The sequence below is a fragment of the Manacus candei genome, unplaced genomic scaffold (genome assembly GCF_025592945.1).
Source record: "Manacus candei isolate 608988 ecotype Guabito, Panama unplaced genomic scaffold, ASM2559294v1 h1tg000017l, whole genome shotgun sequence".
Classification (NCBI taxonomy): domain Eukaryota; kingdom Metazoa; phylum Chordata; class Aves; order Passeriformes; family Pipridae; genus Manacus; species Manacus candei.
The window spans coordinates 27,962,347-28,034,435 of record NW_026138065.1 but is presented as its reverse complement, the minus strand read 5'-3'; the positions used below and the strand labels follow the sequence as shown (position 1 = coordinate 28,034,435).

General features: G+C 40.5%; 2 protein-coding genes across 13 annotated transcripts in view; both read right to left on the bottom strand.

The window, feature by feature from the left end:
• The window catches only part of STON1 (stonin 1), a 27,263-nt gene extending 907 nt beyond the window's left edge, over positions 1-26,356 (bottom strand). The window contains exons 1-4 of one of the 8 annotated variants that reach the window (XM_051783689.1): positions 20,271-21,046; positions 12,681-14,659; positions 3,663-3,865; positions 1-3,287 (exon numbers count right to left, since the gene is read on the bottom strand). The exon at positions 1-3,287 is cut by the window's left edge and continues 907 nt beyond it. In XM_051783689.1, coding sequence (XP_051639649.1) covers positions 3,213-3,287; positions 3,663-3,865; positions 12,681-14,659; positions 20,271-20,563 — 2,550 coding nt within the window. In that variant the 5' untranslated portion in view covers positions 20,564-21,046 and the 3' untranslated portion in view covers positions 1-3,212. Of the gene's footprint in view, positions 3,288-3,662; positions 3,866-6,607; positions 8,545-12,680; positions 14,660-20,270; positions 21,064-25,140; positions 25,535-26,103 lie in introns of those variants that run through there. The other 7 variants (XM_051783693.1, XM_051783695.1, XM_051783696.1 and 4 more) reach the window with 7 other exon arrangements.
• A 6,548-nt stretch (positions 26,357-32,904) lies between these two features.
• PPP1R21 (protein phosphatase 1 regulatory subunit 21) lies at positions 32,905-68,958 on the bottom strand. Of its 5 annotated transcripts, none has more exons than XM_051783697.1 (22): positions 68,658-68,958; positions 65,916-65,984; positions 65,388-65,534; positions 63,381-63,482; positions 62,526-62,690; positions 62,367-62,425; positions 59,896-59,990; positions 57,632-57,684; positions 52,135-52,284; positions 48,964-49,065; positions 48,800-48,888; positions 47,813-47,949; positions 46,711-46,803; positions 44,734-44,861; positions 44,204-44,356; positions 43,336-43,428; positions 41,865-42,092; positions 40,448-40,483; positions 39,161-39,277; positions 38,132-38,230; positions 35,959-36,087; positions 32,905-34,143 (listed from the first exon to the last, which is right to left on the bottom strand). In XM_051783697.1, the coding sequence occupies exons 1-22, from the start codon at positions 68,718-68,720 to the stop codon at positions 34,114-34,116; spliced, it is 2,337 nt and encodes a 778-aa protein (XP_051639657.1). In that variant the 5' UTR covers positions 68,721-68,958; the 3' UTR covers positions 32,905-34,113. The 5 variants fall into 5 exon arrangements, with proteins under 5 accessions (XP_051639657.1, XP_051639662.1, XP_051639660.1 ...); XM_051783702.1 differs by lacking the exon at positions 68,658-68,958 and adding an exon at positions 67,085-68,506 and having other exon boundaries at positions 65,865-65,984; XM_051783700.1 differs by lacking the exon at positions 68,658-68,958 and adding an exon at positions 67,085-68,505.
• Between the last annotated feature and the right edge of the window lie 3,131 nt (positions 68,959-72,089).

Below are 72,089 nucleotides of genomic sequence, written 5' to 3'. Positions count from 1 at the left end.
CGCAGATAGTATCTAAACACTGCCTTGTAGTAAACGTTAGCAAAGTGTCAGCATCTTAAGTGACCCAAACAGTTGGAAGCACTGCAGTGACTGCAGGCACTCGCTGCGGGAAGCAGAGATCAGATACGTGTGAAACCTGGTTCCTCACATGATGCCAGTGTACCTCATGGGTTATTTAAAGATCCAATCCTTCTGCTAGCTGGACACTGAGCATCACAACAGCTTATTGCAACTGTTCTTCCTCTCCATTCCCCCTCCCCCCCCAAAAAAAAAAAAAAATTACAATTAGACTACTTACAGCCCAGATTTTTAAAGAATCAAAGCTGATATGTTTACTCACTATCGGCTGCTGTCGTGTTCATGGAAAATGTTAGCAAATGAGTCGTAAACATTGAGAATATTTGCTCAGTAGGTTATACTCAAGGTTACCAGACAGTGCAGAAAAAAGGGGAAACCAGGGTGTTTCTGCTTAGGCATGTTGTAATAGAATAGGAAGTTAGAATTTGAGGGGGGAAAAAAAAGTCAGACAACCCAAACTTTCCTTCGTTAAACTGCAGCCTATTTTTAAATATTCTGACACCAAGGCATATAAACATCAGTTTGAGACTGAACAGGGCAATTATTCAACCTTAGGCTGCACTAATTGTCAGGTTTAAACAGAAAGCCATGTATTAGAGTAACTTTCTTTCAGTGTGGCAATATTTCTATGGAATTAATTCCCCATGATCCTGATCCAATTCCTATTAAAGTTAATAGCAAGACTTGCAAACCTCAGATGGAAATCCAAGAGTTTGCAAAGCTGCAACTTGACCTTTTTATGTTAATGAGTTCAGTAAGCCTGAATGACCATTTGCACCATACCAGATACAATACAGATTCACTAGGAGGAATGATGACTTGTAAGGTGGTTGTTCATCACTTAGGCCACTCACTCAAAACAATAGCTCATATCTTGAAGGGCCAACACTAGACAACCTTCTTAAACACATCCTGAAACAAAGCAGACACCTGAGAGAAGAAAAGCAGCCACTGCTTCTGTAACACCACCAGGTACTAAATGCCCAGGAGATGAGCGCTGTGAATGGAAGCACTAAGGTGAAAGAGTTCCTCCTTCTTAAGAAACAGAAAAACAGGGGCCAGGTGTGCAAGACAGGCTTTGGAGAGTAACCACTGTTAATAGGTTTACTAAATTAGATGTATTAATGCAAGTCAAAACAAATCAGCCTCAGACAAGGGTTTGTGCAGGTATTTGCAACACGTATTTTGCTTCCTCTACCTGATGGAGCAAAGAGGTTAATAGATATTGTAGCTCCAGTATAACCATGGACTTCAGCAAACTGCAGAACTTGTCATGGTGCCAAGTACAAACACTTTGCCCCTTAGTTCAGCCAAGCAGTATATAAACCAAAATTAAATATTAATAAAACACAACAAACATGATTTGAAGGTGCTAATGGTTTCTCAATTCAAAACACGGACGGAGGATGGAAGAGCTGAGACACATTTGGATCACTACTATACTCCAATGCTTGCTTAGATTTATAACAATATAATCTGCTAATAAAAAGGGATATATAGAGAAGCCCAAATACCATAATAGTCTATTTGGAGCTTTGGCAATGCAATACCCATAAAAAACCTGCCCTCAGGACTTACTGTAGAATCTATTACCCATTTCATTCTCAGCTTCCAAATGGGGGGAAAAGTTTATTGTGATGAACTAGGTTCATATTATGGCCTTCTGTTTCCTCAGACTGGTAATTTTCTCAGTGCATATCCCACATATTTCTACTTTTGGGGAATAACATTTATCTGTATTTTTACACAGTGTTCATATAAACAGTTACAAGCTGTACAAAATATAAAGTGAGGCAGTGCATTACTATATTTTTGTTCTCCACTAATTTCAGTTTGAAGTAAGGACAGTTTTAGGAAAACTGCAGCCAAAAAAAAAGTATCAGGAGCATTTTTTCAATTTATAAGATTTTTTTCAGACCTGGAATTACAGCCTGCAGAAAATGATCAAGGGGATAATGGCTGAGGGGAAGTATTAGAGCCTTTCCCTAAAAGACAATTGTTTATTGAAAACATATTTAACACACTGACATGATTAGTAGCTCAGGCTGCCTGATGAAGCATCACAGCTTCATGTCTCTTGGGACAGTCCATTTCTGCACTATTTCCCCATGGAAAATGCCTTTAAAGCCAGTAGCATGAAAACATCTCCATTCCCATGTATGAAAAGACTGTCTTAAAAGTTACTCAAAGCCACAACTTCTGCAATTTCCAAACCAACATCTGGAATTTGCATCCTAAAGGAGACCCAGAGCAAACAGCAGCCATCAGCCTTTTCCTCAGCTTGTGGGGGAAAATCTCCTCTGGTGTATATTCTCAAAGCCTCATCAAATGAAATGGGCCTGGACTGACTTATACTTGCTGAGGATCCACCCCTTACCTCACTTGCTACAGTAGTGAAAAAGAATTGTCTAATGCTGGCACAGAAATTACAATCACATGTGCCATATGTTTTTTTTCCCCTCGAGATTACTTTGAGAGAACCTATAAAGTGCTGGGGAGGAGACAGTCACAGCCACAGAAAAATGAAGAGTATTATTGCAGAGGAACTTTTCCCCTTTTTACCAATGAAATCACCCAGTTTCCAAGTCATTAATTAAGGCTCTTGTCAAGAATAGTGTTTTGACTTCTTCTGTTCACATACATCAAGGGGAGCAGAAACATGAGGGACTTGAGTTTTCAAACAGCACTAAGAAATATAATTGGTCCTGTTGGACCTTACACAGATGCTGGTCTGCATATAAGCAGTCTGGAAGCTTTTATTACCAAATATTACATGTCCAAGTGACATGAATTCTTTAAGTAGTGCCATTAGGTTTCAACATGGAGTATGAGATCATTCCCAAGTCATAGATACACAACAGGAAAAGAATATATTACAATCAGTCAATTAAGTGCTCACATCTTGCAGCTCTTTATAAGGAGAGCTTACTCATACCGGTATTCCCATGACAGGAAGCTTACTTGAATGCAGGCCAGTCAAATGAGTACTGATTTGCAGAATCAAACCCATAAGCATTAAAAAAAAATTCAATGACCATGTTTATCCTAAACTAGGTCACTGCGCTTCTTCTAACAATAGAATTTCCTATGTAAATTGATTCCTACTAATATCCTATGATGATGCCTCTTCTCTTTCACTGCATTAGGCAGTTGCCAGCCTTATCTGGGTCTTCTCCATCAAGCCTAATCCACTTCTTTTCAATTTCAACCTGTAGTTAGAAAACAAAAAGAACCAGGTAGAATTAGTAAATAATTGGACACCGAAAATGTGAACTACAGCAATGACATGAAAAAAAGCTTTGACAAGAACCAAAACATTTCCAGACCCAACAGATTTCAAAACCATTACTCCCAAAAATAGCTCAGCTGAGGAAAAACAAGGCTGCATTCACGGTTCTGTTTTTCAGCACCATCTTTGATCAGACAAGGAATTATTATTTAATTACTCTTTTGCTCAAAATCATTATCAAAAGTACATGCAAGATATGTTTAGAATACAGAGTACATTTGCTTTTCAAACACTGTATGGAGGAGTAGGGAAGAAGAAGAGGAGGAAAATACAGAAAGCATAGCCCTGAAAGTACCTGGCAATTGTAAAAAGCTTTCTGAACCACGTGTTTCTGGGGCTGCAGATCACTCTCTATGCCCAAGGACTTGACTTCTGTTCCTGAGGCACAGGTATCATGAACAACAAACTGGACAGTAGCAAATGGATACCAGTCAGATGGTATTTCCTGGTCTGATCCAAGTTCCAACTTATAAGACAGGCTGTGTGGATGATCTGAATCTTGAAAACAAAAAGAAAACCACCACATCATCAGTGAATTATCTTTTCTTTGTTTACAATATAAGGTTCATCTCCTAGCAAGAGAGCACAGCTCTATTTTTTATAAATACAGAGCAGTTGTTATGATACAAGATTATTCTATCTATAACATTTTGCTACTTGGACATAAGGTGCCCCTTTACTCATTTTTTTTCTGCTTCAACACACTTTTCACAATCATTGCAGTTTTACAAATTAATTTACACAAGATTTATCAAATCCTTCCAGCTTCTAATTGAGAGAAGAATGTTACAAACTTAGGGCTTCATTGCTATATTCATACTGTTTGGAAGAATCTAAGTTTTCTCTTAAAAATGCACTTCTTATGCTCATAGAAAAATAAAAACTGAAAGGAACCAGCGTAGCTAAGGCAGAGATGCTGCCCTGTGTGCAACAAGCCCCCTCTCCAGAGATCTCTGCTGTAGGAATTTTACTGGAGTGTTTATTTCAAGTACTACAGCTATCTTGTGTAACATCATTTATTACAGTATGTCTACAGCAGAAAGATAAAGGCACAGCTCAGAGTGCTGCTCAAACAAGATATATCCCAGCTGCCAGGCTAAGGGCTACCTGGACTCCCTTTCTAGCTTGGTTTGTTACAGGAAAAGAACATAACCCCATGTCTTCAGGAAAAAAAAGTATTGCTAAAATAACTGCCATGTTATAAAGCAGAGTCATGAAGGCCATGTGCAGGATATTCTGGAGCAGTGTAATCCAAGCTTAGATCCTAGGGATCAGTTGCTTTAGCATTTCTTACATGTGGCAGTGATATGGGAAAGCACTTTTGGCACAGAGGAACACCAAGGTGAAAGCCTGCTTTCCAAAGCAACTGAAGTCAGTAGGCTCACTGTGTGCATGAAAGCAGTACAATATAACATAACAAAAAGAATCCTCTCCAAATTCTTTAGGGCAAAATGTCGTAATTCTGTGTTTCTCCTTCTCTCCAGGATTTTAATCATCAGCACAGACTGGCTGCAGGCAGAAAAAAAAAAGCAGAGAAAGGATTGGCTGTATTTCGTCAAAGGCAAGCCTGGCAGTGCATATTTGGTTTTCATCCATTACAATGAATGGCATCTCAAAGTTCAGGCAAAAATGTTCCATTCTTTATGTACTGGCTTCCTCTGGTGACAGGAATCAATTTCATATCAGAATGAAGGAAATACTGAAGATGGAGTTAACACACGCTGAGCTTTATCCATCCCATGGGAAAAGTCATGGTAATATTCCACATCCACAGGCTCACAGGCATTTTGTAAGGCGAAAATAAATAAAAAAAAGCTACATCTCCATTGCTCCTAGGAGTCTTGGATCATCCTCTGCTCTGTGCTGCAGGTTTTCCTGGAATCTGCCTCACAGCCTGCCCAAGAGTTTAGGAAATAATTTACATTTGAGCAGTTTGATGGGCAGAGTTCTGTCACACATATCTCTGACTGCACTGGAGCAAAGTCTAATTCAATAAACCATCCTCCACATTTCATTTCAAGTCTGGCATAAATCAAAAGACCCCCAAAAATCAAGGCTTGAAGAGCATGAAATTCATGCTCTTTATTCTTAATCATACTAAAACAATTCATATTTTTTTACTAATTACATAATTAGCATAATTAATAATTCCCCTCCCTCTTCTTTGCTGTTTTGCACAATTAAAACTCAACTGCCTGGAATAAAAGGTGAGGGAAAGGGAGGAAGGAATAGGCAGTGTCCTTTGTATTATCAGCCCCTAAATTTCAGAGGGGGAGGCCTCCGACTCTTTACTCTTTTTCTCCACCTTTCTTTTTAACACGTTTAATAACAGTAAAAATAAACAGTAGCTTACAAAGCTGTTTGCTGACTGCAAGTGTTCGATGCCCCAAAGACACACACACACAGGAACACAGCAGCATTTACAGCCACCACTTCAGAGAAGAGACTTGTCACTGGACAAGGGCAGTCCTTCACCAGCTGGACTCCATATGTGGCTGATTTACAAGCATCCCCTGCAGACTTGCTCCCAGGAGCACATCGCATTCCATCCTTATCCTAAATGCTGATTCTTTACATGGATTTCAGAAAATAGTGCTATATGCACACCAGCTAGGATCCTGCACCATGGAAGAGTATCAAACTCTGGCCATGAAGTCTCCCAGGCGCCTCTGAAGAAACATGTATCACAATGGAGAGCCAGCAACCACTCCCCATGTGGGAGCAGATGCTTCTTTCTATCAAAGCACAGATCTATTACATGCTCATAAGGAAATGGTGACAGAAATCGAGGGAAGATGTCATGCAACTCACACATAAATGCAAAGGCAGATCCATAAAAGGGACTAGTAGGGATCACTGCAACAAAAAATGTGTAGGTCCCAAGTTTTGGGAACAAAGCTCCCCTAAATATGTCCAATATAATAGCACCTTTAAGGTGAGCGAGTAGGCACCCAGCAATGGCCAATGCCAGCACAGAGGGAGGGAAACCAAAGCAAACAGGACAGGCTGGAGAGATCAGATGGAAGAACTTCATCCCTCCTTGCAGACCTTGCAACCCACCCACCTCATCAGTCAAGGCACAATGCTTTACAACCCACCTGCACTTAAAAAATGACAACCATCACCCAAACCATGGCCCATGACCAAAAGGAGCAGCACTATCACTTCCCTTTCATACAAGAGCCTGCTGTTTAGTGCACTTGTGCATGAACTGGGCTCTGTCACACACAACTAGACAGCAAGGCTGGTGTGGGGGTGGAGTAAGAGGGACTGACTGCAATTTGAGCTAAATTAGGGCTCTCAGCATGTGTGAGACATTGCTCACACCTCTGAGCACACCACAGGACAGGGTCCTTCAGGGCACTAAAGCAAAGAGTGCCATGCCAGGGGCATGCAGCATGTGGCTGAAGTCTCAGGACAATAACACAAAACACAGAGACCAGTAAAACTGTAACATTAGGGATTTTATTTCAGAAATAGAGGAGGGAACAAAGTCAGAAACAAGGGTTAGAGACACCCGCCAACCCCTTCAGAATGAAGCTGCAGCACTGAACAAGTGTGAGGAGGTGGCGTTTCATCACTCATGTACCCAGGGATGGGCAGATCTCTGTATCTGGGATGTGAGCCTTGTCCGTGATCTGCTGCTGCTCATCTCTTGCTGTGTCCAAGCCCATTTCTCCTGCACTAACACTCTCTTGGTCCACAGTCCCTCTTCCAGACATCCTGGACGTGGTGGAATCAGCCCCTGTCGAGGTGTGCCTCTCCATCCTTGAATCCTCCATCATCCCAGCAACAGCTGTGGTGACAGCAGCATCAGCAGTGAAGGAGGCCATAAGGAGCACCCCAGTTTCAGAGCCAAACCACGAGATGTCATCCCACGTGTGCTGTCACAGCACCACAACCCACCTGAGCTGTACTCCTTTTGGCTCCCTGGGCCTGGTCCATTCTCCTGTGGTGGTGCCAGGATGCAGCTTGGCAACACACTTTGCTGTCCTGCTCTTTGTGCTGTTTGCTGCACAGACTGCACGTCAGACACAACTGAAGCATCCTGAGGAAGATAACAGGGGTTGCAGCACCAAAATGGCATGTCATGTCTTGGCTAGGGAAGCAGCACTCTCTGCCTCTGGGTCTATGGTTAATCAAGGATCTGTTGTTTGGAGTCCATTTGTGGTAGAAGGAAACCAGCACAGATCTAAGGGCTTTTGGAGATCAAATTCCAGCTGGAGGGGGGGAAGGTCTTTGAAGAAACAAATAGCAATGGGAGTTGTCTGGATAAGTATTTTGTCTTCCCAGAAATGGAATCCAGAAATAATCACTGCTTGGAATTTCCCTAGGCAGAGCTGATGGCAAATGTTGGATGATAGGTGTCCACTTGAGTCCAGGCATAAATGGTCCACAGTCCACAGCCTAGACCATTCCTCTTGGTCTGCTGATGTTTGTTGTGATTCAGTACCATACAGCCCTTAAAGAAATCTCTGGGTTTATGTTCCAGCTGACCCACACCCATGAGGTGGTCTTGATGTTGGGATGTAGTGAGTTCTGGGATGCTTCCTTTTCCTTAGGTGGTAACCTGCAAAGGTAGAGACAATAGTTTTGGGATCTCGGTAAGGCTACTGCCTCGGGTCCTCTGGAGCAGCCTCCATTGGACATTTTTGCATGCTCCTAAAATACAGGGCTCCTCCCAGCCCATCTATCCCTTGTACCAATGTCAGTGTCAGAAGGAGGTACTCACCACTTCACTTGTGGAGAAGTCCTGAACTCCTAGCAATGCTGAACTGTGCTAGGAGCGTAGAGCAACTTCTTCCCATAAGCTGTCAGACGACAAAGTGACCAACATTGGTTGACCAAACATTGCCTTAGTTTCCACCTAAAATTGGCCAGTCCTTATCATTTCTCCTCCATGAAACCACTGCTTCCCAGGCCTTGCATTACACTGGAGTTAGAATAACAAAGAGAGGCTGCATGTACAGGATCCTTTTGCAAAACAAACTGCAATGCTCTAATGGCCAGAAGGAGAGAGAAGGTAGTTCTGTGGAAAGACAAGTGGGTTGGAGTAGGCACAGTGTAATCTGCATACCATGAGACAACATATCCAGATGCAAGCCCAGTTATCCAAAATGTGGCCCAACAGGCATCCTGGAGAAATGAGCACCTGGCACAATGAAACTGAATCACTCCTGAAAGGCAACCAGATAATTTGGGGAGATAATTGAGCTTTTACTAGCTGATTTAGGAGACAGAAATCCTACAGTTTAAGTGCCTGTGCAACTTGTTAAGACTTCTGTGAATTGAGAGACTTTAGTCTGTCTTGATTCTTCAAGTCTGGTTCTTGTATCCTAAAAAAAACATTCCAAATTCTTGCTCTTTCTCTGAAGAATACCAACAAGAAAGCCAAAACAAACAAACAAAAGATCAGTAAAACTATGAAACTAGATTCAAAATATCATTTAACACTCATATGGCATTTCAAAAGCAATTAATAATCTAACTTTGCATCTATTCACAGTGTTTAGACCTTATTCATCTCTGTAAGTAACATTCAAGCAACCCTGATCTGAGAAAGGTTCCTGAAGCCAGGCAATTTAAGCCAAAAAAATGTACTGGTTATTTCAGTTAAGTGGTAATTCTATTTTTGCCAAAATTGGTCCAATTATAAAAGTCTTATTTTGAACACGAAAACACCAACAATTACTAAGACACAGATTTATAGTAGGATTGTTAGAAGTTAATAACTCCTGCAGCTATGTCTAAATGGCTGCATTTACCCAACCTGCTGGGAGAAATCCACAGGAAGTAGGGGAGTGGGAATGGTACCATCACCAAGGAGCAGCTTGCAATGGTGCCAGTGCCAGAAGGAGGTGGCTGGGCAGGGATGGAGCCCACCTGACAAAGTCATGGCTTGGAGTTTCCACCTAGGCAATTTAGAAAATAAGGAAAGCAGCAGCAGTTGCCAGGAACCGCATCACCTCCCACACTCCAGAGTCCATGCTCAGATGCTAAAGGCAGTAAAGGGCTGCCAGCAGCCACAAGCTCCCCTGGCTCCAATTTGCTGTGTTGTTTAATCACTGCTTCCCCAGCGTGGCTCCAGGATGCAGAATAAAAGAAGAAATAATCAGCTGAAGAGCTGTTGCTTTACACAACGGCCCAAGGAAGGAGGTGTCCTAGCAGGAAACACCACGGGACTCAAATTTACACAGCAAGCAATTAAAACAGAGCATTTCAAAGTCTCTCCCCAGTCCCTGGGCGAGACAGGTGCACACAATTTCTCCACTGCAAAGACTGGCCCCAGCACTGTGCTAAAATCGTAATATGTTTTGCATTTCCTTACAAGTGCCCTGACCTCAGAAATATAGAATCAATTTGCAGAAATTTCATTGGATCAGCCCTTCAAAGTCTGTGGCTTTTTTACTTTCTTTTTTACTTTTTTTTTTTTAAATAATGCTAACATTCTGACTCCAAGCTCTACAAACTCTACCTATGTATATCTGAATAAGCATAGGCAGCTTTTAAAAATCTAGAGTTTCTCACAGCTCATATCAACTTCACTTGACCACTTTTCCAAGGAAGTCCTTTAGTAGAATCCAGTGGATAATAACATATTTCAATGTCTATTATCGAAGCCACAATATAACTACAGGCAACCTTCTCTTTTCTTCTTTTTTTTTTTTTTTAAGAAGCCTTGGGCAAAGGTTTTTTGACAGCAAAAGCCTCGGCATATTTTTCCCACTGCGATAAACATATTATGAAAGTTTACATATTTCTATTAGTCTGACTGTTTCCAGATTTTTGGCACGCCCTGGGACAACTCTATTTTTAAACTCTTAACTGTGTACGGAGCACTTGATAAAGAGGTTTAAAATTTGACCAGGCAGCATTACTACTAAAATGTTTTTTCAAACACATGAGCATTTCAAGGATACAAATGATTCTGCAGGTCTCAGCCAGAGGAATTATTCAAATGTCAAAAGTTTAAGCTACTGGTAGAAAATAATGTAAAGCTGTAGAATGCCACAAAAAACCCCAGTTTTTACTTTCAAATAACATAAATTTAAAGTTAATTGTGCACACCAAATCTTAAGGTGAAAGAACTGTAGGGAATTAAAAACTTTGGAAGACTTAAAATCTTTAAAATTTCCTAAATTGATGACTTGGTTTTGCAGAACCAAACCTACATTAAACAGCAAAGAATACTAAAAGCTTCCCAAACAGTTAGTCCAGTAAGCCTTGAAAAAATACATGGCTCATAGCAGCATTTCAAGGTGCAAACCCTTGAAACCTGGAGCACAGGATACCCACATCTACAGATCTGGAAGACCTGAAGAATCTTTTTCTGCCTACTAATTCTCCAACACCTCTTCATCAAATCCTCTGCCCTCCCTGTCCATTTTCTACTCTCCCCAACCCCTCCTTTACTGCCTCCCCTTATCTTCCCTTCTCTCTGTCATTTCTCTCCCCCCACCATTAGTTCTGGCTTGGCTCCCTGCCTTGTGTTGGCACATCTGCTGATGCTGCATCCCCTCCTCTCTCCCACTGCCTTGGCAGCCACCAGCATCCTCTCTGAGCAGAGCAGCAGAAACCCAGCATGTAAAAGGGAGGGCTCAGCCAGTTCAGGGGGAACTATATATGGCATTAGCCACAGGTCCAAGCCAACCACAGCTTCCTCCAAAGCAAAAGAAAGGGAAAAACAGAGGTGGCATTAACACAACATAATTTCTGATTGTGACCGCAGCGGGGTTTGTGCTGTTCCTCCCACCGAGTGTATCATGGGGAAGTGAAAGGCACAATCACTCAAGCCTTGAGAGACCTCAGCACCTGAGCAAGTCCCAGTAGACACGCAAAGGGGACAAGCATTTCCATGCAGCATTGTTAGTAAACATACCACCTCTCATCTCTTGATGCAGGATGATTACAAATGCTGTTCTAATCCACAGGCAATTTAGTTCACACGTAGGTTCAGGATAATATTCTCTTTTCATTTGCTCCTGCCTCAGTCAATCTGTTACTTTTGTCACTGAAATATCAATCTTAACTCAAATATCCAATTGTAAAATAACAAAACAAAGTCATAAGTACCTAAACAACAGGTCAGATTAACTATAACTTAAAATTAGTTAAAAATGAGGGGGAAAAAAAATCCTTGGGAATTTTTTTTTAATACTTTTGAATGTTAACTCTCACCTGCACATGCATTTAGCTGTCAGAACCTGGGAGCTTATTACTAACATATCTGAAAGCAGGACTTAAGAAGATGAAATCTTTTCTGGACATTTTAAAGAGGCAGTTAGGATAATACAAGACTAGGACAATCCATTTGTTAGTAACACACACTTACCCCCTTTTTAAAAGTACAGATTATACAGATATTTTAGGCAAAATGCTTTAACAGGTGCCCTTGTCTTACACAAATTCCCAAAGCCCAAAGTACGTATAATGCATATTCAAGCAAAGGATCAAATGCCTTCACTCTACAGAACTTAAAGCAGGATATTGTATTCCTCAAGAATTTTTATGCCTTTAGAAAAGTATTATGCCTTTAAAAAAGTACTGGTAACATGATTGAAAATTGGAATTTTAAAACCAAATATTTATATTTTTCTTCTCCGAAAAGTCATATTTTTTCTGGTAAATTAACTACTTCCATGTATGCAACTATAAACACAGCTGGTTTTATTGCTGCAAGTTTTCAGTGAGGTACCACTACCAGAAAGGAATGGGAATAAAGTGGGAGGCATTTTTCATCAGTGCAGCTATTGCCAAGAATGTACAGTCTCAATGCACAAACTAATGAAAGAGGTACCTGATATCAACCTTTGCAAAAGCACAGTCACCTTCCTATGGGAAATTTGACCACAGAATTTTCTAATTATGTATCATAGTTACCATTTCTTAAACAATGCTGGAAAGCCACACCCAACAGTGACAATACCACCTTTCCTATTAACTTTGTGATATCAGGTGGGCGAATCATTTTACCAAAAGACTTTTTCTTCCCATCCCACCCAGAAAGAACAAACCCTTTCCTCTGTCTTACTGAAGACTTGATGTTTACTCAGAATGATGAGATCCACTTCCATGATGCTGCTCACTTAAAATGATTGACAATAATACATCTGTCTCCATCAAATAAATTAGGAAAATATCCTTTAAAAAAAAAATAAGGCTATATTCTCTTTTTCCTAAAAGATTACTCCAGCTTCTACCAATAGCAGCACACAGATAAAAACCCAAAACAGGCAGATAATGGAGGTACACAAGCACAAAACCACTGAAGACACACACCCAATCCCATAACTTTATAGTGCAAATTATTTACTTGAATTTTTATCTGGAAGCCTGTCAATCTTCCACACCACAGCCCTGTAGGCACTCTCGTATTTTGCTGTTCCAACTGAGACTTGTATTACAGGATCGGATTCAACCTCGTGCAAAGCGCCAAGGCATGCTCTCCTATTCATTTTTGCTTTTAGGGACTTCTGCCTTTGGAGGTTCATGGTCCAAAGTGCTTTGATCCACTGTGTGGGAACAGGAAAGCGTATCATAACATTTTCACAGTATTTCACAGAGGGTAAACACGTTGGGATGGGAGCAGTTGAAGACATATTTATAAAAGCCTGAAGTTCAATGTACGCCCCCTGAACCACTACCGCAGCCTTCACGGAAAAGGGAAGGTCTTGCCCATTATACCGTGTCCTGAAACGCATCAGTTCCAGCCTACAGGCATCCGGAGGTGTAAACTTAATAATCCGTGACTGCTCGAATTCCTGCGCTTTGACACAGTTATGGAAATGGCAATCGAGAATATCGATCCACTTCTTCTCCTCCTCCTTGTCGAAGTAACGCTCGTCCCTCTTCTGGAGCTCCAGGTCATTCAGGGTTAGGAAACAGTCGGCACCTCCATTCACAAAACAGAGGCAGTAAATGTGCGTGATGACGGCACTTTCTACGAGTTTTCCTTCTGCCTTAGTGACTTTCCCCCAGAAGTTATCCACTATTTCCAGAGTCATTTCTTGCTCTTCATAATTCCTCTTTTGTCTAGAAAGAGTAGGAAGTTTCATAAGCTCTTCCTCAACCGTTACGAGGAAATCAGTGAAGTCATTATAATCTGTGGTGCCCAGTTTTAACATCTGCTCAGCCTCTGGCTCATGGATCACTTCTACTTTAGGATGATACCTCCTTTTCTCTGTGTATGACACACACTCGATCTTCACGGTATGGATTTTTCCCGAGACATTGTAGCTCTCTAATTTGGGTTCGGACAGCTTACATTGTGGCTGCAGCTGGAATTCCTTGAAAGGTTTCTCCAGGCCCTTTTCATAATACATCTGCAACACACCTCCGGGTAGGACGCTCAGGTAAATAGGGCCCCATTGCCGAGATGACATCATGTTCTTCTTTTCAGGAATCCTCAGCATGAATGGCCACCCATCTGCTTTCCGGCTCCTGAAGAGGCTGTGTGGGATAGTGGGGGAGAGCTTGTGCCAGGCGTGAGCGCTCGAGACGGGTGGGTTTTCCACGGTGTCACAGCTATCAACCTGCAGGTGTTCAAGCCTCTCACAGATGTAACTGAAGGAGCCCTGGTTAAGGCTTTTCTGATCGTGACAAGTTTCTTTGTCTTTAGTATGATAGATGCTCCTGTCGAGTACTCTGTCCTTCTTGTGCATGCTAACATTAGCTGGTGACATGCTGAGCGAGCACCCTTCCTTCCAGAAAGGACTGGAAAAAGCACAGTCGCTCTGGATGTATGGGAAGCGCCCTGGAGCTAACTCCTCACAGCTTCCTGGTGAGTTAGGGCTTCCTTTGTCTGCTGATTTGGAGACTGAAGTCTTAACTGGATGGTCATTAGGTGAGGTGTTCAAAGGAAGGCTACTCGGTTTCTGTGAGGCTAGGGATGAGCAAATCCCGGGTGATGGAAGAAGGTTAATGTTTGAAGGCCATTCAGGGATGGGATAAAGCATGTGAATCCCAGACTTTGGGATACACGGGTTTCCTGGGTACTCTCTGGTAGGTGTAGTAAGTGGAGAGTTGCTGGGAGGTCCAGGACTTAGGTAGAAATCAACTACAGGAGATGAGAGTGGAGTGCTGCCTGTCGAAGATGACCTACTTGAAGACTCATGCAGACTAGACAGATTGAGTTTAAGGCCATTTGCTTTACAGCTACTCTGAGTATCAACTGATTTCTGAGGTGACTGGAAGAGCGGCTCATCATCAAAGGTGACCCAATTTGCTGGATTTGTGGAACACATCTTGCAGGAGAAGCTTGAGGCACTTGCACACACATCACCCGCACACCATCTATGAAGAAACAACAAACACGAGCAGAAATAAATTCTCTTGAAAGACAAAACAAACCTAGCCCTTATAAGATTCAAATCACACAAAGCTCAAATTTGCAAGCAGTTCACAAATCCAGTGTACTTTGTGTTTTACATGTATAATCTGGCATAGCTGTGTCGAAACAGATAAGCTGCCCAGGAATCCTCACTGCTCTCTCATGTTGGGAGTTCTAAGCTCTGTGAGCTGCTCAGAGCATCTGATGAACGCAGCCTCTCAGTCAGAGAGCAGAAAGCCCCAGAGTGGTGTAGGACTGCTTGCATAATACTTTCAGCTTAATACTATACAGCATAATACTATACAGCTTACGTGTATTTTGCAGTATGGACAGAGATTTTCCATACTAGGGATCTGCTCCAGGTGAGGCTTCCCCTCCTTCCCCTCATGAAACAAAACAGCACTTTACTAGGAATGGTGCAACTGTTTCCAAAAAGAAAATCAGGAAGGTGAGAGGGGATTATTTTTTTCATGAAAAGCTGTAGCAACTAGGTGCTGATGGCAAAGGTACACATACTACTGCTATCAAGGGCAACCAGCCCACCAAGATAACACACACACTGAGCAATCAAGGCAGGCGTTCTCCTTCTGCGATGGACATGAGCAAACAGAGCAGTTCCGTGAGCATCCACGGGTGAGAGGCAGCAGGAGCATGTTGTGGCCACCAGAACAGACCTGGGACTCATCACCCACTCCATGCTGACATCTGAGGTGCCTCCTGTCAGGAACAGCATGGGTAGACTGGCCCCAGATGCCTTCCGGACCTGGACAGGAATCTCTTTACATCAGTTCCTTCAACCCAGACTTATTCTCTCAAGGACTGGACATGTTAGAAAGAAGGGTGGAAAGGCATAAACTTATAAACAAGAAATTAGCCCTAAGAATAAGTGATACGTTCCCATTAAAGGGTAGACTATGAGCATCCACTGCAGATAAAACACTGGTGAAACAGAAGTCAAGGCCAAGTAACAACATAACTGCTAAGCACTGAATTGGCTGGTGGCCTGGAAAAAGGACAGGTCTTTAAACCAATTAATAAACTACACTCCATCAAACAAAGTGTCTTTGGTAAAGGGCTCAGCTGGATGTCCTCAGAGCAGGACTGTAACCAGTAAATAATTAATCTTGCCTTCGTGGTTTTAAATCATGCACTGAACTTTAAATGTGTTCACTGCATCCTTATGCAGAGTATGCTGTCCCCAAAGTTTTTCCTCCCCACTGCTCCTGACTGATGAGGGAGTGAGCAGTAAATTGCTAATGCCTGAGGAGGAATCGAGTACAATGAAGCACCATGGGGCACATATGAACATCGCTCATTTGATAAAAAGTTATTCTTGTTGTGTCAGAACACATTCACATTTGCCTGAAAGCACAAAGAAGGCAAAGTTCATATAGACAAAAACCACCTGCACATACATTACTCCGTTAATTAAGGTCAGCTAACGATGACTTAAAGCTATTCCCCTTCATGCACAGACAGCCACAGTTAGGCCATTTATTAATTGCACAGTGCTACAGCACACAATCACGTAACCATAAAAGCCATTCTTTATCTGTAACATTTAGAGAACAGTTAATTTCTAGACATGCCACAGTTCAGCCAAGTGAAATCTTACGCTACGAGTCATTATTTTACCATTTCTCCATTATTTCTTGGCCAGTTTATGGCCGTTAAGAAAGTACCATAAACCATGGCACAGCCCACTCTCTCTGCAGCTGAGCAACTGAGGGCTTGCAGTGGAGGAGGACTCTGGTCCTTCATTAGTTTTTGAGCTCTCGACCTTTTTGTTCAGAAAAATATTTGCACTATGCTAGTTATTTTATAAGCACTCTCCTCTCCACTTACAGAAGGAGAGAGAGAAAAGGAACAAACAAGTTACAAATTACTACCATAGCTCAGACACACACAAGTACCAGTGTATCATTCACCCACACAATCACATCATCAAAATAAAGTGCAACAATGGAAAGAAAAATCACAGCTATTTGTTCTTGGACTTGGTCATCATTTTTGTCTCCCATTCCACACCCTTCTCCTCCTCTCCCTCTGGTTGCCACCATGCCTCCTTCAGCAGTATATATTGATTGTCTCTAGATCGGGAAATTTCAAAGTTTTCAGCCCTTGTTTCATCTTTAACAAGTGTCATTTGTTAACAGCAGCTTACGTGATGCTGTCTCGGGCAGTGGATTTTTTTGTAACAGCCAGGACCGTGGGGCAGTCTGGTAGACAAAGAGCATAAGGAAACAGCCTCAAAGGCTGCCACTAAAAACTCCTCTGGAATTTACAAGAGATAAGCATCTGCCAGTGAGAGAAAAAAACCACTCTGTGGATGGGAGAGGGAGCCTTTCTCTCTGGAGGGGCTCCAGGGATGATCTTGGAGTACTGGGTAAAGCTCAGTGGAACTGACGGTGAGCTCGGCAGCCTGACAAGGCACAGACCTTTGGTGTGACCACAGCCACACTCAGGGGTCAAATCACCCAACGCTGAGATGCACCAGTAAAAGAGAAATCATAAAATGGGAATGTAAGTACATAGAAATGTGGCTTACAATAAAGAACAAATTTTGCAGCCTGTTTCCCTTTCTTGTTAGAAATGAAGCTTTTCATTGTCTTTTATTATTTCGAGATGTTTGGGGGTTTTTTTTCACAATGTTACTATTCACTTTTTAAAATGTGATGCTACAGATTATTTGGCAGATTTTTTTCCTGTTACAAAACAGAAAGATGTTTGAAATCCACCTGCCAAATATTTAATTTCAGTCAATAAGTGTCAATGAAGAAAACCACTTTCCCAGATGGAGCTCTCCTCTGCAGTCACAATACCCTCAATTGTACCTGTCTGAAGCTGAAGCTTTGACCTTTTGTTACTGTTCCAGATACATGTGAGGTTTTTTTAAAGGAAAAAGGTACTGATGATAGCAAAAACACACAGGCAAGAAGTAAGTGTTGCAATTGACAGCAGTTCCCCTATTGTTGCTCTACTGATCCCCAAAACTGACTACTAGGAATGGAGGAAAAAAGTCCAAATGGATTTCTACAAGCTGTTTGTATAGTGTCATGGTAATAAAAGGAAATAAACCCTTAATCTAGTATTTAAAAAAATATAAAATAAGTCTTATGCTACATCACTTGTTCTCTGATGCTTTTACATCTGCACAACACAATAAAGGAATGCTTTCAAGTTCTATTTTGTCCTAAACGGTTCTCCAGATTCCTCCTTATGAATTGGGATGTTCTTCCTTGAAATTGCAGTAAATCTGGGCTTCAGGATGGATGTGTTTTGCCTCCAAATAGCAAAGGGCCCCCATGGGATCCCCATAAATGTAACCCAAATGCTTTGGCTAAGAGGAAAATGATACAAGATGCCATTGATCTCCATTACCATATAAGTTATGTGGCCCATAACATTTAAATTACAAGCACGTGTGGTATCTCCTTCAGATATGTGACAGGAAATACCATTGTTATAATATTGAAACTGCCAATAAAAAAAAGCTGGCTGAAATAAAGAGTTGCTCCTAAATGCATTAATGCCAGTGAACCCAAAAGTTATGACTCATCTCAGTTCATCCTCTTCTGCTGAAAATGGTCTTCCCATTTATTAGATTAACACAGTCCCTCAGCATTTAATGAACAGTAGTTGCAGCTTAATTTCTTCATTTTAATACCTCAAGGAAGGAAGGAAAAGAAATTCTACCCTATTATTGAAAGATTTCATAGGCTGTAGCTATTACTGGGTCCTTTGTTGCTTCAGAAATCCCAGATCAAATCTACAGCAAAAATACTCAACTTTTGTGCCTTGCTGGGGAATACTGTAAACTCTTCCTACACTGAACACTAATAATAACTTCCTACTCACTCCACAGTGCAATTCAAGGTATTGACTTTGCTACTTTTAATCCTTTTAACACCTCAGTCCTCAGCAAGCTGAGGATGCTCAGTTGTCATCAGCAATATTCCCACCACCCTGATAGTGCAGCCTTGCACCACCTCCTTCATAACAGGGAAGGAGCAGAATCTGAACCAGCATAGTGTATGATTGAACCCTCTGTGCATCTCACTCCCAGGGTCTTCCCTAAAATTTGGCACCAGTTAAAATGCTCAAGCATGTCCCTTCTGACTTAAAAACAAAGGTCCTCTTTGAAAATATTGGAGGAGCATGGGGTCAACGAATGGGGAATGAGGGGGAAACACTTCCCTTCTGCAAAGCATAAAGCAAGTAAACACAAAGTTTAATAGACAGTACTCACATTCCCAAACACAGAGGAAAGCATAATTTTATGAATACATTTCTTCTTGCCTCTCTAGTTCCAGAGGCCATCGCGGTTTCAAAACTGTTAAGCCATACATCCTCTAAACAAATTGTCTTTTTAACACCTGAGCACATATCTTATGAGAGCCACTTGCACAGTGGACTTTTATTGGGCAAATATCAGCCTAACTAATTGTTTCAAGCTCAAAAAAACCCCCCAGATTTATATACACTCAGTGTGACAAAACAGTTAAATAAATCCTTCAAAACAAGCTGAGCTCTTCTCATGAGCTACTCTGTGGACAATGCCTGGACATTTTATTTCCACTCTTCCAGAAAAACTATGGACTCCATACACTACTACGTGCCAATTATATTTCCAGGAACAAGGTCATCTGTTGCATACAGGCTATATAGAAACTTAATGCAAAACTCTGCATACTGTGCAGGCTATGGTGAAGCTGTCCCATAATGATACCATACGAGTTGTTACTGCTTCTTGAACACATATGTAGACAATTCTTCATGCATTTTGCCATAAAGTGTAGTAGTCTTGCAGGGAAGTACAAATTCTCTGCGGATTAAGCAATAAAGAACATATGGTGTATAAAATACCCTAAACGTTTCTAAGCCCTTGTGATATCCAAGTATAATATGGCAGATTTATCTCTGTATTGTACAGCCATATTCTTTGTATCACTGTTTCAGTTATTACTTAACTCCGGAAAAAAACTTGAAGCACACCTTCTACATAAAATACTGCTTGATTTATGACAATTTGCCTCAAATTTTATTTTGATACTACATATGGCTGCACTTTTATTTAACTCTGCTCTGCCTCTCCTAGACACACCCAAAAAAACTTCTCCAACATATAACTCCGAAATAAACATAAGCAAAAGGCACAACTGACGGGAAACAGGAATTTCTTGGCTCTCACTGGTATTTGGGATATATACATGGATTAAGCCTCCCACTGCATTACTCATTTTAGAAAAAGGAATTGGTGTAATAGTCAAAAATATACAACTTCAAAGTGCAGTGTGACCTTATATTTACATTGCCTGCTCTCTGGGGCATAGACACAGCTGGGAGAATTTTGGAGCTCACAGCTAATCTGTTTAATTTGGAATTCCTTACTCTTGGCCCTGAGAGCTGGAGGAATTAAAGCTTTCAGCTTTTGACAGTGAGCACGTCCCCAGAGCAAAGGCAGGCGCAGCTCTTGCAAACACCTCTTGCCATTACTTGTTTCTGCCCCGAGTCAAAGGGGAGGTTACAAACAAGGTGGTTGGTAGACGCACACGCAGGCTTGAGAAAGCTGACATTTTTAAGGGCATCAACACAAACACCACAGTATGTTCACGAGTGGAGACAACTTCCCTTGATAGGAAAAGGGTATGGCAGAGACTGAAACAGTCCCTGGTGAGGATGATGTCACAGTTTGGGATGTGGGGGACGCCCCACCACGAGGACAAGTACTGACAGCTACAGCACTGCCAGTCTCTGCACGCCGGGAAAGCATCCAGCATCCAGCTCGGGAGGGATGCTACACACAGGAACTGGACAAGGGAGGCCTGAAGAATTGCCCACTCCTCTGCCTCAGAGTCACGTCTCATGCTTTAAAGGCTGTAAGCAGGTATGAGATTCACACGGGAGGGAAAACCTATGGGAAGCTCTCAAATGAAAAATGAAAAAAAAAGCAGCAGATTCACATCCCTGCTAACTATCCAAGCCTGCTCAGCTGGGGCTGATTTGGGTCTTCCCCAGAGAAGTAGCTCTTCTTGCTCCCAGCAGGAGGAGGTTAGATGGTGAGGACCTTCCAGTTTATATGAAAATTTAGCATAGCTATTCAGAACAGTTCTCATCTTTGCCATGAATAATCACCCAAACCTCAGCTGCTATGCAGTGTAAGTAAACTCCTTTTCATGTCCAGATCCATTCTAGGAGACCTTCCCTAACACTCAGATGTGAAGTCGTTCCAAAGCTGCCTCAAAAAGACAACAAAACATCATGCATGACTGGTCTTGTGTGTAACACCATCGGCTTCAACCAATCTTCCCATTCAGAGTAAGCTCCAATTCCCACACCCTCCCTCACCCCACTCAGCAGCCACACCACCACGGGTGAGTCAGATCAACTTTGTCCTTCAGTGTTTTCTTAGTGAGGAATAACAATCAAGGCAGCAAAGCATAGAGACAACATTTTACTGAAAGTTTTCATATGATTTTATGGAGACAAGCCAAAGGTATTTTCTATAGGAGCTGAGAAATTTTTAAAAATCATGGCAGCACAGTCACCTGGGATCTGCACTGCCATTCCTCTCAAGAGTTTTGCAGAGCTTGCTATCAGGAACATAACTTTCAGAATGGAGTAAGGTAAACTAAATAGAATAAACTAAAAATAAATTTAAAATACCATAAATGAAATAAACTAAAATAGAAGTCTAATTTATTTGTCATTGGGAAAGATCCCGGAATGGAGACCTGAAGCCACTCTTGGAAGTCACTCAAGAACTTCTCCATCAGCACACACAGCCAAGCATTGAGCTGCAAAAAACAATAGCAGTCCTCTTACCCTTCAGGCCACCTCTCTCTCCTGAGGGGAACTATAAGGTTATTTGCAGAAGTTCCTACACTACTTGCTGTGACTTAGCCCATATGCAAACACATTAAAAACATGAGTCAGTGAATGTGACAGCACGGAGAAGTCAATTAAAAGCCAGTCTCCAGCTACAAAACATTCAAAGATCCCAGGCTCGCAACAAGCACTTTCTAACATGAAAGAAAAAAAGTTTTCCCGATCCACAGCTGCATGTAACTATTTTGTTTCAGGAAGATGCAACCACATCTTACATCACAGCACCAACTCTAGATAATTCTGGCACATAAGAAAGAGCCGGACACAGGTACACTTATAACCTGTTTCGTGGTTTTTTCCATGCAATCGAAGTGACAAACCCCACACATCTCTGGCATATCATTATGTCTTACTGCAAAAATAGCAAACACCATTACTCGACACAAGTCTAAGCATCTCTGTTGGGTACCTCAGTTCTAATTTCTCAGTCATTTCTTCCAGATGACACCCAAGAGTTCTATCTCGGATGTCCCGCATTTTCCTGTTTACAGGGAGGATTTCCTATCTCAGAAGGTGACAGACTGTTCCAGTTCCAAGTAACACATGTCTAGTAGCACGTGGTTCTGTGCATCTTTGGACTCCAGGCCGGTAACGGAGAAGGCAAGACAGGGTGTACCCATGTTTGTGCCCCATTTGCTGGCAAACAGGATGGTCACAAGAGGACACAGTCTGCTATCACAGACAGTGGGAACGTTTTTACTAGCTTGAATGAGAACATGACTAAATCCTAAAAACCAAAAATGAGTTCTCTATGTTTTACTGAACACCTTTAACAGAGGAAAACTCACTTTTCCTAGAAGAAATAACAAAAAGGCTAATCAAATCAATATTGACTACTCAGTGTTGTTAATCTCTTCCTATCTGGATATCTAAGACACATTATTTGTGTGAAGACGCAATTGCAAGTTGTTACACAAGATGCAATTGCATCTCCTGAAAACAAAATAGTTACATGCAACTGTGTATTGGTAAAACTTTCTTCTTTTTTTTTTTTTTTGTGTTATAAAGTGCCGTTGCAAGACTGCGATCCTTAAATGGTTTTTAGCTGGAAACCGGCTTTTGACTGACTACTCCGTGCTGCTGCACTTAATTTCTTCCTATCATCAAGTTAGACAAGATATTTAAAAAATTCTCTTCACTGCGTGTATGTGTTTCTCTCGTTTATACAACACAATCCCTCCATGGGGCCTTTCTTCTTTCTGGAAGTAAAACCCCCTGTTAGAAGAGGGATGGGGAGAAGGCAGAGGTTGCTGGTCAAGCTGTGGGGAGCAGTGTGGGCTCACTCCTGAAAGGTGCTTCTGTTCCCACTCCCATTCAGTTTCCTGGCCCAGTCCTGCTTTATCCTCTCTGAATCACACTCCTCTTCAGCATCACCATAGTGACTGCATAACTTACACTCTGTAGGCAGATTTCAGAGAGCCAGGGGACAATTGCAGTAGAGTCTCATGTAAACTGTTTATTGACATTAGCTGACATTTTACTGTAGGGAAGGTTTGTTGGGTTACTGTAATTAAAAAAAAAAAAAAGCCAACCAACCTTCAACACAGTGCTCTGGCCTGGAAGAGACAGGAAAATAAGACTATTTTTATTTACAGCACTTCTGCGGGTCACTAAGTTAATGGATTGTTACTGCATCTACTGAAGCAATTTTTAGCTGTGTTTAGGAAACATGTTATTATTAGGGACGCACGCACATCCCACAAAAGAGCTCTGGTCACGGCAGCTCTGCAGAGTGCTCTGGCAAGTAGTTTAACATCCCAAACCTCCCCCTCTCCTTTCCCCCCACGAGCAGAATCAGAGATTTATAATAGGCTACCAAACATCAGAAATGCGGTTATGGGTGGCTGTCCCACTTCTGTAATATAAAAAGCCTTTTTTTTTTTTTTTTTTAGGATTAAGCAGCCCTCTGGATTAAAAAAAAAAATCTGGAGTGCTTTGGCACACAGATCACACATCAAAATACTAAGCTGTCTGTAGTTAGAAACAAATTTAAACCTGGTCCTCTACTAGTGTTTGCAGTGTCCATGGAAAGGGATGGATGAAATGCCACAAAGAATACATGACATAGAAGCACACTTCAAAACCTTTGCCACTAATCTCAGAGTGAATATTAAAAGGTAAGGAAGCTAACAGAAATACTACATTCAGCATATTCACTGAACAATATAATATTCTCCTTTTTTAAAAATTTATTTTTGATTCAGAGTCAGTTTTTATATCTGCATTTAAAATTACCTCATGCTTTAGTGCCCAACACACAAGTATTAATACTTTCCTGGAGATGACCTAAGCTTTGCAGAAGTCTCTAAACATGAAAAGTACTGCCAGACAGCTATTAGTAACATTTTCTCACAAATCAATTCTCACCTTCATTGCAGGATACTCCCCTTCTTCCTGCCTTAGAAATACTAACACTAACAAGAAGGAGTGTCCCAGCTGAATCCTTGTTTATTTGGATAGAGGTATTTTTTAATAGCAACTGATGACAGTCATGTCAGAAAGTATAATTCACAATGCAGACACCAAAAAAAGCCTCTTTTGGGTTCCTCTCCAAAAGCCTTTTAAGACAGACATGTGGGTAGCCTGGTTTCCTGAAGCAAAAGACATCAACTTATATTTATAATGATCAAAAACATAAAAAAAGGAGTGGTGGACTAGAGGGACCTTGTTTACCAAAACACAAAGTAAAACACTGTCCATAAGAGTGCATCTCTATTTGTGTAGTTGTGTGGATTCCATGTTGAAGTTAATATTCACACACAGACTAATTTAAAAGCTTACATCAATTTGCTATTCAGAGATCGACAAGCTGGGCCATTAAGCTCATAAATCCCCATAATTTTTAAAGTGATAGAAAATAACATTTATTATATACTCATTAGGAAGAAGGAAAACAATCACACTGAGCATGAAGCAAGCACCTCGTACCTGCCTTCGGGCATGTTTTCCCACAGGTGTGATTTACAACTCCAACATCAGTTAAGTACAATCTCCAGCCACACCTCCTGTTGTACGAACTACTTCTATGCTTGACCACAACTAGTTACAGAGTGCAGTGCTAAGTTCTCCTCGACTCAAACATGTAGTCAAGAAAGCAGTTAATCTTTCCTCACAGCATTTTCTCCCTGCAGATGCTTCCAGTGCATGAAACCAGACAACAAGTGTTGCCTTCAGCTACTGCTTTTTCTTCTTTTACAGATAGAGAAGAATCTCAGTCCCCAGACAGGCAAAAGTGAGTTAACAGCAAAATAAACAGTTCATATTTAAGAGCCTCAGGCTCCAAAACTTCTGTCCCCTCCTCCCCAGACCGTCATTACCACTCTCCCAAAAAAAACTAAGTCCTGTTTGCAGAGAAATCTGTCGGGGTTTCTATTCCACTCCACCTCACAGAAAAAAACACTGGGGAAGCACAGAACTGTGCAATTTAACTTTCGCTTGGCTCCCTAAAATACCTTAGTCAGCAGTTTTCTCAGCACACTTATTTACAACAAATGTCAGGACATCTACATCTTTTAAAAAAACCTCACTGCACAGTCTCCCTTCAGTGAGTACTTACCTAAAGCCAGAAAACGAACACTTTCTGTATTTTTTCCCATCTACGGTACGTTTGAAACACCATCTCTGGGATTTGCACTAGGGGTATATATGGTAAGTGCAGTCTAATCATTTCAACCCCATGTAGCACACCATTCTGCATCCGCTCCGGTTGTTTTCCCAAAGCCCCGGCTGGATTTACGGGAGAGATTTCTGCAGCAATGATTTCAAACACCATGAGCCTACGTGCATAGTTTAACATCATCAGCTGAACCACTAGGAAATATGAGAAAGGCTCCAGGAATTCACTTAACTTCGAGTATTAAATAAAAAACACTCCTCAGCTGCCTCAGACTCCTCCCTAACAAGGCAAAAGTCATGGGAATGTGATCCAGCAGGATGCCCGGCACCCAAACGCTACCGATTTCCGCTGCAATTCAAAGCTCCGGGCAAAGCCATCCCCCTTTCACCACTTCTACTTTAAAAAGAAAAGGAAAAGGGGAGGAGGGGAAAAGGAAAGGGGAAAAGGGAGAGAGAAAACGAGAAAGGAGAAAGGAAAAAAAGGGAGAAAGAAAAGGGGGGAAAGGAGAAGGAAAAGGGGGAAAGGAGGGGGAAAAGAGAACGGGAAAGAAAAGAAAAGAAAAGAAAAGAAAAGAAAAGAAAAGAAAAGAAAAGAAAAGAAAAGAAAAGAAAAGAAAAGAAAAGAAAAGAAAAGAAAAGAAAAGAAAAGAAAAAAAAAAAAAAGAAAAAGGAACCAAATATTTTTGTTATATGTATCATGTTCTTTAACTAAAACAAAGCAGCTCCATCCACCGGCCCGTTTCAAGCCAGAAGAACTTCGGGGCTGCGCCGCAACTACCGGGAAAATTCCAGCTCGGACGGAGCCCCCACGGGCCCCGCTCCCCCGGCCCGGCCCCAGGAGCGGCTGTCCCCGAGGCAGAGCCGCCCCGGCCCGTTCTGTACCCGCTCCTTACCAGCTCCTTACCCGCTCCTTACTCTCTCCCTTCCCGTCCCGATCTCGGTCCCGGTCCCGGCACGACCCGCCCGCCGCCGGCAGAGGCAGCAGCGGCACCGGGTGGGGGGAGGTGGCAGGACAAGCCCCGCCCGGCCACATCCCGGGGGAGCATCCCCCAGAAAGGGGCAGCAGCTGCTGAAAGACGGGAGACTCCGAGGCGGACCAGCACCGTCAAAGTTCCCCTGGGAACAGGAGTTCCTCCAGAGGCATACAAGGCTTGGAAAATGTCTTTATAACCAAGAGGATAATATAGTTGTATTATCTTGAGTAACAGAAAGTCCTTTTTATACGGTGCCCTGTGCATCTCTAGAGTGCACCTCCCAGAGGCGACAAGGTACCATGCAGAGAGAGTTCTTTCCTAAAAGGAAAGAACACACAGATAGAATAGAACGGGTAGGATGAAGAGGGGGGAAAACACCTATAAAACCCTCTAGAGCGTTCCCAGGGACATGGAGCAGAGTTGCCAGGGACGGCAGACACCCAAATTGCCCATATGAAAAGCTATCAATAGCAGTGATAGCTCACTTACAGAAGTGAGCTCATTTCTTGTGTAATTCATCCAAAATTGTTTGTAAAGCATCATCCATCCATTTTAGCTCCACTGCTTTTCAGTGTTGTTGAAATTTCCCTTGTGTTTTAATACAGAGGGATGTCCTTCTGTAAATCGTTTTCTTTTGTCCTATATCTTCTCTGAAAAGTTTTCTTATGTCTTCTCTGAAAATTAAGCAATACTACTGCTTTCCTCTATGCATGGGTAATACTATTCAGGCTCTGTCCATCTCCATTTGCAATAGAAGTGTTCAGTATGGTTTTCCTCACAAATAAATTTTTCTGCAAGCTTAATGCCATTATAAAAATTGCACTAGGATAAACATTGGCCATCCATGGTTTAAAAAAATCTGGGTTTATTGTCTTAATTTAAAAAAATCTAGTGCCAAATATAGTTAGACAGTTCATGAGTATTTATAATGTCAAACCAAGTAAGATACTGGTTGTTAAAATTATGCTTCAAATTAATTTTACTTTGGTAATACAGAATTTCACCTGGGGGCTTTTTGCCTACCTGTTTGTGGCAGAATCATGCTGTTGTTCATATTTCCATCTCAATATCAAGAAAGGGAAAGGGTTTAAGGATTTTCTACACAGACAGACAGTGGTCTTTTCTTAGAATCCTGGTTTGGGTTGGAAGTGACCTTAAAGATCATCCAGTTTCAACCCTGGGCAGGGACACCTTCCACTTGACCAGGTTGCTCAAAGCCCCGACCCCGATAGCCTGAAATTTTTTGACCATAATGTAACCTGTAACTTGCAAGCCAGTGAACTGTAACCTTTACATTTTTCTCTCCTTAAAGGTTTTTCTTGAGTATTGCCAGCCTGAGGCCTCCAGGCTCAGACTGCAGTACTGCAGCTCTGGCTACCATGGGGTTAGGCAGCTCCACCTGCCATCCTCAGCCCAGTATACAGCCCTGGAAGTGTCAGAACCTGATCCCAACCTCTTTCCTCTGGAATTCCATCCCACTAAAGTCTTCTGCCTTGGAAATTCAGGCCTGATGTCAAAATTGTATTTATAGTCTCCCATAAAAAACACAGTCTTTTGCCTCCTCCCAGGACACACCCAACTTCTTAGCAGAGGGGACCAGAGGATCAAAACCTCTTGTTTTGCCAAAAAATGCCAGGAAATTATAAATACTTTCTAATTTCTATATTTTCTACATACTCCCAAATGAGTCCTTCAGACTCTCACATACTCCTGCACAACAGTCAATAAAACCTTTTCCCTGTTTAGCTTCCACATTAGCCCTTTCTAATGGGTTTCGAGTGGGAAGGGTATTTATTTCTCATATCTCCTTATCAAAGTCAGCATGTCCAAAAAGAGATCAGATTTTTCCTTTGTTGAGACAAGTGTATACATTTTCAAGACAAGACTGTTCTTCTCCAGAAAATTCTGCTATCGCTTTCTCTTCCTCCAAAATAATTCCGTGCAATAGAACTCAAGCATTAGTGAAAGAAACCCTGAAACTGAGATTTAAAAGTCCTTAATAAAATTTGACTTTAATGAATAGCATATACAGAATGGATTAGAACTATTAAAATTATTTGTACTGTAAATACAATTTGAAGAGCACATACAGTATTATATATTGCTACACACAGTTATTAAACTCATTCAACCTTTTACAATGCTAACAATCTCAGTTTACGTTGCTGACTATATTTAAGTTGATCTTAACATGATTTGCAGTATATTATCCTTTTTATAAAATGTTTACTGTATGTGACTATTTTGTCAAAAGTGAAACCTGTCAGTTCATATCTGGCTAAAACCAAATATAACTGGAGACAGAAGAATACTTGTTTCTAGACTTATATTAACTCTTTGCTCTACTAGTTCACCTTTTATTTTAGCAAGAAATTTCTGCAGAAGTTCATCTTAACTGAGAATTACTTTTGTGTTTTGGTTTGAAAAAGCAAATTCTTCTCCTCCTCCTATTTAATAAATTCATCTTTCACTTAGCACAACTGCTATTTAAAATTTACAAGCCTTGTATATTCTCTATTTAAGTAATATATATTTACTACACATAAACTGGTTATAGAAATCTAGCATACTAATGTCCTTTTTGTGAGAAATTGAATGCTTGTTGGATTCAGGTGCTCTTGACCTCCTGGGCTAGATCGATAATCCAGGAGAAACTTTTCTTGTCTACTTCTTTGGACTAAAAATAAACCAGATTTTCCAGACTTCAAAAGAAACCTTTGGTAGAGTTGATTCGCCCCTCCCAAGGTTTATATTTTCTGTCCAGCCCTGCTTATGCTATATACAATTTGAAAGTCACTAAATAGAAGTATATTACAGGTGTTCCTTATGACAAAGGCTGCAGTTAATGAAACTGCACTGAAGTTCTCAGTTCAGACTTCTTCAATCTCCTAACTTCATTAAAATAATCTTTCTTGGATAAAATGTTCTGCATTTACAATTTCAGCACAAACTGAAGCCTTTTAAGTTCGAGAGAAAAGAAATTTGAAGTTTCAGTGGGAGGGCAGACAAGGATGAAGACTCTCTTTGTAGTAGAAAGGGAAGTGTGTGGAGATTTAAGGTGTTCTCATATTCATTTAAGAAGCAAAGAACTTTATACAGAGAAAGTCTGCAAGAAGCTACATGCCACCACAGACTGGCTTCCAAGTCAATTCATGAAAGAATCCACAATGCTTAAAATAACTGGAAATTACCTAGACTCTTAAATTTTGTGGGTTTAACTCTTCTCAGGACCAAGCTGTGTTGTTTATGGGAGACCACCAAGACAATTTTGACACCAGGCCTGGATTTCAAAGGCTTCTTCATTAGTTAAGACCTCATCAGCTTATAAAGCTTCAAACTCTCAGGGTGAATTAGATTTAAACCCAGTACAGGTAAATCATGATCTCTCCTGCACCTCTGCTATTTCACATATAAGAAGTTTTTAACTAGAAGTCTTTTAGGGCTCTCAGCATAGTAGCTTGTCATGCAAATTAGGCCCCACGAGAATCACATTTCTCTGTGGCAGCTCAGCTGCAAAACCCCAGCATTGCAGCAATGCAAGTGTTTGCCTCTGCAAGAAGCTGAGTGATTCTGAATTAGCATTGACATGTCTAAAGCTGCCTACACACAGAGCAGAGGCAGATAATGAAAACTGCCCCGGGCAAGTTTCCGTGTGGTTTAGTTCACAGTCCCAGTCAACCAGTAAACCTGGTTTACAAAGGTCCCCAAAAGCTCTTCTCTGTCCCCCTCTGTAACCAAGCCAGCAGTTCTGCACACTCAATTACAGTTAAAGCAAGTCTCTGACTCTCTGATTAAAAGAAATATTCAGGAATTCAGGCAAACGTGGCCTTAAAACATGGTTTTAATTCATAGCTGAGCAATTCTGCAAGTAATAACAGAGGCAGAAAATGCAGAATAAGACAGAACAAGCATTCTTAATCGAGCAGCATCCAGCCTTTGTGGGAGGAACTAATCAGACCTCTGGCAACAATTACCATTTTTTACTGCACTAAGCTTTATTTTTATTATGACCCTGCTGTTGCTAAGATAGTGCTCTCAAATTACCTTACATACAGAGTGTATTAAATAACAGGTTTGCCCAGGTTACAGGGCCAGATGGTTCTCCAAAGTTTAATATATCAGTGGATTTATATTATTACAAAATCCCACAGCTTTCACATTGCTCACCCAATCCAGTAAATAACTTCTCCTGTCTAGGCAATATGAGGATACAAAATTTATTTCCTTTCCTGTTTGCAACTGATGCTTTATATGTCCAAACAAATCTGTTCTTTGGAGTCCTAGTGAACACTGTTAAACAGTATGATCACTGTGTCCAAAGTCAGCATCCAGAAAACATGCTGGGCCAAAGACCTTCACACCAAAACTTCAACTCATCTGTCAGTGAGGGAAGGCAGAGTACGTGGAGCAGCAGCATCACAAGTACAAGAAATGGAGCTGGCTTGGGAAAAAGAGAAAATAATCCACAAAAACAGCCAAAGTATTTCAACAAAGATGGGAAAACCAAGCGCTTCAATCTCAATACTGATGCTGCTTGGAGTGCTGCTAGATCACATCCATCGTGAAGATCCAGCCTCCACTATCACTGAAATGTTGAGCTGGTTCAGAATTAATCTGAAGGAACTAACAAAAGACATGACAAACACCACCATTTTTAAACCAACATTTCAGATGATCGTTGTTCAAATCACAGAGGAATAATTATGTAACAAAATAAGCACATGATTGTTTAAACAGCAGTGAGATGAGACCCTTGCACAGCTTACAACATCAGCCTAAGATTCCTGTTTTAGAATTTAATCTCTCAGGCAGGGAAACCTCTGACCTGTAAGAGCTTAAGGTCTTTTAAAATAGCCAATGTATTTGGTGCTTCTTGGGTATTTTCATGACTCATGAAGCAGTAGCTCTTAAAAGGGCAGTTCTGAAGCTGAACTCATTCGTGATTACAGCAAATATTTATTTTGAGCACACAGAATAGTTACTGAGGATGTGTTTTCAGAAATCTAGGATAGCTGAACATTTTAAAATCCTTAAATATGTTAGTATAGCTTCAAAAACAAAGTTCAGAGAGAACTTCTGAAAATCCAGTTATTAAAATCATTAAAATAGTGATGTTTCCTGAGTTATTCACTTATGCATGAGTGTGAGAGACTACTCATGAGGTGCCCAACATTATGGAGACATGAATTAAACACTCTAAAAATGCTTTAAGAACTTGTGTATTACAGTGAACTGTCCATTCAAAAAGTTAATTGTCATTAGGGTTTTTCTTTAAACTTGGTTTTACACACTAATGTCCTAAATTTTTTTCCAGTCTGCAACATTTTGTCATTAGTTTCCCCAATTAATCAACTAGTAAGACAAGCATTTACACTGTACTTTTGAGGATTAATTTCAGTATTAGTAACATCTCTTTGCCCAAATTTTGTACACTCCATGATAATCTGCACATACTATTTCATATACACAAAGTAGTTCAAATTGCTATTTCTGGACAACTTTGCCTCAAAGATGAATTCTTCACTGCCATGTTGAAGTCAGCCTTCAGTTGCATAGCCTTATGTAGTAGCAATGTAAACATTTAACAGCATTTGAGATATTCAGAAACAGATTCAGAATCACCTGGTTAGCAGATAATAAGCACAAGCTAGTTGGGCATTTCTACTTGATCCAGCTTCTAATGCCACTAAGTTAAATGTAATGTACTATGCCCCTTTACAACATTACTACAGCAGTATCCAAAATACCGTTTTAAATTTTTTTTCCAGATTCTATTTTCGAGTATTGGTAGTTTACAGTTTTCTAAAGCTTAATTCAAAACATTTTCCTGAAAAACTGAAGGGAGCTTGAGTGATCAAAATTGTCTCTCCCTAAGCATGTTTACTGCTGATTGGTGAGAGGGACACACAAACACACTCCCAAATAATACTGCAAAGAAAAAAATGCTGATAAACTAATGTACATTGGAATTGTACCTAAATGCCTGTACATTCTGTATGAATTCCAGTTTGGATGTTGAGATATATTCTGTTGCAAAACCAGTTTGAGATAACATTTTATGCAAGCTCTAAACACACTCTCTTCAAAGCATATGTTTTAATTAGACATGTCAAAAATGCCTAAGCAAAACCTTTTTCTGAATGCAGCTACCTATGAAAAGTAGCATCAGTAACATGTCTAGTAATTTGATTCAGAGAATTAAAATAACTGAATTAGCACCTTCACTGCAAGATAAAAGTCTTCAGAGAAGGCAGCTTCAAAAGAATTGGAAGAAAGCACCTTCCCACGCTAACTGAAACAGGTGAAGCTGTATCTGCTTCCATAAAATGGTTTGAAAGAAAGCAAACACTTCCCAACCCGGATTAGCACCAGCACCCAGTTTTAAATTCAACACCACCGTGCTCATAAGAAACCCTGCAGGCTCTCCCCATCTCCTCTCCCTTTTCTAACCACATCTATTTTGCATTTCTAAAAGGAAAAAACAACAGAACAGTTCCACAGTGGTGATCAAGCAGACCAGGTGAGAAATGCTAATGAGGGCTCCATGTACTTTGCACAGAGCAGCATTAGGTACAGAAATGCAGCCTGGCTCAAAGAGAAGCACCATTAAGAGTAACTAGACTGATGTAATTACCTCAGCTCACCTCACCAACAACAGCTGTTAACACCCCACCACAATATCACACCATGCAACCTGGGCACAGCCAGAATTAAGGAAAAAGTCAGGCTGGTTTCATGTAGTTGATTTTATTATTACATATTGATAATACATATCAACACTTTCGATATCGGAGTAAACCCCTAAGGGACAAGTAAGTGCCATAATGCAAATTATGGAACAGAAGATCAGTGTAAAGTGTGGAGCAGCACAGCACCTGATTTTAAAAAAACAAAAAAACCCCAACCAACAAACAAACCAATGCTGTGAAAACTCGTGGTATTAAACTTCGCTTAAAAAAGAAAAGTCTTAGGAGAGGCCTAAAGTTCACAAACTTCTGAAAACACAGGAAAAGCCATGTGCATCCCCTCAGTGAATCCATCAGGACTTAATTCCATGAACACCTTTTGCAAATTCAGTGTTTAAATCTTTCACATATTTTGTGTTCTTCTTTACTGTAAGAGAGCACAGTAAGGTGATCTATTCTACACATATTGTTTCACTCTTTTGGGGTAAATGACAATCACAGTGTCCTCTAGCTTTAAACAGCTGTTTCAACCAATATATATATACATATATGTGTAAACAAAATGTTATTGTAAGGGCTTAAAGCAGTTTCATAGAAGTATCCCAATTCAGCTGTTTGTGCTCTTTACTTCAATATCCAAAGTATCAATAGCCAAATGCAAGCAGAAAAAGTTTCCACTGTTGCAGTCTAAAATAATGATCCCATTTACTTGTGTGAATTCGTAAAAATCCTTTCAAGCCACAACTCCAATTAATTCAAAAGGGCTGAGAATAGGAATAATACACTTACAGTAACTGCACAGCTTGCATGGCCAAAAAAAGTCTCAAAACTCATTTTTAAACTGTTATTAACAAGTAATGGAATGTACACATATTGACAATGAAATGTATAACTCAAAAATAGACAACTACTGCACGGATCCAAATTTGTTAATACATACATATATTTGAAAATATACAAAATCTGAAGTTATTACATGAAATCAAAACCTGGTTTTAAAAAGTGCACAGTAAAAACTGAAGGTAATTACTATATAAATTATCCACAGAGTGTGTATTTCCTAGTTTAGAGCCAGCATTAAGTTCTGTTTTATCTGTTACGAGTTCTAAATATTTTAAAGCCATTTACAGCACCAATTCAGTTTTTACTAGACCCAATACCAGCCTCTGCTTCCTGGAACAAACAGGTACTGGATAACAAATGGTCACTATCTGCATCCTGTGCAGCAGCAGCTTCCAAAGACTCAGCCGTAAACTATCGACTTTTGTTCTTTTTAGAATTTCCCTGCAACAAGAAACAAGTGAACAGAACATGTAACTCAGATAAGAAAATTTAGACAGGTAACACACAAAACCTGATGCCTGATAATTTGTGCCTACAGCAAAGAAAGTACAGTCAAACTGAAAACAGACTACGGACTTTTAATAATGGCAGCTTGTAGCTGCTTGCTCTGAAAATCCCACTATTTCTATAAGTATAACAGAGACAAATGCCAGATATTTCAAATGAAGTAAGGTACTTCAACTGAAACCTGTGAAAGAGACATTTGAAGTATGTCCCAAGACACTCAACTGTATCAACACCAATATTGTAAGGGCAGTGAAGGCAAGTCAAATCACAATTCACCTTTAAGTGTTATTTCAAATATATCCTATAAGAATAATTGCCTCAAATAGAAAAATCAATCCCCCATCCTACAGCTTTTCTCCAAAACGTATTTTAATTTGGTCTGTGCAGATTATTCGTGGTTTAAAAAAGAAATTCCACAGCTAACCAACTCACATTTGACTTGCAATAGTTCCACAAAGGAAACATGTAGCTTAAAATAAACTTTACTGTAATAGTTACTTGCTGGCAATTCTTCACCTTTCTAATTCCTTAAGATAAAATTTGTTTTTAATCTAACCAACAACTCTCTCCAAGTGATAAAGGTTTTAACTGCATCATTTTGATTTCAACTGAATCGCCTTCTACATTGGGTAACATCTGAAAACCCATGTGGCTTCTGTTGTGAGATTCTGAGGTAATTCCTTACAGACAGAGTACCACTTCAAGTCCTAAAAGTATGGCAAGAGAAAAATTCCAGAAAATGTTCTATAAAAACATGAAGTGCTACGGTCAGTGTGCAGCCAAGAGCTTTCTTCAAAAAACACAAGAGCTTATACAACCAGAAGTAATTTTAAAGAATACAGTGCCAAGTTAAAACACTTAGATATCTGAAGAAAAACATCTCTGTAAAAGGAGGGGGAAGAGGTTACTCGAAAAAAACAAAAATCGCCATCTTGGGATCTTTAACCAAAACATAGATTTTTTTTATTAATTTTTTTTAACCCTTCGGTAAAACCTGCTTCCATGCATTCCATGATTAAGGAGAATAATGCTAATTTATTCATTTCACAGCCAGACGAGTGAAGGGCAAAGGCCTTCACAACACTGCCCATCCCTAGAAGCACCAGAGTAAGATATACCATGGTTTAATCACTGACTGCTCAAAACAACAGACTTCTATATTTTTCATCATTAAGATAAGTCAGAAATTTATTTCTGATAAGTGGGCAGATTCCTTGCTTGGAAAAGGACTTAAGTGTGCACTTCAAGCTCACAGAAGAATGTAAGTAGTAACTTTCTCATTCCTCCATGAGAGACAGACAAGCTGGAATATGGAAATAAAACAGAGAAAGAGATCAGCTGCTGAGAACAGAGTATGCTGTGACCAACAGGGGTGCAAAAGGGACACTCCTACCCAGAAGTTAATCATAACCACCTGATATCACCAGCTGGATTTAAAAACAGTTCTATTTTCACCACATTTAAACAAAAAAAGGTGCTGATCTGCCATCTGAGGGTACACTTTGAAAGCCTAACGTGAAGCAGTGACACAAGAGTTTGTTGTTCTTTCCCACATGTATGTTTTGCAAGAATTTTTTCTTCACTGCAAAGTGCAGAAGCAGGTTTGGAGTTTCCTTTCCACTTGGCTGAGAATGAGAACTATAGCTTGGGAACTGGATAGTTAAAAGGGCAGCACTGCAGAAACACCAGATACAACCCACACACCTCCAAAATGCAAGCAGTGCCTAAGGCCAGCACCTGCCAACTTACCTTACTAGCCATCTTTAGAGTATCAATTTCTTCCCTTTGTTTAGTTAAGGTTTCATTCATGCTGCAGAGATGGTCACTCATCATACTTAACTGATCCTCATAACTTCTCTTTGTCGTCATCAATTCATCCTAAGGGAAAAATAACACAACCAGAAGCCTTTGCTCAATATTAGTGACAACTGGCAAAGCAGCCAACTTCAACCTCTACTTGTGATGCTGAATGTGTGCAATTCAGCTAAAAAAACAATTGCTTTATCAAAGAAAGTCAATAACTATTTTTCTTTTACCTGAAGTCTCATGCATGGTTTATTCCCCTTATTTTTGTGCTGTTTCTGTTAGATTTTTCCCCCCGCTTTTTATGGCTTACATAAAAGAGTAACAGCCAAGTTTTCCAACATTGCCTCCAGCCAGGAAACAAGTAACATTTACAGGGTTAAAGCACGGCCTGGACATGAACACACATGGCATACAAAGCTGAAGGAATCCACATGCAGTTACAGAGCTATGATCTCCCTTGGATTAGAGAGATGTGGGGCATAGTGTGCATGACTAGAACACAGCAATGACGGGATACACACACTTTAGGGAAGACAGGATAGAAGGGAAGAAATCATGCTTCATGTGAAGGAGTGTCTTGAAGACAATTAAGATCTCAGAAGTAGGGATTATAGGAGAACAACAGGGTGATATGGCAGGCATCTGCTACAAGCAGATAAAAACCTCTCATCCACAGCCCCTGATCCTCTTTAGGGATTTTAACTACTCTGACATCTCCTGGAAGGGCAGCAAGGTGGAACACAAGCAACTCAGGAGTTGTCTTGAGTGTAGCAAAGAACTTCTTGATACCAGTGATCAACAGGACTAAGATATGATCTCTGCTGGACCTGTTACTCACAAATAAGGAAAAGCTGGTCAGGGATGTGAAAGCCAATGGTGGCCTTGGCTGCAGCAACCATGAGTTAGTGGAATTTAAGATCCTGAGGGAAGCAAGCAAGATGAATAGCAGAATCACAGCAACCCTAGATTTAAGAAGAGTAGATTTTGGCTTTTTTCAATGTCTGCTTGGTAAGTTCCCAGGTAAAACTGCCCTGGAAGTTACAAGGGCCCAGGAAAGCTGAATGATCAAGGAACAGTCCAACGCTTAAGAAATGGAATGACTGCGGCACAAGGCCAGCATGGCTGTACAGGAAATATCCCATTCAACAGCTTGACCTGAACTCTCTCTGCTCTGACCAAAGGAGGGGACCAAGTGACCTTCAGAGAACCCTTCCAACCTAAACAGGTCTATGATTCAATACTATGCAGACTACTAAACATACAAACACCATGCCTGCTATCTTTTTTTAGCAAGTTTAATATGTACTCGGAGATTAACATCTCGTGCCGAGTTGGATTTTGATTGTGGAATTTCTTGGAGGAACAAATCACAAGAGTGTTAAAAAGAATTGTTCACGGATACAACTGTTCAAAGTTTATAACATTATGTTCACTGCCTGTATGGAGCAATTTCAGTACCCACCATCACAGACAGGTGAGCAATAAAGTTATGAACTATATGTAAAGGAAACATGAAGGAATTTAGGAACCGAGTATTTACATATATACTTTATTTAATATTGGCTCCTTTCTCAGCTGTGTGGAGGGGAAGGACAAACGGACAGGACATCCACAAGATCTGGCATAAAAGTCAACTATTGTTAACAACAGCTTCTTAAAAATTAGCCCAAAGTTATCATTGCTTAAGATATCTATCTATCTCAAAAAGAAAAAAAAAAAATCAACCTGGCATCTTTTAAAACTTTCAGGCCCAGGTGCAAGAAAGGATTAAGAATTCCTTGTATGATCTGAAAGCTGTCACACAACCACACCTTTTGACATTAAAACCCCCTCATTTTCACGAAAATCCTTGACATCGAATGCACTAAAACACGGGCCTGGCTACTACAGCCTTTTCCTCACAAGGATGTTCCACTTCAACTTTATACCTGGGATTTAAAATGTATCACTTAAGGCTCTTCTCTACATACCATTAGAGATTTTACATCCCATAACTAAGGACCTAGTAATGGCATGGCCATGCTAGATGGCTGTAATTTTTCTCCTCCAACTTCAGCTCACACATGATTACAAAAAGCATCTATTGCATTATTACATTATATAACAATTCACTTGCCTGTAATCTGCTGATGTTTTGACTGGCTGCCTTCAACTCTTCCGTGAGCGATTCCTTGGACTTCTCTGCTAGGGACAGTCTTTTGGCAAGTGCTCGACACTATCAAGAGGAACAGGATAGGGATGGGAGAGGGAAGGAAACTTAGTTCCAGAGTATTGGAAATACTGTGCCTTGTGGCATCTTTAGGTGACTACTTCGATTTTTCCATCTTTCTGTAACATTTAGATTTCAAGAAACTTAGTCAGAGCTTGTGCACATTTTTAAATGCAAAGGTAGTGTAATAGTTAACATGAAATGTTTCACTTTACAGAATTACCATATTGCCAATCCTCTAAATATCATATTTTTCCCATAATTGCTAGGAAATTTTTCATAAGTAAAAATGCAACACAAACAACTCACTTCATACCTTGATCAAATATGACAGGAAAGACGGCTCCTCCACTCTACCATTAAAAATATTTAAGATGATTTGTTCTGTTAACCTGGAGTTTTGTTATATTCCACATCAGTTAATTACACAAATCAAAACAGCCACTGTTTTCAAAAACATTACCTTACAATTCTAAATGAAAACAGGAAACTACGGATACAATGAATAATTTTGTTAATTCTTGAAGTATAACTTATGTCTAAGAACCAATTTTCTCTGAAGAGAGTTGCTTTCATCACTTCATGATACACTCATACATTTTTGAATGACATCAGCATCACCTTAAAATTAAGTCCAAACTATCTAGGTAACTAAAACCAGCTACTTCAGCTTACATGAACAAATCTATACATGATAGACATTATACTTCTTAATACACCCAAGACAAGGCTACCAAAGAATTTATTTTTAAAAAGTTGCTCTACAGTATCCATTGTCATGCATACTAGACCACAGTCAAAAAATAAAATACTCCAGGAACAGATTTTTAAAAACACTATGCTCCATATATTTAAACTCACTATCATAGCACTTGCCTGGGGAAAGCTGAAAAAGAGATTTACTGTTTTCAGCAGAGCCACTGCCTGCATGCTCACCTCTGCATGAAAGTGCACTGATTTGCTGTCAGCAAGCTGCAGATGAGAGGTAAGTTCTGCTATCCTTGCCATATAGTGGGTTTTTATCAGGTCTTCACGAGACTCAACATCTGGAGCCTGGCAAAGCAAAAATTTAAGCAGACAGTATTTATGTTTAACACACTGAACACTTGCATCACAACATTGCCTCTATACAGACTTCTCCCCTGCTGAGGCCTGGCTGCTCTACCCGAAAGTATTAAATTGCCCAAACACAAGAGACAGATAACAGCAGGTCACACTGCAACTTGCCACTCTGATGGTGACTCTTAACATCAAACTTCCTTGAAGGACAAAGAGCTGACTGGAGAGGTAAGAATTTAGCTTGATTTGACATGTCTGATGAAGACGAAAATCCACTGCAGAAGTGCTTTCACCCACGTAAAAACGTTCTATCTTTTCCCAACAAGGAAGAATTCCTTGACATCACTAAATTTCAGAAGCTCACAAAAGTCAAAACTATTTCTAATGCTGCATGTTCCCGAAGTTTCTTTAGACATGTGAATTTTAAAAAGAAAAGAAAAAATAAAGAAGCCAAACAACTTGTTAGTTAACTATAAGTTAACTGTATAAGTAGCCCGCTGGAGGCAGCTTTCACATGATCTGTCATTACCTTCAAGCTGAAGCTTTTAAGAGCTTGTATGAGTTATTCCCTGGGCCCCTAACCCTTTTTAATCACACCTTCAGAAGAAAAGGAAGCATAAACTGAAACACATATCACTTCCTTCAGCATCCGAAAAGGGAAAGCACTGAATCTTATTCTGCGGAGTTCCTATTGGGACAAGTGTTACATTATAGCAGTGCTAAATAAAGTGAGAGCAGGTTCCAAGTTTCTTTCAGTATGACCTCTGGTTTGGGATAGCCTGTACACCAAGCACTGCAGTCAGGGACTTATTAGCAGCTTGAGCCCTTCCTCAAGAGATAAGAATGGAGGCTTGGAATGCAGTGTGGGCTACTGCAGCACAAACAGACCAATGCTTTCCTCAAATTACAGAGAACAGACCTGGATCACAGCTCGCACTGCTCCAAAATGCTTAAATGGGTAAAATAAGAGTTCACTAAGAGAAGAAGAAAATTAAGAAATACATGGATTTCAGAAATTTGACTATATAGTATATAGAGACTACACAGGTGACTCGTGCCATTATATGACACTATTCTTGGTAATTAGACCTCTGGAGTAAGTTTAACAGCATCAGAATTGAAGTACTTAGCAGATGTACTTTGATAATGTTTAAAACAGATTACCTTTTCATTATCAGTAGTTATAGTCAACATTCCAATCTAGAACAAGGAAGAAAATACACTTAATGAGGACTGCAAAAATAGATACCATAACTGCAAGTCATTATGGTTTCAGTCAAAGAAGAACATTAAATTTAAAAAACCTTGCAGCAGTTCAAACTGAACCCAAATTTAAGTATTTCCACCTGTAACATAAACAAGAGTGATTACATGGATGCCTTGAACAGAATTAAAGCTGACACCAACTCTCCAAATATATCCCCTGTGCCTTGCTATGCACAGAGGAAAAGGCAATAAAAGCAACAAGATGCAGCTGGGCTTGTATGATTATGCAACTGCTTGATCATATGAAACTAATTCAGAGGTACTTTAGTGCATTGAAACATTACTTGTCTTATTTAAGAGCAAGAAAAGACGACTTGGATTTACTGAGGACCTTCTGAATTCCTTCCTTTCCACTTAGACAAAACTCTACAGGAGGGGTGTATGCCAATAACTAGTTTCATGGAAGAATATCTTCACAGAGAATCAAAGGGTTTTTTTCCTCTCCATCTCAACAGGACTAGAGATTGAGGTTTATGGGAAATATGTATACGATATGTTGACCCATAATTTACGTTAAGCATTGTGCCTGGAAAAATTCTCCTCAAACTCCTAACGATTCAAATAGAGGATCAAAAAGTTAAGGTGCCAGTTTACTTCAAAACTGAGGACTTCAAAACAATCCACTGATTATTTCTTCCTGGAGTGGGACAGTGGGGAGTTAAAAAAAAAAAAAAAGAAGAATTCTGTTGAATGCTGAGCAGAGTAGTTTGATTATTTCTTACAGATGACATTCCTGCTAATACCACTTCAGAAGTGGTAATTCAAGGGAACAGCCAACCCATTTTAAATACTTGTAGTAAACAGGAAAAAGCCATTTCCCAACATAGAAGAGCAAGGACCGAATCCATGCTACATCCAAAAGCAATTGCTGAACCCCAACTGACATGTAGTAAATCTTATAACCCATTTACAAACACTAGTTACCTACTTTCATTTGCTTTAACATACCAAGAGATGAATAAAAGTATTGGAACCTCAGAGCCAAACTGAGATATGCACCAATTGCAATGCTTCCCAGCTACTGAGTCAGAAAAATCTAGAGGTTAAGCACCTAATATTTCCCCCTCAGTCACACAAGTACAGAGCTACAAAAATAACTCCATGACAGTTATAACAGCGAACAAAGTCTCAAAATGCAAGAAGTTCCAAACTCTGCAGAAAGTATTCACAGGCAGCTCTGCAAACACAAGGACCCCAAGCATGAATGCTCTTCAACACAGTCAAAAGGCTTTCATTATTAGTGTTCCACTGATCAAAGAGCACTACTCCTAAAGAAAGTGGATTTTTCTCTACTGAAGTAAAAAAGGTCACTTACCAGACTAGTACTCTTAATGGGTTCCCTCTTTTCTGTGGTTTCCTTCTTTTGTTCTGTTACATTTGGCAAAATGGAATGCTCCTGCATAGTTTCAGTTAGATTTCCACTAAGAGAGTTCTTCAGTTTCTGGTTTTCTTTCTCTAGCTTTATTTTAGCTAGCTGGGCCTCCAACATCCAGTGTTCTTTTTCTTGTTCAAGTTTTGCAATTTTCTCCAAACTCTGCTGAACCTTTAGGAGGGAAAGTTTACAGTCCAGGTTATTGAACCCAAGGGGAAAAAAGCCACACACAGGAAATGTTTGAGGACAGTATTATTTTAAACCATTACATAAGTGAGCTAACAAAGAGTGCAGCAGGTAAACAACTACTGTTTCGAGCTGTACAAGTAACTACGGTCCACTGTCAAAAACGACCATGTTTTTAATTAGTTTGAAACTTGTGTCACAAAGTTATAGCTCATAAAACTGGCAGCATTGTATGAGGTGAAAAATCAAAGCAGGAAAGAATTTTATAAAAACTTGAAAGATGTGTACCTGGCACCAGCATTATAATTTTCTACTCTAGAAAGACAAACTCTCCCCTCCAGCTGCACCACCTCACCCAGACAGAACCACCCACTTTGTCTAGTTAAGAAAACAACCGTGGAACAGAACACATCCAATTACTCCACACATTTGTGCTGAAATTTATTTCACCCCTACTAACACAGTTTGAGTACTAGCCACTACAAAAACAAACTCACAAAAAACCCCAAACCAAACTAACAAACAAACAAGAAAACAACTCCGACAAAACACAAAAGAAAAGAAAAACCAAAACAACAAAAAAACCCACATACACACCAAAGTATTTTTCTTAAAGGTCAATGACAATGAGTCAAGCACAGTCTGAGCATTCAAGCTAATAAAGAAGTTTCGGTATTAATCAGTCAGTCTCATTCATATGAGGAGATGGGCAAACTGTGTAGGCCTTTTAAATACCATGTGACCTTCCCCTGTTTCAGCTTCCAGAAAAAAAATAAAAATATATATATATGCACACTGGAAGACAGAAACTGGATTCTATTCCTTTAACTGAATAGAAAAATCATTGTTCTTAACCAGTACTAATAAATCCTGCACAGTCCAAAAAAAAGGACTCAAAACAAATTAATCCTTCAGTACGCCTTATTTTTGTCTTTATTTTGCATTTATTTGAATAATTAAAGATTGTTTGACTTCTTGTACTTACAAATAGAGCTATCAATGGCATAATCCTGTCTTTTATAACTACATGTACATTCTGCAAGTACAGGAGATAATCCAGCCTGACAAGGGTAAACTTTACTTTCAAAACTCTACAATACATCTACAGGCTAATTTTAAGCTTCAATACATGCATGACCACAGACATAAAATATGTGGAGACTATTTGATATTACTTTTCTCCTACAAAATACATTATCATACATTAGTAAAATTTATACCAGAATACCTGTTGTGCAAGACCTTCTCTACTTTCTGTAGAACTCAGGAGAACTCTGCGATTGGCTAAAGCCTCTTCATAAGGCACTGAATCTGCACAAGGCTGTAGAAGAACAAAAGAAACCTCAAAACATGTTACACAGTAGATCAGAATGCATATTCTACATTTATTTTCTTACTGCCTTCCTTACTTCATAGTAAAGGGAAGAAAAACCACGTTCCAAGTGCTTACCAGCCAGTAGGAAAAAATGGTTTGAGCTCACAAGAAATACCACCCCAAAAGGTGCAGTTGTTTAAAGCACTCAGAAAACTCAAAGTGTTTAATTAATCATCAAATACATCTTTACAGACACTGCAGTAAAGTGATTTAGTAACAACTGTTAAGCACACCATCACTTAATTGTTAATTTTAACAGAGACAACAGAGAGATCTGGCAGCATTCAATCCTTTGGTTCAGCACATTTTTTCCAGTGCTCCTCCTTTTCAGCTGCCTTTTTTTTCTCCCTGTTGCTCTCCACTGTGTTCCAGTGAATGCAAGTGTAAGAATATGATATCATTTGCTCCACATTCGTGGTGGATACAGGAGGAAAATTAAATAAGCAGCTACCCTCTTCTCCTTGGAGTCTTGGCACAGAAATAATTAGTGGAAATGGGTAATGGCAGAATTGGCACATACCCTCTGTTGTGAGGGCAACTATGCTCTCTAGTTTTCAACAGCATTATTGCTCTAAGGGTTTCATTCCCTTAGCCAAAAATTCTCATTCAGAGAATCTAATCCATTCCAAATACTGAAAATCCTTAGTTTGTATTCTCTGTGGCATAACCAAGTATCAACAGAACTGCACTCTCTCTGTGCAAGCACAGTAGCTGAACAAACCTTCTTCAAAGACTTCATGTAAGCAGCTGCCTTTTTCTTGTACTGCAGCATACACTCAGCTGAGAGAGGGCTGATGAACTCTGTTCCTCCTTTAGGGCCATAGCTCAGTGAAGCAGTGAAGTGATCCAAGTTGTTGCTGAAGAACGAGGCGATCTACACAGATCAAGAGAAGTCACTTTTTGAATTAAGTTGACCAGAAAGATTCATCAGAGCAATTACTCTTTCAAAAGACAAGTATTCAGTCAAACTGGATTTTGCAATAAGAATTTAAAACAAGCCACAGGCCCTTCCACATAACCTAGACCTTACTAACACAAAGCATCCTCTTCACAGTACCCACTCTTAACACTCATTTATGAGGGGGTTTTTAACTCATAGCCTGAAAATACCTGAAGAACAAACCTGATACTATAGGTTATTAATATCAGAGGCACAGACAGATTTTTCAAATCATTCAACTAAAGATTACTTCTTTTTCTTAAAAACCTGCACAACTTAGGGCATTACATTGAAATCATAACATCCAGTACCTTGCCCGCTCCATTTGTTAAAGCCGCAACAGAGGATAAAATACAGTCATTTGTAGTTATGAGTTTCTGTGTGGCAGTTGGAACATCTTGTTCTAAAGTAGCTTTCTGACTGTAGTGTTTGGAAATATCTGGAAAAGGAAAAAAAAAAAATCACATTTATGTCAAATTACGATTCTGGTTTATTTCAGCAACCATTTTCAAATTCAGCTTTCGACCTCAGGCTTCAAACACTTCTCCCCTCTCTAAGTTGTATAAAAGTTTAGTCTGGCTACTCTTAGTTCTTCAGTATGGTGCCTTAGACAACTGTCTGTGATCATAGGAACAGACATTATGGCTGTTACACAAGGCAGAATAAAGGTGTATATTTAAGTGTACTCTGTGTTCCAAAACTCAGAGCTATATAGGGGATTCAAGCTCACACTGACCTAGTGTTTCATCTCACAAATACACTTTTCATTTCCATGTGTTTACATCAGAACACTCAAAAGGAGAATTTTGTGTCACATTCAATATCCAGGTGTTAAGATCACATAATTTCTAAAGGAAGAGTATTTTAATTCTGTCAGAGCAAATCTAAAAGACTACCAGAAGTTTAGAATGTTACTTTCTAATATTCTTTCAGGTAAAATTAACAGAACAGTCTTCAAGGGGGAGCCAGGTGCGGGAGCACGGGGAGGAACACACAGAACCTTTTTGAAGTCATTCACAATAACATCCAGGTATGTTGTTTGATTTCAACAGCACCAAAATTTAAAAAGAATCAAGTCTTTATTACACAAGAGCAAACATTCTCTACTTGCCCTAATTAAAAAAAAAAAAAAAGGTAATTGTTTGATAGGTGAACATTTTGCAGCTATTTTACAATAAAGTACTATTGGTACAGAACGAAGAAGTCCCAGCTCATCAACACCACAAGTTATAATCTTAGGCAAGCTTAAGCAGTTGGAAATTAGTTTGGATCAAGAAAGAAGAGAGAAGTGACAAATCAAGCATTCTGGAGTGTGGGAGTGCAAAATGTTAAGCACAACATTTCTGTGGACAGCTAATGAATTCTACTGACAGTTTTCTTCAGTACTTCTATTTTCCTTATTTCTTTTGAAGTGTAAGTTGGGTTGATTTTACATTGCAGTACACATACTAAGAAGTAGAAAGTATTTATCAATAAACTTATCTATTCTCTAAAACTCTTGGTTTGAGGTATAATCTTTAATATAATTTTTTTTTTAACAAGGACTCTGCAGAATGAAGCCATGCTATTGATGTTATTATTAAAAAAAATTTGCTTAAAATTACAAAAGCTTAATGTTTAAACAGCTGACTAGGAATAAAACAACTCATCTGTAGGGATTATTTTCTCCCTGGTACAGAAATTCTAGGACATACAGAAACATCATTTTTTTAAAACTGTGAGTTTTAACCAAACATCACTTCATTGAAAACATAACATATCTATGTTCTTCTGATAAAAGGAAGGTAAGCCATTTTTCAAGAGGAAATTAAGTTTCAAAAAGAACCCAGACTTCTTTGTAAGCTTTGGTAATATATTCATGTTAAAAATAGTAACCAACCTAAAAATAGTAAGGAAAAATTCCACTTTGAAGACAGGTACTAGGTCAACGGTATGTAAGCAGGGGAAAATATGTACCTTTAATAGCATTCCAATCTGTATGCTCGTTTCAATAGAGCAATGAAGTTCAGAAAGTGAAGTGATACTGCTCAGAAAGATGTGGTGAGCCACAATTAAATAATCCAGCAACTTCAACTAACAAAGCTAACAGAACGGAGGAATGAAAACCACACATGAATGTTTGAAACAAGTGGTTAGCAGGTTTAGTTTCTCATCTTCACTTTTAAAGGCAAAACAAACCAGATTTATCACATATTATACATTCAATATTGTTACAGAGAGAGTACATGTGTGCTATGTTAAACAGAAAGAAGCAGGGCTGAAACATAACAACATTCCCATACTCTCACCTTTTAAAACGTCATGAAATCCATGAAGACTTGCAGCAATGTTTGTAAACACAAAGTTATAATTTGTCCTAAGTAGTCCTTCTGGTTTTGTACCTAAGAGTGCCACATAAAAAGGAAAAGAAAACCACAACACTAAGATTTGACCATGAATGAAAAGAGTCACCTCTGAAAATAATTCCATTTCCACCTACTAGAACCATTTGCATAGAGCGTGAGTCATAACAGATTCATTTACTTAAATTTCCCCTTCATTATCAAATATATATATATAAAATTTTGCCAGAGTAGACAGGTAAAAGACTTTCCAGTTCTCTAAGTTTTATTCATATTTTACAAATATCAATTGGTTTGGTCTCAAAAACCACTTATACATGCAGAAATACTTACATGTTCACTGCTGTAGGAAGGAGCATCTGGGCTCTTCTAAAGAGTGCAGACTGAAACAACCTGAAGCTACACAATAACCATTTCCTCTTGTTATTTACAGGATGCATTTGGAGATAGTTTCCCCATACATATAGAAGTTTTATCTGATTTTTATTTAGTCATTACCATGACAGTTGTAATAATCTTATGAACAGGAGGGCTTGGAAGTGATGATTAGTAATAAAATGTAGTTTATCAACAATTTCCTAATTAAAGGATGACAAAAGACACACTGTCAATCACACTATAAAAACCCAGAGTCGTTTCTTCTCCTCTACAGCTAACTATGACTATCTAAAATCTGGTACGTGTGACTGCTTGGTAATTTCCAGGCCTGCACCATGCCCACGTCTGTCCAGAAGGAGGAGTGTGGAGCATGAAACACTCTACAGCACACTCAGTTTCCCAGCCTGGATAAAAGAGGCTCATGACAGAGCACACTGCAGAACTCACTGGCCCAGAGTTCAGACTGCACCAAACGAGCAGCGTTCATCTTGTTTTCCTCTATCATAGAAGTGGCATTTGGTGCCTGTGTGTATGGCTCAAAAAAAACTCAAACCAAACATAAACAAAACAAGAAAAAACAAAACCAAAACAAACCCACCCAATACTGGTCCAAAAATAAAACCAGTACCTTCCAGTCAGTGTAACCAACCAAGCCCAAACTGACACTTACTCGGTAAGGCCAGAAGACTGACATACGTATGTAGCTTCTCAAAGACTGCAGTCAACCTTTTCATGTCTCTGTGTAGCTCCATATTTCTAGCTCTTAAAGCAGCTGTGCAAAGAGAAGACTCACACTCTTCTTCCAAACTAGGAATATATGAATTATTTTTTTTAAAAAACAAGCAATTATCTTAAAAAACAAGTTCACGAGTTTTGGAATAGATAAGTGTTCTCTACATCCCCAGTCCAAAAGAACAAGAGACTAGGAATTTACTTTAGAATGGTTAACATAGCAGAGTGACTTAGCAATACATGAAAATTACTGTGTGCACCCCCACTCTTAGGCATTTTAGTCACAAGGCAGGAATGGTTTACGCTCACGGCAAGGAATTGACTGCATCTGTTCAAAGACTTTTTCCTCCACTACATAAATTATTTTATCTTTTGTTTCCTAAGGAGCATGAGAACAGGTGTAAAGAAGACATAAATAAAGCTTTTTCTTCTTCTGTAGTCCAAACCCACTTTTTAAGCAGTTTTTTACATCTATAATTCACCTCCCTTCGACCAACTCAGGAACAAAGATTTTCAAAGCAGAAGGGATGTGCATCTGGCCAAGTTCTACTACATGTACTGAGTGATAAACAATCCTCAGACAAGCTCAAGGCATTAACAATTTCAGTGTACCATACCTGAATAATATCAACGCTACTGAATAACATTAAGAAACACTAATGAAAGTTGCACAGATTTTTTAAAGTCTCATCTGGAAGGGGGGGAAAAGAACCTTAAAATACATGGGTTTAGCTCTAGCACCTTAAAAGAAAGATACCTAACCTCAAGGCTCAGAAACCAGCATTTAAAAAAAAAAAAAAAGTTCTGCCCTTTAAGCCAGAGTGTGTTTTAAGGGTTGACTTAAATATTAAGTTGTAGGTGTTGACAATGCTGCATACCTGACACTTACTGCACCTTTAAATGAGATCTATCAAATCAAAAGTACCTTTTTAATTGATAAGGAAGAATCTTTCTTAAAAAGCACAAGTAGGAAGCTAAATGTTCTGAGAAGGCCTTCAATTTCACTGTTGTTTCCTGAAAGGAAAAACAACATATAAGCGGTTTTGCTCTGTAAAAATCTTTTTCAATACTAAAAGTAAGAAATCTTACCAGGACTGTCACAGTATCCTCCGTGATGCTCTCGAACAAGTGCAGCATTCCTTCCTCCAGAGGGCGAACGTACGAAGCGTTTTCATGGAGATATTGTGAGAACTGAGAACAGAGAGATTTTAAAATGGTGCTTGTTGAAGGCTCTTGTAAAATCTTTCCAAGTTAACAACTGAACGGTCCATTTTAGCAAAGCACCTGTCATCTTAAACGATGTCCAAGATGTCATTAATAAGATATAACAACCATGTGATGTACAGCAACCACTTCTACAGGACACACAAACACACCTTGAGGGAAAGTGAGAAGTAGTGGCAGTCCAGGCAAAACCACATCTAGGGCTTTGCCACTGCACCCTATCCCATTTTAATTGTCATGCACAGCACACCAAGCCCTTACTTTTTAAGTTTAAACATTCTTGCATTCCTTCCTCAACCCCATCAAATTCAAGCTAGATCAATGCACCATTAAACCACCAGAATAATCTATCCCACCTTCCTCCCAGCTGTCGTTTACCTCTCAGCCCTGTGTGAAGTACTGAAGAACTAAACTGATTTAAAACTGAGAGCAAGAGATGTGGTTTATCTTTATCTGTGTCCCCTGCAATTTTCAAAATGACTCAAAGCATGCTTATCCCAATGCAAAGGATGGAGCACTAACTAATCAAAGGAGAATTCTTACTTCCAAAAACTATGACAGCTCTGAGCAATAATAAAACTTCAACCTCATGGAACTGCCTGACTTGGCTGAAAATTGCTTAAGTAAATTCTTTGGTTAATTTTGCCCTCAAAAAAGCATGCCTGAGAATGAAGGTGTGTACTCTTACACACAATCAAAACATACCAACACCATCAGTTTTCCCTTTTGATATCTCAGTATCATAAAAACCTTCTTCCACAGATTGGAAGATAATTCCACAGATTAGCTATCACACAGATACAGGTAGCGAAAAACGATCTTGGTTTTTATTTTGCCCCACAGAAAGACACCTTCACCTTTGGTTATTTAAACCACAATAGCAGCTAAAGATCCCAGGCAAATAGGGTACAAGAGATTTTAATTATTTCTTGTATTATTATAGTGCAGCAACACAGTGTTAACAAGAAGAGTGAGATGCCAAGCCCTCATTCATGCATGCACAAATCTGGACAGAATTAGGGAAAATTCCTAAATATAAGGAGGAAGAAATGACACATGCAGAATGCTCCTGGCTTGTGCTACAAGAGAGAGGACTTGAGTTATCTGGCATGATGCTGAAGACCCAGCAGAACCCAGCAATTCAATACTTAAAGAGAAAAGGAATACTTGAACCTGGAAGGGAATTGTCCACATCTATTTTGAGTGTTTGGTGGGGAAAATAGCTCGAAAGCACCAGACAAGACCTGGAGTTGGGGAAAAATAAATCAGTGCAAGTCTGCTAAGCCACTACCTGACATTTGTCTCATTTTCTCTACCATATTAACGGGGAGGTTTTGACCCGTTCAGTGGAGTAGCTAAAAATCACACTGAGAACACTTGCCAAGCAAACAGGTAAATTAATCAAAAATATAGTAGCAACTACAGCTTCAGTCAGTTATAAAAGATGCTTCACTGCTGGAAAGTCACAGCAAAAGACCTGAGAAGTAGCATGCGCTGAGGGAATTAGGTCATAAATACAGAATAGGGCAGACTAAAAGAGACATAATTACAAAAACAAAGCCTGAACTACTGAATCAGAGTAAATTATCAGAAAAGAAGAATCAAATTACGGTTCTAATTAAGTTGCATATATCAGCTGTGCTGAAAAGCAACAAAGAAATGTTAACAAAGGATGTTGGGGGGGAAAAATTCAGCGAGAAATGATGTCTAAGCAACTTGACTTTATTCCTTAGTGTAAACTGCACTAGTGTCTGTAGAATCCAGTCACCACACTGGGCCATAGAAACAAAGAGACACAGTTCCTGCCCCAAAGCATTTGGAAGATGACAAAGCCACACAGTTTTCCCAGGAAGGATATGCCATTTTGAGTGCATTTGTGGCAGAAGCAAGAAAATGTTCTCAAGCTTATATCTATGCTGACTCTCTGTAAAAGTGTATTCTTGACTGACAGAGCTGAATCAACTGAGAAGGCAGATAGAATGGGGTTTCTCTAGTGGATAAACACCTTCATAAGCATATTTGTTACCTGCAAAGAGATAAAAAGGAGGTTTTCCCAAGAGCAAGAAAGTTTTGTGATAGTTAACATTGAAACTACATGCATTGCAGCCACTTGGTCAATGCAAACCACATCCATCTCAGCAGCTTAAGTCTGAGCCCTACCAACTACGAAACAGAAATTAAAATCTGAATCACAAAATACTGCCATCCAGCAACTTAAATCCACATAGGTCCAATTACACTATGAAGTCAGCTCTGATGTTAATGCAATTTTGTTCCAAAGCATACATATATGCATCTCCACACAAATCCTTGTGCACAAAGCTCTATTCCACGCTTCATGGCATAGAAAATGCAGCTGATAGCTCTGAATGACTCTCAAAAAGCCTTCCCACGGAGTTGAGTCGAAACAGATGGGTCAGATTTCTCATCTTGATTTCAACATGCTTTATAGACTTGCAGCTTCAGCAAGAAGATCTTATATGAAAGATCTTTTTGCAAGTAGCCCAAAATGAGATTATAAAGTTGGTTTTTTGATAAGGGAACAGAGTCTAGGATTTCTCCTTCAGAAGTCTACCTTCCATCCAGTTTATTTAATGTTACAGTTAAACACTTCATATAGAAAATCAGATTCTGTCTCAACATCTCCCATGCCCTGGTGCATTGACTAAAACAAGCTCCATTTAGCAGTGCAGTATTTGAGTATTATTATTTTAAAACAAGTCAGCTGAACTTTCAACAAATGCACTTCAGTTTAGCAATTAAAAAGGAAAGCTTTGATTTGATTATCATATTGTTCTTGTTGCAGAGGCACAGGAGAAAAAGATTCTCTGCAACTGTATCTTTGGCCACATTCACAGAATCCACCCAACAGAAAAGACTTCTCATGCAGGAAGGAGAGGTTGGCTCTCAGGAACACACTCACAGCATTCCAGTGAAGTGGTAGAAGTTTCCATGACTAAGATTAATCACTATTGAAAGTCTGAATATAACTGAATATAACTGAATATACTTGTAGCTGAAATTTGTAAGCTTTACCTTCTGATTCAACGGTGATATAGTGTCTGTTGCAGAATCAATGGGAAAGATCTGTACCTTCTGCTCAGTGTATGTGTGGAAGTTCAAGAGAGCTGTTACGAGTTCTTGAACAAAAGCCAGTGCCTTGCCAGCAAGGTCTCGCAACTTCAGCTGTAAAGACAGTTAAAAAATTATCTTATTTGACGTGTATCTGTTTAAATATAAAAAAAATCCCCTATATTTGGATACAAAAAATTGTTATCAGTGATTTCTTTCTTGTTACTATTTCAGCCTAAAAACATAGCAGCAATTATTTTAACTTAATTTTTAAAATTTCATCCATAAACTACAATGCCACACAGAAGGGCACATTGTTCTATGACAACAAAGGATGTTTTAATTTCACACAACTGGTGATGCTTTGCCTCTACCTCATTTTTCAAACTGCAGGCCGCAAAAACACTCAGAAGTCAGTACAGTTACAGAAATCATCTCTGAAATTTCCAGAGACCAACAGACTAATTGCTGACAACAGTAACCTGGTTGCAAGGAAACCTAAATTTACTTAGTAAAAATCAATGAGGTTTTCTCCCAGAATTAAAGGTGTCTGCTTTCTAACCACTAACACTCAATTCTTATTCTCCCAGCCTTGACAGAACTGAGCTGTTGCTCATGAATAAGGCTGTTCTGTGGCTTTAGTACAGTAGGAAGGTATCCCAGAAATTAATCCAAAATGGAACACAGTCAAAAGAGAAGAAAACCACACTGTTGTGACTTATGGAAGAGATAATAAGGTTAGAGTGACATTTCAGCCAAGAATGACTTATCCTTCAGAGATGTATTCCAATGCTTCAATGAACTGTTAAATCAAGTCAATCCTGATTATGGATCTGGGATGGTGGTGAGTAATTAATGTATTCATTAAACTCAGTTTCTGTATGTTAATTAGCTATGCAAAGAAGGAAAACAGACACTATTGCTGTTTTGCTGTCCTTTACACTGCATCCTGTGCTAATACATCAGCATTTTACCTTCACTGGCAAAGCCAGGCATAAAAATCTGTCCTGGAACATTTTCAAGACTGCAGATTTTGAAGTATGAGGCTGACATAGTTCTAGCAAAAAACAGTAAAGGCAGAAATTCTCCATGCAGTTATTCAGATTTTTCTTAGAACTCAGCAGTAGCAACCTGAAATTTAAGGCTACTTTCATCACAAAATTGAACAGCAGGACACCTGTTCTCACAGCAGATGTATTAGGAACAACATCTCTTTATAGGCACTTCTGAAGAATGGAGAAAGCAACTATTTGAAATCTTTCTGCAGTGGCATCTCAATGCACTCACTTGAAGGTTCAAGACATCTCATACAAGCAAACAGAAAAACCACATTGCTGTGGAGCCCATCCTCAGTGGAAGCAACAGAGGAAAATTTTGACTGCATCCAGGTATCTGATTTGCTACTGTAAAAACCCTTAATATATTTAGCTATTCGCAGAAAACTAATGCTCATTTTTGAATACTGAGCAAACAATATTCCCAAGGAAACTCACGAAATTACAGTAGTGAATAGAAACTTTTTTTTTTCCAAATAAAAATATTTACATTTATAAGGGTTATTTTGCTGCAAGTAAGAGATGTTTTGGCAAGATGTATCCCATAAAATGCAAATGAACCATGCAGAGATCTCAAAAAGACATGATTTATTCCTCAGGATTATGATCAGTGACAAGTAATGTTAACTAACATGGTATTCTAGTGCACACACCGAAGTGTAGTTTACAAATGCAAACATTCTTCAGATCTCAAGTGAAGTAATCGAAAAAGCTCAGTTTAAGGGAAAAGGAATTTAAGATACAAACCTATTTTTTCCCCTCAACAAAAGACCTCTAAAATAACAGTTTTAATCAACTTCAAAAATTAAATGTTCAAGTTCTAGCTCACTGCAGGTTGACTGTTGATAGTACAGGTTGGCAGTGATGAGATCAATAAAAGAGGTACCAGGGCAATTAAAAAGGACTTTAAGGCTTTGGGTTGATTAGCTGATAGGGCAGGAGCACAGGGGGTGTTCGCCTCAATTCCTGCAGTAGCACAGATGAACGAGGAGTAGGAAAAGCCATTTTACCATAGGTGGCCAAAGGTGCCACCAGCAGAATTTTGATTTTTTTGATCATGGGGCAATTTTTATGGTACCAAGCCTGCTAGAGTTGGATGGGCTTTACCTATCTAGCAAGGGCAAAAGAGCCTGAGCATATAAGTTGGCAGTGCTGATTCAGAGGGCTTTAAACTAGGTTTGAAGGGGGAAGGGGTTGAAACCAGGCTCTCCAGAGAAGAGCCCAAGGGTGGAAAAGCCTGAGTTAGAAGTGAAATCAGCAGCCCAGCTGAAGTGCAGGCAGCTTGGGAAACAAACAATAGGAGCTGGAAGCCATCGTGCAGCAGGAAAGCTATGATACAGTCACCATCACAGAAACGTGGTGGGATGACTCGCATGACTGGAGTGCTGCCATGGGTGGCTACAAGCTCTTCAGAAGGGATAGGCAAGGTAGGAGAGGGGGGTTCTGTATGTTAGAGAGACTCTTGACTCTGTAGAACTTGAAGGCAGTAACAATCAGGTTGAGTGCCTGTGGACCAGAATCAGGGGGAAGGCCAACAAGGCTGACATCCTGGTGGGAGTCTGTTACAGACCACCCAACCAGGATGAAGAGGGTGATGAATTATTCTACAAGCAGCTGGTGGAGGTTACAAAATCACCAGCCCTTGTTCTTGTGGGCAAATTTAACCTGCTGGATGTCTGCTGGGAACTCAACACAGCGGAGAAGAGGCAGTCCAGGAGTATAGAGGATAATTTCTTGTTGCAGCTGATAAATGAACCTACCAAGGCTGGGGCCCCATTAGCCCTGCTGTTTATAAACAGAGAAGGGCTGGTGGGTGGTGGTCAGAGGCCATCTGGGGCACAGTGACCACAAAATTTTAGAGTTTTCAATACTTGGTGAAGTAAGGAAGGGCATCAACAAAACCTCTACCCTAGACTTCCAGAGGGCAGACTTTGGCCTATTCAGGAGGCTGGTTTGGAGAGTACCTTGGGAAACAGCCCTTAAAAACAAAGGGGTCCAGGAAGGATGGGCATACTTCAAGAAAGAAATCTTGAAGGCACAGCAGCAGGCTGTCCCTATGTGCCGAAAGGCGAGCTGGTGGGGATGATGACTGGCCTGACTGAACAAGGAGATTTTGCAGGAAAATAGGAGAAAAAGGAGAGTCTATCGCCTTTGGCAAAAAGGGCAGGCAACTCATTAAGTGATTAGGGATGTAGTTAGGTCATGTAGAAAGAAAATTAGAGAGGCAAAAGCACAATTTGAACTTAATCTGGCCACTTCTGTTAAGGACAACAAAAAGTAATTTTATAAACATATCAACAGCAAAAGGAGGGGCAAGGAAACCCTCCATTCTTTGCTGGGCACAGAGGGGAATGGAGGGGAACATAGTTACCAAAGACAAGGATAAGGCTGAGGTAATTAACACCTCCTTTGCCTCAGTTTTTACAAGAAGACAACTGGTTTGGGCTGATAGATAGTGATGGGGAGCTGAATAGCCCCCATTACCCAGCAGGAAGAAGTTAGTGACCTGCTAGACTTGGATCCTTACAAGTCTATGGGACCAGATGGGATCCATCCTAGAGTGATGAGGGAACTGGCAGAAAAGCTCATCAAGAGCTTCTCCATCATCTACCAACAGTTCTGGTTCACTGGGGAGGTCCCAGATGATTGGAAGCTGGCTAATGTGATGCCCATCCACAAGAAGGGCTGGAAGGAAGATCCAGGAAACTACAGGCCCGTCAGCCTGACCTCGGTGCCTGGCAAGGTTATGGAGCAGATCATCCTAAGTGCAATCACACAGCACCTACAGGATGGACAAGAGATCAGACCCAGCCAGCACGGCTTTAGGAAGGGCAGGTCCTGTCTGACCAACCTGACCTCCTTTTCTGATCAGGTGACCCGCCTGGTGGATGAGGGGAAGGCTGTGGATGTGTCTACCTGGACTTCAGCAAAGCCTTTGACACCGTCTCCCACAGCCATACTCCTGAAAAAGCTGGCAGCCCACAGTTTGGACAGGGGCACTCTGTGCTGGGTTAGGAACTGGCTGGAGGGCTGGGACCAGAGAGTGGTGGGGAATGGGGCTGCATCCAGTTGTCAACCAGTCACTAGTGGTGTCCCCCTGGGATCAGTGTTGGGCCCAGTCCTGTTTGATATCTTTACTGATGATCTGGATGAGGGGATTGAGTGTACCATTAACAAATTTGCAGATGACACCAAGTTGGGGGGGAGTGTCAATCTGCTGCAGGGTAGGAGGGCTCTGCAGAGGGACCTGGACAGGCTGGATAAATGGGCTGGATCCAATGGTATGATGTTTAACAAGACCAAGTGCCGGGTCCTGCACTTTGGCCACAACAACCCCATGCAGTGCTACAGGCTGGGCACAGAGTATCTGGAGAGCAGCCAGGCAGAGAGGGAGCTGGGAGTTTGGATTGACAGGAAGCTGAACATGAGCCAGCAGTGTGCCCAGGGGGCCAAGAAGGCCAATGGCATCCTGGTCTGGATCAGGAACAGTGCGGCCAGCAAGACCAGGGAAGTGATTCTTCCCCTGTACTCGGCACTAGTTAGGCCGCACCTTGAATACTGTGTCCAGTTCTGGGCCCCTCAGTTTAGGAAGGACATTGAGGTCCTGGAGAGTGTCCAGAGAAGGGCGACAAGGCTGGTGAAGGGACTGGAGCACAGGCCCTATGAGGAGAGGCTGAGGGAGCTGGGGTTGTTTAGCCTGGAGAAGAGGAGGCTCAGGGGAGACCTCATCACTCTCTACAACTCCCTGAAAGGAGGTTGTAGCCAGGTGGGGGTCAGTCTCTTTTCCCAGGCAACCAGCAGTAGGACAAGAGGGCACAGTCTTAAGCTGTGCCAGGGGAGGTTTAGGTTAGACATCAGAATTAAATTCTTTACAGAGAGAGTGATCAGACATTGGAATGGGCTGCCCAGGGAGGTGGTGGAGTCACCATCCTTGGAGGTATTTAAGAAGAGATTGGATGTGGCACTTAGTGCCATGGTCTAGTTAACAGCATGGTGTTGGGTCATAAGTTGGACTCGATGATCTCAGAGGCCTTTTCCAACCTGGTTGATTCTGTGATTCTGTGACACAGTAAAAGATATTTCATATAACTTTAGTAAGACATGGGTAATTAGACCTTTTTGCCATTCTTTTTAGAAAGAGGTATCTGAATTAATACCTACAGTGATCATGAGCCAAAAATCAATGGATTAGCTCTAGTGAGGTAAGCAGACAACTTGACTCCTTGACATAAGAACAATATCCACTACCTTTGGAAAAGTGCAGAGGCTCTGCGAACAGAAATGCCCTTAGAATGTCATTATAGCTGTAAGGTAGGCTATCTTCTTTTGTTTCAGTCACTAAAATGACTGGTTTTATTTCAGTATCTGTGTAGAAGGTTGAATATGAAACCACGAAAGGTGCTTACCTGATATCTTCTGTTGTGTAATGGTACATTCAGAGCATTGTATCGATTAGATCCTACAGGACAAAAATTGAGTTTGCACTTATTAAATTGTGGGGGGTTTTGAGAGACACTTATTGGTAAACAGTGATTTTTTAAAAAAATAAAATTGCATTGCAGTAATCTTACAGTTCATGTAAGCAATATTAACTAAAGAGATACAAACAATTGACTTCAATAAGGTAGGCCTAAATATTCTCACTTAAGAACTGTTTTTGTAACTAAGTGGAGAGAAAGCAGTAAGTCAAATTTAATCATCTGAACCTCCTGAATTTGACAGCTAAGAGCAAAGAACAGTAGTCATGACAAACAAGAGTGAAAAAATCTTTTAATCACTTAAGGAATTCAAGGTTATCTTCACATCTCAATTACATTCCAGGGAGTGCCAAGTAAGACTAATTTTTTAATGGTTTGAACATTTTTTTTTTAAAAAGCTTCTGTATATACTTGATGTGTTGATAATTCAGACTAAGATGTACTCTCCATGTATTTCAGCATTCTGCTCCAGTCATGAAGTAACCAGACTGATTATTCAACTACAAGCAGGCACAATTTTTAAAGAGAGAGGGATATTTGTACCTAGAGAAAAGTTTATGAAGTCTTATGGATTTTAAAAGGGATCACATTCATCCTCAATTAAATTGAACAACTACTTCAGTTTAAAATTTGCACTCAAAGGAAACTTGCAGCTTTTTATTCCTTTTCTGTCATTCACATGGGAAGAGGTAGTTATATTCAGAGGGCAAAAAAACTGTCCAAAATTACCAAATCTTTCTACTCTGGAAATCATGCTTAGCAGTCGAGAAGTCATTTGATTGTTACTGAAACTAGTCAGCTGGTAGTTACACTTAAAGCCAACTACAGAGCCTATAGAAGACAGCTGGAATCCACAGCAAACAAACATCTCCCAACTTCCATCACTAAAGATCTGTCCACTATTTGTAGTGTTTTCTACACAAGCAAAAACATTATGCTATAGCAGCTCAGTGAGCAGATAAATTATTTGCATCAAAGTTATTATTTGCTACAATGATAAATACCTATTTAAAAAAAAAAAAAAGGAGCTAAAGAAGCCAGAGAAATAGAAATAGGCAGTAGATGCCAGGCAAGGTGACCTTTGTGAGAGGAAAGAAGTGAGAAGGATATCAATTCAAGGCACCAACACCTCAGCATGACGTGCTCTATGGGTGTCAATATTTCCTAAAGAGAAGATGATCTGGTGTTCCTAAGCCAAGACTCACTGGATTGCCAATCCAGTGGAGAACTTGGAAGGCTCACCCCTGTAGCACCTGCCAGATCAGCTTTTAGAGAACCCAAGGCTATTTAAAACATCATCAAGTTTTATACTGAATGAAAAATGCAAAAGCTACCAGCAAAATATACAGGAAACTCAAAAGCCTGTTTTCACTTCTCTGCTCCTTCTTCTCTACTTTCAGCTTTTTCCACTATTCCAGGTCTTCCTGGTGTCTCTGCCAGAAGAGTGCAGGTAGTGCCTGCCTGACCTTGCATTCAGCTATTTAGAAAGCACACAGTGCACAGCACTGATCTGGCATATACTAACCCATCCTTGCACCACAGCAATGCAAAGGCTGAGCATTCCTAAATTCATGGTATCCTCTGCACTTCAGTTTTTCTACCAGCAGTTGGAAAGGAAGCACTGCTTCAGGTAAAAATCCCCAAATTCAAAGGGCTTTTTTTTCCTTGAAAAGACAAACAAGTCTGAGACAAACTACAGATAAGAACTAGTCTGGGTGTTCCCTGATCAAACATGAGACACACTGACAAACTTTCCACTAAGTACAGATCACTGTTGATCCAATGCCTCTAAGTCAACATCTCTGCAACCACCAGTTTATCCCCACCTTACTCCAACTTGAGAATATATCCTGCCAAAAATAGTTACTCATCTCAAAGAGTATTATTTTTTACAGAGAAACAGTGTTCCTTTATCTTTTACAATATTCTGTTAACTCTAAGCAAAACAAGTGGCAAATTACTCGAAAGCCTTCAAAAGTTTTAATTTCCACTGTATACATAAAAGCTTAATATTTTCGGATTACTAAGCAAGACTATGACAAGTATTGTGAATACTTACTACAGTTACCTCCAAGTGTCTGTTCAGATGTCCAACATTTCTTACAGCTAATACAGTTTAATTCATAAGGTGTACTTCCTCCAGATGGATACCCAAAAATCAAACAAGAAACCCAGACCAAGGCAATACGTACTTGTGTCATTAAAAGGTACTTTTTCATTAATTATGCATAGTGATTCTTCCAGTCTACTGCCCAAAGCTGCTTGAAGATTCTTTAGCTGTTGCTGGCTAAATAACAAAGAGACAAACGAAAAACCACACACACACACACGGTAAACCTTTAAAATTTAATCTGTTCACCAACACCATATCTCACCATAAGCATCCCTTGAGTGTATAGGTATCTGTCTCCTTCTAGACATTAGACAGGAATAATAAAGTAGGAATTATTTGTCCTCCTTTCTGTCATATTTAATAAATGACATTCTATTCTAATCCCTAACAAATGCAGTGATAGATGCAATAAACTTGTAAATCAGAAGTTCCATTCTTGAGAAGCTCAACTTACTTCAGAGTTAAAATTTACCTTTTTTTCCTGTTCTGCAAATATTCTATAAACTATATGAAGGCATTCTTTTCTACTAGAATTTGAGTGGGAACGTAAAAGGGCCTTCAAATTAAGTTACTATGTATCAAATGTGGTATTCTGATATGCAGGCAATGAGTTGTCAATAATTCAGTTAACTATGTCACATCACTATTTGAAATACATAACAAGCTCTTTAAAATCCCATATTTAAACACTGCCATGACACAGCCTCTTCTGACAAGACTTGGCAATTATGCTTCTTATGCATTCTAAAGTGATTTTTCTCCAGATCTGCTTCACTTGCATTTGACTTTGTAGATAGATGTGAACCTAGGTAATTAAGATTACTAATATAATTAGATTCCTGAGAGGAAGAGTAACATATCCCAGCATTATACACGTATGTCAACAAAGATCACTGCATATTGATTCCAAATTCCACACCTTACCCAACTTAGGCCCCCAAATTCTTCACTGTTTTGCTTCCCGTTTGACATCTAGAACTCCTGCACATATAGTGGAGGGTGGGGGGGAAGGTGTCAAAGTGACAGTTTTTTCCTTTTTTACAACATTTGATACACAGAAATTTATCAGGACTAACATGGAAAAATAATCCAAAATAGACAAGCAAGATATGAAGAAACTAGCCAATAAGTAGCTCATGCACATTAACAAACATTTTTCTTGGAAAGCAGCTCCAAAATTGCAGGGAAACGGTACAGCATGTACTGCAGTAGCATTGGGCAGGATAGAAAATAAAGACAAACTGCAAATGTACAGATATTTCCTTTTTGTACTATAAAGGAACGATAAACAAGTAGTTTGACATGTTTTGTTTTACATTCTGCCCTTAAATTTTCAAGGCATGCAGGCTGTCAAGTCTCATATCCCCTGGTTTTTCTGAAGAAAGAGTGGGTGTCAGAGGCAAATGGATCCCTTCCCCTGAAAGAGTGGGGAAAACAGAAGAGCAGTATTCTCAGAGACATATTCTGTCATGTGCTCAATAGATACTGATTTCAGTATTTAAAATTAAGAAGTGTCAGGTTTTATTATTTTTAAAAGCCTCGCTTCTTAAATAGTAGGGACAATATTTTACAATGACATTAACCACCCAGTCATCACAGAATGTGATAGACGAGGTCTGAGCTGAATAGTAGCAGATTAAGACTACAGTTTTTCAAACACCACAAAAAAGCAAACAGCAGCAAAACACAGCTTTCATCCTCTTTCCCAAGTGATTTTTAGTGAAACCCTGACCTGTATTAGAGGAGAGTTATTGGATTCAAGTATCTTCGGATCTATCAAAATAATTAAAATACAGACTTCGAGGTTACCAGGCGAAAGAAGGAACTCTGCATCTGAAAATTCACTATGCATCTTACTCATCATGTTAAAAAACTATACTGCACATATAAAATGCACCTTAAAAATGAACTTCAGAGAAATGCACCCTAATTTGATTTGGTCCACACTCCTCAACTTCCCATTTTCTACAACTTGCGTTCAAGACAATGAAAGTATTCCAAAACTAACAATATAATTCTTCAACAAAAACTCTGAAGTATTCTAGCTGAGAATGTTATGTCTGAAGCAAAAACAATTGTTCAAGAAGCTTTTGCAGTGGAGGGGGATTTTTTTAAATCATTTCAGTCGGTTACCTGAGTGTACCTTAACCAAGCTTTGTTTTTAGAAGCAGTTTTTACAAACTCACAGATCTTTGTTTCATTCAAGTTCTTTAATTTCTATAGCTTTCCATTACAAATAAATTTTTCAAGCCTTCATCAACATCATTGCTATTTAAAATAGCCTGGAGACAAAACTGCTACTACTGAAAGCAAATTTGTGGAATTGTCTCATTCCATACACAGCTAAAGAAAGAGGGGTTTGACCTGCAGGTCAGGTCAGGTTTGTCTTCATACTATCATTTGAGTTTTATCAAAGTCTTTTTTTCTCCCCCTTTTTTAAAAGGTATTATTAAAATGATTAAAAATAATTACTAAAAATAACCCAGTTAATGTTTTACAGCAGTTATTTTTTTCAATCATATTTTCATTATATTAAATAAAAACACTTACCATTCTTCAGTTCGAAGCCTGCAGTCCTTAGCTTCTCTTTCTAGTGTCTGAGACTTGATCTTTATGCAAGAAGATAATCTCACAATGTAAGTACTGACACAGTAAGACATTGCATTTCAAAATTTTTCAAACTTGCAAGTAAGAGGAAAAGCTCCTTACTTCTAATTTGGCTTTATCATTCTGCAGCTTTTCTATGGTATCTGTGTATTTCTTCGTTAAACTGTCCACCACAGCTTGGTGCTGGGCAGCATCAGTTTCCAAAACCTCAAGTCTAGTTCTCAGCTCCGCTTCCAAACGTTTGTGCTGCTCATCTGCTTCAAAGAACTAAAGGAAGAAAAGCAAAGCTCTTAGGAAAGCTTCATTTTACTGTTGAATCCAGTCCTGTGAGTTACACTGACCTCATTAGCCAGTTCAGGTTAATAATTGCTAGTTTTCAGACAAATAGAAATTTTATTTTATTTACAGAGAAATGATTCAGGAACCAAGTAGTTTAATAAAAACAAAGTTTTGTAGTACTACCAAGTACTCCTTAAATATATTGCTGACTAATAGCAGACACCTGAAAGACTGAACTTGAGCCATAAGGTTTTTTTCAAGTTTTCTAAAGTGAAATGCATTCCATTTTGGTAAAGTAATTCCTGACTTAATTACAGCAACTTGCAGAAAATATCTTCAACTTTAAAGCAACTCTGAAACAGTTAGCGAATTAATAATGAATTTCCACCCAGTACCAGCCTATTTTCAGTACAGTAGCTGTCACCAAAAAGTTAAAAATCTAAATGAGAAAATATGTATTATGTGAATGACTCCACATACTGTCTTAAGAATCTGAAGTCAAAATATTTTTTAACTTGCCCAGTGAACATCTTTATAAACAAGTTATCTGATCTACTGTTTTGCATAGAACTAAGCCTCTAAAACCACTAGTTTTCAGACAGCATTTTATTTTCCCTAACTTTCTTTGTGTGACCAGTTTTCCAGTGGAAAAAAAAGGCTAAAAAAAGCTTCACTCACCAGTATATGTAGTCGTTCATTCTCTTCTATTTTCTTCTGAAGATCTTCATTGAAGACACTTTTCTGTTCTTGACTCAACTGAGATGAGGATTCTACACTTTTCTAGAAGAAAGAAAATGCCCTCATTGTCTCTGGGGACATCCCAAAGCCCATCCCCAGGTATGTGAGAACATTCCCACAGCTAATTCCCAAAAGAGCCACATGAGCCTCTTACACTGACTAATATAGCAAAAGGTAGGCATACTGGACACAGCACAAGCCTAAAAGCAGCACTCTTCCCTTCACACCATTGTTACTGTACAGTGGTACAACACTGACTGAGGAAAGCCCCTACTCAGATGTCACATTCACACAAGGAAATCAGTCCCACGGGCAGTTGCCCATCTGAATTCATTGGAATACCCACACAGTCAGTAACACAAAACCCTATGCACACAGACTCATTTGGTTTGGCAGCTGTGTGTGAGGCACATCTGCCTCCAGCAAGTGTCCAGGTGTGAGCCAGGCTGGTCTCAGCAGGCTACAGCACAAAGTGACACTGGAAAGCACAGGGTCTTCCCTGCCCACCAACTACCCTGAGAATACAGACATCTCTCTGCCAACTGTCTCCTCATTTTTCACCCATTTAATCCAAAAGACTCAGAGACCACCAAGTGAGTCCCATGGTGCTGCTCTGCTTTACCACACTGATGAAGAATGGCAGTATCATCACCAAAAAAAAGGGAGGCTCTTCATATTTAAACTTAACACCAAACTTCAAGTGCTCAGGACAGACAGGTCAGCTAAGCCACATCTGCATTTGGTGCCAGCCTGTGAACTACACCTGAGATATGGGCACATGTTCTCCTCCTTCTACAAGCAGTGCACTCTGACACAGATTATCTATCTGAATCTTAATCTAATTAATTTTAGATGTGATTTACATGGTTCCTGATGACAAGTCACCAAAATAAGAGTGACATGGAATTTAGTGTGTACGTACTTTGTGAGAACCTATAGGTAAAACTAAAGGGAACATATTTAAAAGATAGTATACTTCTTAAAAAAAATAAAGAAATAAAGCTGTGCGTTCTGACAGTTGAACAGGAAAGAAATTCAGTGGCAATGGTTTGCAAAGCTACTCAGGATAGTCTGATGCCCTTCAAAATTTGGAAACACTTCTAGCGAAACAATGATTTACATAATATGAAATAAAAGAACTGAAGGGTCAAACTGCATTTAGAAGAACGACTTACTATGGTGCATGAATAATGCAGTCAGAAGTACTATGCCTGTCAAGGAATTGGAGAGCAGAAAAATGGACAAGAGTTTAGGGAAAAAGTAACAATAATGACTGTATTACTAATAAGTTGAATGATCTCTTTAATGTCAGGTTTGATAGCTACAGCATATTGAGAACTAACCAAAAAGAAAAGATGACAGTAATTAAGAGGGGTTTCCTCATAAGGAAGGTAACAAGAGGTGCTTGAGAACTATTTAAGTCCAAGCACACCACACCTGGAATTGTGCTGTTACCTACAGAAGGTACAGCTGATCTTAGAATATGGTATTAGCAGGTTTAATCAGCAAGCATTTTAGCAGAGAAAGATCGCAGTACTGAAATTGCTCTGTCACTTTGAAATAACATAAGGAATACTAGCTAAAAATTGAGATTTCAGAGCACCTGACAAGATTCACAAACTACAATCACAGACTGAAGAGTTAATCACCAACATCAAAATTAGAAAGCAAGGAGGTAGGAATATGAAATGAGTGATCAGCTTTCTTTATAACAGCTGACTGATCACAGAGCTCCAAGATATTTCCCAGCTGTTTGAACACTTAATAAATATCCAAAAAGGGATATAGCAATTCAGTGTCAGACGACAGACTAGAAGAACAGAGAACTACTTAGCATATATTATATGTATCAATACCTGTTCTATGGATATTTTCACTAAAGGATAACGCATTGACAGGTGAGGAGCAGACACTTGCTAAGCAAGTTTTTTTGCCTTTAGCACATACCTTGCTCTTTTTGCCCCTGGCTTCACTTAATGCAAGTTCATCTTGAAGTAACTCCACCCGTTTGGCAAGCTGCTGATTTCTAAACGTTAAGCTGTCCATTTCTTGTTGCAGCTTTCTCAGTGATTGATCCTTCATCTTCAATTGCTCCTGAATGACCAAAAAATTTAATTTTAAAACTTTCACATTCACTTTTAATAAGTAGTATCACATTAAAAAAGAGAACAAACTATAAAAAGAGGCAAAAAAGTATCATTTTTAAACTAAAAAACAGATTTCACTTCCTCGAGCTGCCCACAGATCACATTCAAGTAGGTACTTCATTCTATAGGCTAATCAAGAAGCAACCTTCCACTTTTACAAAGTCAGCACTTACAGAGAACAATAAAGACTAGCTGATAAGAAATTCTTCTAGTAAATCAAGTTCCTTCTTTATTCTCTTAATTACAATAATTTTGAGTAAAAAGTACTCCTGTTTACCTATTTCGTCACAGCTTCATACATCTGACATGAGCAGGTTTTAGAGATTACCTTCAGTGATGCAGAGTTTGCTTGCTCATCTACAACTCCTTTTTTCAGTACTTGGTTCTGAGCTCGAAGCTGAAAAATAAGAGATGCCAGTAACTATGTAAGACAATGGAATAAATAAGAGCCATTCATAGAGCATCTGAGTATTCTCTCAGGAGAGCATCAGATATGAATGCTTTTTCAAGTATTCTTTTCAGATAGATACTAGTGGTATCAGGTTGGAAAAAAATCATCCAATTCATATCCTTAATTGCCAAAAAACAGGAAGTTACTTTACCACTTGAATATTTTGGTCAAATAGATCATAATTCCTACTTAATAAATACCTTTGAGGATAATTTAACTTAAGTATAGTGAAGGCTTGAAGAACAGTGAATACATATGGAAAATCTGCAGCTTCTTCCTTGACTACTCAAGTTCTTGATCATATTCAGTGTTATTCCTGTCTCTCCCCTCTTCTCCCCAGAACTGCTCATAACCAGTTCTGGAACATAAGCAGGGCTCACAAAGTCAATATCTGTATCAATTCAAGAGGAGCTTAACTATATTATAATGCAAAAATACTTATTACCTGTGGCAGCAGTTCATCCAGAGATGATCTGCCTGACAGATCACAAGCCTGACATGAAAATGCATAAAAAGCATAGAAAGAAAAGCCCTTTAAGACTTATTTATATAGTCCACAAATCTGAGCTAAAATCACTACAGTGAAAAGTGATACTCAAGAAATCTATTTCCCAGTCACTTCACAGAGTACCTCTACCCTGCAGCAATGAGGATACCCACAGTTCCACCTTCCTATTCCTTGATAATTGCTTGAATCTTGGTATCTTCAATGACAGTTTGCATTCATTTGACATGTCTGAGTCCAGCTGTTGCAGATATTAATTAAAAGGGTTTGTACAGTGTTTGGGAATATCCCTGTCAGATCTATAACAGGCAGGATTCAACACAAAACAGCAACAGCTAATGGTTCCAGTCTGATGACTGACTGTATTTGAAGGTCAGAAGTCAGCTGGCATTGCCAAGCACAGGCCTTTCCCCTGTAGTACTCCCACTGTGCTGCTCAGGCATCACAAAGGCAAGAGAAGAAACTGCCAAGAGCACCACAGAAAGGCTTCCAAGCACAGGGTTTCCCCAGCAAGAAAAAGCAGTGCAGTAGTTTTCCACACCTGTTTTTCTGCCACAGTTACTACTGCAGGACCATGTCAGGTGCAGTGGATGAACCCCTCATGGATCCCCAAGCTGTGCCCCCCCACAGGCTGCCACAAACTGAAAGAGCCTTTTCACTGCTCCGTCATGAGAGCTGCAGGAGAGAGCCAGAAGCTGCAACTTGTGTGTTTTCAGAGTCTCTTCTTCACCTCATCCTTCTCCTGGACTGCTCTGCGAACCGAGAGGGAAAGCAATCCAACGGCAGGTACTTTCCCGGGCACTCCTTGAGTCTGTCAAGCTCTTCCCGAGTGAACAGGCAAACAGCTTCCCAAGGCTACTCTCTGTTTCCACCTGCACACAACAAGCAGCCAACTGAACAACTGACCATGTACACACAGAGAAGAGGTGTCTGCAGAGGGGACTCCCACGACGATTCATGTTGCAGAAGAAATGGGATGAGATGAAAAAAGTAGTTCCCGCAAAGAACCAGTGAAACATCCCAGGCTGAGAAGAGCATAATGAAGGTCAAAGAAAGCTTTTGGATGCCATGGTACTAAAAGAAAGAGGATCCAGCGGCTGGAACATTTATATAGTCAGAAGTCCACATTTTGAAGTTTCATTCAGGAATCAAGCAGCAAAATCCCTCCATTACCTTATCCTCAGCCACCATTAATTTCCAAGGCATAGCAGAGCCACTGTATAAAGCAACAAGAAACAGGAACTCTGTGACCTACAAAGCCCACAGTGAATTCGGTTTTCTTAAAATGATTTTGTGGAAACATTAGAAAAATAAGTACCCGTGAGCAATTTAGACTGGATACAGGCGGTTTTTAACAGCATTTTCAAGAAGAATAGTATTTAAAGACACATGGTTCTGCAGCATATACAGTCAAGTGTCTTGTGCCAATCACCCTGATGCTGGACTACCCAATGATGCTTTCCTCCCCAAGGCTGTTGAAGGACCGTGCCATTCAAAACCATCTCCTCTTCCTTTTAGCGAAGAAAAAAGAATGAAGAGCTCTGCTGTTTTAAAAAGCATGTCAGGCACCTTGGAAAGGGAAGGCATTCTCCACCATTAGCTGCAAGTCTGTGCAAACACTGTGTTAAGCGGCACCAGAAACAGGATGCAAAGTCACCTGGGGCAGAGGAATGGGAACAGACACGCAAGTGTGGAATCCAGTGCCCTCGCTTCCAAGACACTGCAAACACCACTGACACCGCTGAACTCCCACTTCCATCACAGCCAACTCACACGGCTGAGATAAAAGACCAAGACCGAGTCTCGCGCCCAACTGGGAAGTGTAGAACAATGGAAAACACCGCCAGTTTCGCTTCCCCGGCACAGCCGAGCCCGCTATTTGTATTCCAGGATGTTTTGCAGCCGAAGCCACTCCGCTCCTCGCCGTGTTCCCTCGGTACCTGCAAACCCAAACCCGCGCCTGCCCCGCCCGGGTCCGCCCGAGCCCCATCCCCCGGGAGGCACCTCCGAGCCCCAAATCCCCCGCGCTGCCACAGGAACCAGCGCCGAGGGCCCCGGGCCCCGCGGGGCGGCACCGCCAGGGCAGCCCCGGTCTGGGCTCTGCTGCCTCCTACCTTGGAGTACTCCTGGGCCAGCTTCTGGTACTTGCCCTGCAGCTCCGCCGCGCCCGCCGCCATCTCCGCCCGGCGTGGGTGGACTGGGCTCGGACAGGCTTGGCTAGACTCGGCTCGGCTCGGCCCGGCTCTGTTCGGCTCGGGCGGGCTCGGCCAGGCTGGACTCGGCTCAGGCGGACTTGGCCAAGCTCGCCTGAGCTCGAATCGGGTGGACTCAGCTCAGCTGGGCCGGACTGGGCACAGTTCAGCCGGGCTCAGCAGGGCCGGCCCCGCACGCCCGCGAATGGGCAGACGCACTTCCGGGTTCAGGCAGCGGGAGCGAGATGACGTCATCGCGCCGAGAGGCGGGGGGCGGAGCTTTCACCTACCGGCGCCGCCATCTTGACGCAACTTCCAAGATGGCGGCGCGGAGGAAGGTGGGGCCGCGCGTGGCTGGATCACGTGACACCGGCGAGGCGCTCGCTGACGCCCCCTGTTGCCATGGCAACGGGCTACGGGGCGCCGCCCCGCCCAAAAAGCTTCGCCCTGAGGCTGGAGAGGGGCTGGGGGGTTATGTCGCGATTATTGCGGCGCGGGGACCGGCGGACAGTGCTCAAGTGCTGCCCCGCCGTCCCTGCCCGGGCACCGTGCCGGGGCTGGTCCCGCGAGCCCCCGGCCCGGGCAGCGCTGTCGCCAGGGGGAGCCCCGGGCTGGACACCGCGGGCTCGGAGCACAGACGCTCGCGGACGCGGGAAACGCGGGTTTTGCGGATCCGTGGGGGAAGAAATGAGACAAAAGGCGGTCGAGACGCCGCTCATGGCTCGCAGTGCGTGTCGGTGCAGCGCTTTGCTCTTCCTACACCGTTCAGCCCTCACATCCATATTGGAGGAGATACTGCATATATCCATTTTATCCCAGTGAAGGGGACTAGGGCAGTCCCATGTCACTGCAGTGCCCTCGGTTTGCTCCCAAGGTGCAGGAACTCGAACTCCACAGTCTCAGGGATCATTGAGAGCGGATCTCATAAACACATATAAATACCTCAAAGGCAGGTGTTAAGAGGACGGTGCCAGACTCTCGGTGGTCCCCAGTGACAGGTGGAGGAGCAATGGCCATAGACTAAAACACAAGGAGTTCCACCTCAGCATGAGGAAGAACTTCTTAAATTGAGGGTGGCAGAGCACTGGGACAGGCTGCCCAGGGAGGTCGTGGAGTCTCCCTCCCTGGAGACATTTCAGAACCCACCTGGACGCGTTCCCGTGTCACCTGCTCCAGGTGACCCTGCCTTGGCAGGGGGTTGGGCTGGATGATCTCCAGCGGCCCCTTCCAACCCTAAGGATTCTGTGATTTGGAGTATCTGCACCCTGTGTTTTCCGGAGGGGGGGGGGGCTGTCTTTCTCTGATGCCTCCAGCGTGCAGGTCTTTGTTTCAGAGCCGCCTTTGATGGCTCCAGCATTCAGCCATCCTCCTTTAGAGATTGCTGAGGCTCTGCTAATTATCTCCTATTTGCTTCTTCTTTATCCTCAGATTTGCCAAACATTTAAATGTGTATATGCCATCAGCACTCCTTGAGCAGAAAGGGAAAATATCATAATAGGTGTGTTTGGTCCTGCCAGATACTCAGCCAATGCAGGATTTTCTTTCTGAAAATGACTGGAAACAGATGTGTAAGGAAAATAATAAGGCAAAAATGTGATGAGATTTCACCAGCTGAGCATCTGGTGATTTGCAGGTTAAGGGCTTCCTGGTCTAGGATAGAGATGTAACAGCAAATTATTATTTTTGTTCAGTTTCCATGGTATCATTTTTTCCACTTGATTTCAGCACAGTGTCTTCATAGCCCTTCCTCAGTAGTGGGTTGTGCTAGAGGTGCTAAATCATCATTTTCTTACCTCCTTTGGTCTTTGTTCCCCTTTAAGTAGGAGTAGATAGTAGGTACCTGTAATGGAAGCTAATCTTTTTCCTTAGTCTTGAGGCTTTGATGGTGTGTGTGCTATTCTTCTGCTTATCACAGTAGTGGAGTTGGCAAGCCCTAAATATGATATGGTGGCCAGATTAGTAAATATGTTTATATCTCCACGGGAAGTCTTACCATTGGAGGACACGTTGCTGACCCATATTGCCAACAACAGAACTGCGCATTTTTAGGAAGTCTGAAAGGGGAAATAAGCAAAACACATATTGTCATTACTCATCTGCCTGACCAGAAGAGCTTAAATAGCAATACTGGAATAAGAAATGAGGAAGCTCTAGTTTTTAACAATTAGAGCCATGATATATTACTCCTTCCACTCCATTTTGCATTCCCTACAGAAGTTCTTACCAAAGTAAATAGAGTTTGGAATTGTCGTTTAGCACATCAGGGCTAACAGCAGCATGCCTTGCATGGTATGTCCTTATATGTCAGTGCAGTAAATTTTATAGTGGACAATTATTAAAAGCCTTTACAATTGATTCCAACCTGTATTTTTAGGTTTGCGTTTTCTAGGGTGTGTCTTTCGTGAAATGTCACACTGAAATACTTTGAACACACTTTGCAAGACACCACACTCCCGTTTCTACTGCATTCAAAGATGCTTTTGTGATACAATTTTATCCTTCTGTGTGGTGCAGTGGAGGCTGGCAGAGAGGTTTCGCAGCTGAAAGCTGGAAGAGGGAGCTCAGAGAATTACAGTGCCTAGTTGTAGCAGAATGAATTGCTTTCCCACTGACAACAACAGTGTTTCTGACTGGGCAGCGAGCATTCAGAGTGAAGGAGCACAGAATTTATTTGCCTGGATCCATCCAGAGTGGCAAGATCCAAGTGTACATTATATAGGGCGTTTATCATAGGAGGTAGTGCCAGTTTCTTAAAACACAAGTGAATGGAGTGAATCAAAAACTGTGTGCTTTTGCTGCTTTAAGACTGAGAGCTGACTGTGGGATTTTTAGGCTCATCAGAACAGCTCTACCTCAGTGCATTTAAGCATCAGGCCAGCCTCTGGTATTTTAAAGTGGTACTGCCTCTTGCCCAGTTTCTCATGGATCCTGGAGTCCCTATAATGCTAGGAACATGCAGTGTTGTAATTTATCGCTGCTCCATGGTGGTATTTGGTGAATATCTTCAGACAAAGCTCCCCAGACATACAGGTGACAGAAGTTATGTGGCTTGTTTGTTGGTGGTTTTTTTTTTTAACTTTCTCACAGGAAATTCTCAGATTCATCCTTTTGATTTGATGTTGCAGCTGCAGTGGTACTTCCCCAAACTTCAGCTCTGAAAAAATGTCTTTCTTGCTCTGTTTCCTCGCAAGCATGTTCTTAATTCTCCTCTCTCCCTGGAGATCAAGGTTGTCCAGGCACTGACCCCCAGAGCCACACAGCACATGTGGCAGCAGCCGGTGTCACGGAATGACTCACTGATTGCAAGGGACTGACCCCGCTGGCAGAAGTTCAGAGCGAGAGAGGTCATGGGAG

What these genes read in the sequence shown, in the direction of transcription:
- PPP1R21 (XM_051783697.1), bottom strand. Translation starts at nt 68,720, where the DNA reads ATGGCGGCGGGCGCGGCGGAGCTGCAGGGCAAGTACCAGAAGCTGGCC. An exon ending in CCATTAAGAGTACTAGTCTG is followed by an intron (nt 40,484 to 41,864) that starts GTAAGTGACCTT and finishes TCCTTGTTCTAG; the next exon opens with ATTGGAATGTTGACTATAAC. An exon ending in CAGTGCACTTTCATGCAGAG is followed by an intron (nt 38,231 to 39,160) that starts GTGAGCATGCAG and finishes TCCTCTTGATAG; the next exon opens with TGTCGAGCACTTGCCAAAAG.